Source organism: Aulonocara sp. 'chitande type north' Nkhata Bay, linkage group LG18, assembly GCF_057382095.1.
Source record: "Aulonocara sp. 'chitande type north' Nkhata Bay isolate Kocher_YH1m ecotype deep benthic linkage group LG18, A_spYH_male_GT1.1, whole genome shotgun sequence".
NCBI classification, from domain to species: domain Eukaryota; kingdom Metazoa; phylum Chordata; class Actinopteri; order Cichliformes; family Cichlidae; genus Aulonocara; species Aulonocara sp. 'chitande type north' Nkhata Bay.
This window is the reverse complement of record NC_141361.1, coordinates 40,615,386-40,685,881: the sequence shown is the minus strand read 5'-3', so window position 1 is coordinate 40,685,881 and position 70,496 is coordinate 40,615,386. Positions and strand designations below refer to the sequence as shown.

General features: G+C 44.8%; 4 protein-coding genes and 2 pseudogenes across 6 annotated transcripts; 4 read left to right on the top strand and 2 right to left on the bottom strand.

Annotated features, from left to right (window-relative positions):
- The window catches only part of LOC147309257 (dual specificity protein phosphatase CDC14AB-like), a 6,473-nt pseudogene extending 4,077 nt beyond the window's left edge, over positions 1–2,396 (top strand).
- A 3,803-nt stretch (positions 2,397–6,199) lies between these two features.
- LOC147309256 (uncharacterized) lies at positions 6,200–7,687 on the bottom strand (annotated as a pseudogene).
- A 5,956-nt stretch (positions 7,688–13,643) lies between these two features.
- On the top strand, positions 13,644–41,639 carry LOC147309255 (protein NLRC3-like). Its single transcript, XM_086271960.1, has 10 exons — positions 13,644–13,757; positions 16,909–17,038; positions 17,294–17,395; positions 18,407–18,485; positions 19,689–19,890; positions 20,045–21,845; positions 25,186–25,359; positions 35,752–35,925; positions 37,509–37,555; positions 37,704–41,639. Exons 2-10 carry the CDS (start codon positions 16,920–16,922, stop codon positions 38,240–38,242), a joined length of 3,237 nt encoding a protein of 1,078 aa, XP_086128086.1. The 5' UTR covers positions 13,644–13,757; positions 16,909–16,919; the 3' UTR covers positions 38,243–41,639.
- Positions 41,640–42,762: 1,123 nt separating this feature from the next.
- On the top strand, positions 42,763–50,745 carry LOC147309254 (protein FAM151A-like). 2 transcript variants are annotated; one of them, XM_086271961.1, is made up of 13 exons: positions 42,763–43,181; positions 43,339–43,496; positions 45,571–45,711; positions 45,817–45,966; positions 46,036–46,198; positions 46,507–46,564; positions 47,856–47,945; positions 48,099–48,175; positions 48,296–48,432; positions 48,701–48,847; positions 49,581–49,687; positions 49,763–49,942; positions 50,327–50,745. In XM_086271961.1, the coding sequence occupies exons 1-13, from the start codon at positions 43,117–43,119 to the stop codon at positions 50,621–50,623; spliced, it is 1,770 nt and encodes a 589-aa protein (XP_086128087.1). In that variant the 5' UTR covers positions 42,763–43,116; the 3' UTR covers positions 50,624–50,745. The 2 variants fall into 2 exon arrangements, with proteins under 2 accessions (XP_086128087.1, XP_086128088.1); XM_086271962.1 differs by lacking the exon at positions 42,763–43,181 and having other exon boundaries at positions 43,377–43,496; positions 45,283–45,711; positions 50,327–50,744.
- Positions 50,746–51,003: 258 nt separating this feature from the next.
- On the bottom strand, positions 51,004–58,965 carry LOC147309253 (acyl-coenzyme A thioesterase 11-like). Of its 2 annotated transcripts, XM_086271964.1 has the most exons (12): positions 58,826–58,965; positions 57,978–58,069; positions 56,517–56,578; positions 56,197–56,316; positions 55,969–56,107; positions 54,996–55,051; positions 54,817–54,883; positions 53,972–54,055; positions 53,766–53,899; positions 51,840–52,007; positions 51,640–51,766; positions 51,004–51,567 (listed from the first exon to the last, which is right to left on the bottom strand). In XM_086271964.1, exons 1-12 carry the CDS (start codon positions 58,878–58,880, stop codon positions 51,439–51,441), a joined length of 1,233 nt encoding a protein of 410 aa, XP_086128090.1. In that variant the 5' UTR covers positions 58,881–58,965; the 3' UTR covers positions 51,004–51,438. The 2 variants fall into 2 exon arrangements, with proteins under 2 accessions (XP_086128090.1, XP_086128091.1); XM_086271965.1 differs by lacking the exon at positions 57,978–58,069.
- Positions 58,966–59,249: 284 nt separating this feature from the next.
- On the top strand, positions 59,250–69,164 carry LOC147309252 (dual specificity protein phosphatase CDC14AB-like). The gene is made up of 11 exons (XM_086271963.1): positions 59,250–59,400; positions 59,489–59,568; positions 60,512–60,578; positions 63,104–63,166; positions 63,566–63,638; positions 64,259–64,489; positions 64,577–64,715; positions 65,708–65,957; positions 66,072–66,163; positions 67,265–67,396; positions 67,479–69,164. Exons 1-11 carry the CDS (start codon positions 59,317–59,319, stop codon positions 67,525–67,527), a joined length of 1,260 nt encoding a protein of 419 aa, XP_086128089.1. The 5' UTR covers positions 59,250–59,316; the 3' UTR covers positions 67,528–69,164.
- Positions 69,165–70,496: the final 1,332 nt, after the last annotated feature.

Sequence of the window (70,496 nt, the reverse complement as noted above, 5' to 3'; positions counted from 1 at the left end):
GCTGCCTCTGCTCTCCATCCTTGGCTGCAGCCAGACACACAATCAGTAGATAATACCTCTGCTCACTACAGTTTTTGTTTGGGTCCCTGAATCCACGGCACAAATATAGCAGATATATAAGAAGCTGCCATAGTTCAAGAAACATCTTATAAAAAGTAAATAGTTACAAATCGGGGATATGAGAGCTGCGGCAAAAAGAAACCAAAGGACGACCACGAACCAAACTCACGACGTGCCTCCGGCTTCTCCTGTAAACTAACATCACCAAACTGCTAACCTGACACAACCAAGAGCTGGGCTTCCACGGAGGTTAAATCAGGTACCTCCCACACGTCGAAGCGTGTTTGTATCTCGTCTCTTGTACAGAGTGTGAGTGCAGATGTTGATTCCTGCAGTGAGCGTAGAAATCAGAAGGATTTTTGGAGAAGTTGTTCGTTGTGCTTGTTTCTGTGAAGGATCAAGTTTTATTTGCTCTTGGATCACACACACACACAAATATGAGGTGTTCTTGTTTTCTGTGTCAGGTTAAACCTGTCCAAGACTTCACACCGCTCCATCCTCCCTCCCCCGAAGCCCTCCAAAGTCCACCTCACCCCTCCTCTACCACCACTGCTCCGCAGATCAGGAGGTTGGTGTCTGTGCTTTTGTCCTTACTAGAAGCACATTATAATAAAACCAATGTAAAATGTGATGTGCTGATGTCTCCACAGTCCCTTCAGCCTCACGTTGTTCAGCACCAGGCCAGCACTGATTCACTGACTTCACACTTGGGACGTTCTGGTCATGAATCAGCCCAGCTGATGATGGACTCGCTGGAGACTGCATCAGCTCTCTTGCACGTTTAACCCTAGAACACTATCGCTATAAATAGTAACACAATCGCTAATGCCGGGTGATTTTTACCCGATATAATATAACCAATAAAAAGTAATCAAATATATCAAAATATGACAACACATGACAAATTAGAGTGGTCTTCTTTTACTTTCAACTGTGCCATGTCTAACAAAATGAAAGAAAAACCCTCCTAAAACAAAAGAATGACTCTGGAAAGCTGGTCTTTGGTCCACCCATTCCTGGGACATTTGAGACTTCCCTGGTGAAGGCACAGGCTCCTCGACACGCAAACAGCTGCAGGAGAGAGAAATCATGTAAATGTATTTGCTCGGGTGTAAATCACCCAGCGATAGCGTTCTCGGGTTAATAGGCTGTAAATGCTTTTTTAGCCCCAATAACTACTTTTCGTTTCGACAGAGCCAACAGTTTGTCACCACTTTAACTGGTCACGTGGCCCATTCTGTGATAACAGGGCCGACACCATAAATCATCACGTCTCTTGGGTATAGCAGGCAGGTAACTGTGAAAAACTGCGGCTGCATATTGCAGATATAACATCTGCTGGATGCTGAATGCCCCGCTGTCACAATCATTTTGCTGGAAGCAAAGGACACGTGCAGGTGCAAACACCAAACAACGCTTACAGGGGAGGTCGTGGCCCGAGGACTGAGTCAGACCATCGCCAAGAGCAGTCTGGGTGCTTCTGATAAACGGCTGCTGCCATTTGTCCATCCGAAGTTCAGAACCACAGGATGTAGACGGCCTGAAGCAACGTCTTGGTTGCGGAAACACAGACCTTTAGAAGTCGTACCAAAATCCACGCCTTAAACTTTGGCAGATCACATGATGGACCTAGCTTATTTGGCACGTTGTTGTAATGTTGTCTCCTCGTTTTCAGTACTTTAGTAACCAGGTTGGGTCAGAGAACCATAGCAAACCACATCTTTTGTAAGAGATTGGTGCACATTGTTCAAGAATTAACAACTGGACGCAAAATTGTCTTGCAAGACCAAGAGTGACACACTGCTTCTGCTACAGATGTTATTTATATTCTCCCAGATTTCATCGATAAAGTATGACAAACTTATATTTGTTGGTCTGTTAATGTTCTAATGATGCAGAGCGAGGGACACAAAGCCACGACGTGCTTATAATGCACTGTGAAAGCCTCTGAGCACACATGCTGGCAATGAAAGAGGAAATCAGTAAAATGAAGACAGAGATTCTGATGTTTCACGTCAGACTGAACACGGCACGCACACTTTATTTCACAGGTCATTCACATTCATGCACTGGATTTGTCAACAGGACTTTATCATACATAAAGCAAACTCACTATGTTCAGCTTTGCACTATTTCTTTCTTGCAGTAAAATTCTTAACATGCAAATGATGTTCAGCTTTGAGCGTGTTGTTGCTGTCATGCTTTCCTGTATCTGACTGTGTGACAGCAGCTCAGATGTGCTGTCTGATTGGTAGTTTACTCCAAAGGAGGGAAACCAGCTAATGCTAGTGTGAAGTGCTAAAATCAACAATAAAGTCCAAGTAATGACGAGATAATGACTCATGCTTCTCTTTGTTATCATCACACTGTCATTGTGTCATAACCTTCACTGAAAGTCACCTGACACTGCTGTGGGACGCTGTGGGACGCTGTGGGACGCTGTGGGACGCCGTGGGACGCTGTGGGATGCTGTGGGACGCTGTGGGACGCTGTGGGACGCTGTGGGACGCTGTGGGATGCTGTGGGATGCTGTGGGACGCTGTGGGATACTGTGGGACGCTGTGGGATGCTGTGGGATGCTGTGGGACGCTGTGGGATACTGTGGGACGCTGTGGGATACTGTGGGACGCTGTGGGATGCTGTGGGATGCTGTGGGACGCTGTGGGATGCTGTGGGATGCTGTGGGACGCTGTGGGACGCTGTGGGACGCTGTGGGATACTGTGGGATGCTGTGGGATGCTGTGGGACGCTGTGGGACGCTGTGGGACGCTGTGGGATACTGTGGGATACTGTGGGATGCCGTGGGATGCTAAGACTGTGGATTCCATGTCCTTGGTATCATTTGGGGAATTTAATGACCAAAACATCAGAAATAACTGAGGCGACTCTATAAGGGAATCCCCTCTGTTGACACTGTACTGAGTCAAAAGTATAAGGAACTGAGCTACATGGATTACCTGCACATACACTGACCTACGTATATGAAACAGTACTGTACCATATATGTATAACAGGGCCTCTTAAACTAAAATCCTGGCTGTATCCTTACTGTAGTTAAGTTAAATACGTCCTCTATAGTCTCCAAATCATTGTCTGGTTGGGACACTTATATTTGTTGGTCTGTTAATGTTCTAATGATGCAGAGCAGGGGACACACACATATATATATATATATATATACACACATATATATATTTATATATATATATGTATATATATGAGTATATATGAGTATGCATTTGAAGTACACTTCAAATTGGGACAGCCGTCGTCGCGTGGCGGTGACGTAATCGCACTTAAAATGTGTACTTCAAGCGTGCAGACCCTGAATTGGGACACAGCCTCAGTGTTTCAGTCATAAAAACACTTCCTGTCTCCGCGGGGGCCCATCACGTATAGGTGTAACGGAGAAACAGCCAATCAAATCGCAGCTTTTCAGGCATTGGAAAAAAAAAGATTGTTTTTTACACTGAACTGTCTGAGCGCGGGTTCGAGTCCTGGTTGGGACAAAGGTTGTGTTACATTATCAAAAGTTAAACACCATTTTCAATCTACTTATTGTGGATAACATTTATTTTTTAATTTTTAGTTCATTATCATTTTATTTATATTATATAGTGTTATGGCCTGTGGAGCAATTTTTCTGCACCTATACTGTCACAAAGTGCATAACTCAGACTAAACTGTATCATCACAGTCTTGAGATGATACATAGCAGACATATTAGAGATGGACCGATCCGATATTACGTATCGGTATCGGTCCGATACTGACCTAAATTACTGGATCGGATATCGGAGAAAAATAAAAAATGTAATCCGATCCATTAAATATCACGAAAGCACCTCACAAAACTTGCAACACACCGTAACTCACCTCAGGTTAACACGTCGGAGCAGTATGCATCACGTGATAGAGCGGCTGTGGCATGCGGGACCTGTAGGTGGTCTGGATAGCATTTGGAGCTTCGCTAGCAACCCGGCATTTCATCTCCGACAAAGTTATCCCGAGAGAAGTAAAGCAAGTGTGTAAGTCCATCTCTGAATGTTTGTAAAGCATTCCTGCGTTAAGCTTAACAAGCGATATATGGAGCGACTGCCTCTTCTTGCTGCTACTTCAATCATGAAACTGCTTAACGATCAGCTGATCGAGTCCGTGTCTCTAGTTTGCTTTTGGCCCACTTTGCACCAGAAAGAGGAAACCAGCGGCTGAACAACAGCAGCACGTTTAAGCTTGATCAGCTGTTGTTAGAATTTATTTAATATTACTTTCTACACCAGGATCTTTTTCTACATAGCTGACGGCTGGTAACTGTGCAGGGGCGGATCTAGCAAAGTTTAGCCAGGGGGGCCGATAGGGCATTAACAGGGAAAAGGGGGCACAAAGACATACTTTTCTTTCTTATTCTCATTTAAAATGTCTAGCTTTTAATAAATAATTATCTGACACCCAAAGTTTTAATTTGATGTAAAATGAATAGAAGTCCATTACTGTATATAGTAACTATTAAGTCTAATATATATACCCTAGTAAGCTATAGTACTTTTTCCTTTGGGAAGGTACCATCTGTGCAGTCTGCAATTTTGTTGAAGAAAGATGTTGAATCTATTTAATATTTCTTGAAAAATAATTGATTTCTGTGCATTTTTTTTTCACACTGCATCAAATTAAGGTTGATTACGTCGATTAAGCATCATGAGGTGGAGCGTGAGGGGTGGTTCCCTATTTTTTATTTATTTATTTTTGTTGTTGCTGGGAGTTGGAACCCTATTAGTTAGGTTGCTTAATATTTATGCTAAGTACTCTTTAAAATACCAGAATAGGGAGGATGGTGTAGGTTTAAGTTTATTAGATTGATCAGTATTGCTGAACTATGAAATATTTTTTTTGCATACAGGTATAACAGAATAGCTTTAGTGTAGTTGTTGTTTTAAACTTGAGTATGAACTTATACAAAATGCAGCAAGATATTTAAAAAACAGTTTTGTTGATTAAAAAACACCATATCGGATTCATATCGGTATCGGCAGATATCCAAATTTATGATATCGGTATCGGTATCGGACATAAAAAAGTGGTATCGTGCCATCTCTAAGACATATAGTCTACAATTATGGAGACATCCAACTTTTAATACAAAGACTAAAGCTAAAACTATAATACAGATACATTCTGATGACATAGAACATGAAGCTTATACATAATTTCAATAAGGCATGTCTGTGATAAATCATCTGTCTGCTTCCTGGTGGCTGTTAGTTTATGTCTATTCATTTTCCAGCACAAACTCAGTACTGACATCGTTGCTTTATTCCAGTCATGCTCTTGCCAGCCTCCACTCTGCATGCTTTAAATCGGTTGCTCTTCTGCATTTCAGATCTGCAGCCATGCAGCCCGCCTCCTCTCCTTTCTCCTCCTCACCGTGGTCACTCAGAGCCCTGTCCCAGCCTCCATCTTCATCTTCATTACTATCAGCATGTTGACTCTGGGGTGGTGGTTGTGCAACATCCTGTCACTGCTGGGATTCTTTCTGCTATGATGGCTCATAACTGCCAAACAGTTACATTTATTTCTGTATCTCAATAAATCATGTTGAGTTTTTCCACGTGATCTCTCCTTATTGAATTACTTTTGTAGATAAGCTTCAAGCTAGCAAGCAACAATACCTACATCAAATATATTATCACCAGAAGTGAGAAAGTGTCTGCAGCTCCAGCTGTGCTGCATGTATTAAAGATAACGTCAGACATTGTGTGGGGGTCATGTCTGACACAGGCTGTACAGTCACACAGATAAAAGACAGCAGTCATGTTTCTAATAATATAAATGAAAACAGAAAGATTATGAAGATAAAAGCTGTGAGACTGCTCTAGGATGACTTGTTATCATTACATGAAGTGATTTAGAAATAATATGTAAGCTTTCAGGGCAGCGCTCACAACTTATTTAAACTGATTACCTGATGGGGAGCACACACAGATATAGAAACATATAGGTGAACTCTAAGAAGAAAACTGTGTTGATATTTTTGCAGAAAACTATTTATTTACACTTTTATATTTACAATCAGTTTATATTTATAGAAACAAAAGAAACATTCACAACTAGAACAAAACTGTCTTATATACAAAATCAACTGTTTCTCCCTTATTTACTGTTTTCTTCCACCATACAGCCAGCATACAACCATGCTATTAGAGGAACATCACTGGAACGTGGCCAGAACACACAAAAACAAGAACAAGACAATATATAAAAGTTCAAGTTCAGGCTCAGCTTTGCAGAGAAAACAATTGTACTCCAGTTCTGAAACCTTTCATTTGAAAACCTGTTTGCTCCTGAAGATCCTCTGGGTGTGGACCCTGCTGCTGCTGCCACAGTGACTAGTTATGCAGAGACAGAGGCATATGAGACAGAAACAGACTTAGCCATTATCACGTCTGACATGTAGTAATAACGCAGTACTTACAGCTCTGCATGTGTACTTTTACAGGTGAGATGCTCGGCATTGTGTCCTCCAGGTTTTCATCCTCATCCATCCCTGTGATGGAGGCAACAATTAGACAAATATGTACTGAATTTATATTTCATGTCAACAATGTTATTAAAATATTATTAAAACAACTTACCAAGAGGTTGTTTAGTTGGGGCGTTTGTAGTAGCAGGCGCAGACTGCTACTTCTTCCGCAGGCACTGCTGCAGCTCATGCAGCCGTGTTCCTTGACTGCAGCTCTTCCTCATGATAAGGTCTGCATAGCCGTCACCTCTGCCGTCCCAAATCTCCTTCCAGGTGCTCTTGGCTCGTGAGCCAAAGCCAACCAGCTGATCATCCTCAGAGGCTTCTGCAGCAACACTTACTCTGCTGGTCTCGTAGCTCAGAAGAGTTTTTATCTCTGCAAAGCTGAGGGCTTACTGTACAAATGAATGCAAGCTCTCCTTGCCATGCCCTTCTTCCACAGAGGTCCCTGCAGCCTCTTGCTTCTGGAGATCTTTGATCAGGTACATGGTGTCCCCGACATCATTCTCCAGAAGCCACCGGAAAGATTTCCCTTTATATTTTCCAAACTGCAGGATGTACTCTCCCTGCACTTCCTTCATGTCAGAGGCATCCCCTCCTCTCTGATAGATGACAGTCAGAGCATCGTCCTCCCTCACAGGTGCAGACTTGTCCTGAAGCTTGGGGTCATTTTTAATCCTTCGAGCTTCTTTTGACGAGTCCTGGAGAAGGTATCCAAGTGGCCCCTTGTGGAACGCCACAGAGATTTTCCCTGGATATGGCGCAACTTTCTTCTGCATCTTGACATGCAGTGAAAAAAGAAACAATTATATTAAACAAAATTGATTCCAAACACAAACAAAGACATTCCAGGTTATAATCTTGCTGCTGGGTTTAGACAGCAGGATGCAGGAGAACAATAACGAGACACAATTTGAAAGAACATTGACAACATTTGTGATAAAAGTGTTTTTTACTCCAGGTATAACAAACTGTTCTGTCTGTAAATAAAAACCTTTCATGGTTGAATGATTATTGGCATATCTGCAAAATTTGTGGTAACTGCTTAGTAGTCATGGCACATAAGAATTGCTGGTAGATTCCCGCGCGGGAGCCTGGGATTGTTTAGCTAAACGGCCTAAACCGTTTCTCTATGGTAGTGCTAAACTACGGTGGCCCCTAGAGACAAAGCACGTACAAACTCAAAAACACATGCAAACTCAAAAACACATGCAAATTCAAAAACACAACGGAAGTGCTCCAGGACGCTAGGGGCAGTGTTGAGCTCTATTTGCAAAATAAACGGCAAGTTTGTCTGTATGGGACGGTCTAGTCTCCGTCGCGCTTCCCAGGTTGCCTAGCAACCATGATACTAACCGCTGGAAACGTGTCATACAACTTTATTTGACAGAAATGAAGGAGAACATATTTTGTTCATTTGTTTGTTTGTTTCTACAAGAGCTTTGTGTGATTTGATAAGTATCTGAGGCTGAGACCACAGGACTGTAAAACATGATTTTTGGGCTTCATTTCTGTACTGAACAGTTATTTAAGATTAGTTAGTAAATAAGAATTAGCTGATGTTGTTCATGAGACTAAAGTCATCTCACTTTGGTAATGTAAATATAATATGGCCAATATTCTAGTTATTATATTAATCATTATTAGCTATTACAGCAGTGAACATGAACTCTGTGTCAAATACTGAGCAGTACAGATTCAAGTTGCAGTTATTTACATGTCTTATCACCTTAAATCTTCACTCAAAGACAAGTATCTTTGACAGTGCATATATAGGTGTATCATATATAAGAGACAAATGTTGTTCCTTCAGTATGTTGGCATTACTAAATTTGGCTCAATGCTTACATACATGTGTAAAAAGAAAATGTACGAGCTGTGATAACTGTGTCTGATAGAATGAAGAGTAGACTGATATATGAAATATTCCTTTATTGGGTGAGAAAATCAGACCATGTCATAACTGCTGTAAGTCACACAGAATAGACATCAGAGCCTTAAACAGGCTGACGTCTGCTAAATGGGTCAAACTGGGCAGAAAGTCTACAAACACATAACATCCTTATAGAAAATGATGTAACACTATAGATCAACTTAGCTCAGAATATATAAAGCATATAAACAATTACAGCAATATGATGCAACAAACACAGCAGCTACTGATCCAAAATACTCAAAGCTTCATAGAACTGAAACCAACATTTATTTTAGCTCCATTCTGCTGCTGATACAGACTTTAGGTTTCTGAACATTAAACTTGTTGCTGCCTTTCATAGTGTGTAACTTGAAGGCCCTGAGTACTCTGAGTACTTTCTCCCACACTGGAAACACTGGGAGGATCACATTATTTGAACATTACCTAATAAGACTGATTCAGCACAGACAGTTATGTTAAACTTTCCTAGCAGTCCTTCACAAACAGGGAACAGTCTGTCTATTCTCTCCATCTGTCAGCTGCTGCTGGCTCTTCCTCCTCCTCTTCCTCACACACTGCTGAGTTTGTCCTGGTGGATCATCAGGGCTGCAAAGCCTCACAGATGATGTGCAGCAGTGGGTCCCTCAGTCTGTCCTCACTCTGGACACTTGCAGTCGTCACACATGGAAATCAAATGTGTGATAAGCTGCAGGATTCAAACACAAGTGTAACTTATAAACACACGTTCATACTTTTATTCCACAATCAGAGAGAAAGAAACAGAGAGAGAGTGCAGGACAGACAGACAGGTGACAGTCTCAGGTGTACACACTGCTACACAACAGCACAGAGAAGCAGGATTTAGTGTTTGTGTTATTACGAGTGTAAACAAGAAGAGTTCCAGATGGTGCAGTGGACACATGTGTGACTGCTGTGATTAAAGCATCTTTCTTTCAGCTTAACGAGTGAACCGTCAGCTCGTTCAAACACACGTTAAAGTCCGTTTGGCTCGACACCACCGAACAGAGGCAGCAATATAACATAGCTCACATTAACAGTGCAGTGAATCCTACTTGTGCCGTGATGTTCAGGACTGCAAACCGAGCAGCATCACTGACTTTCAGCCTGTTGTGTTTGTGGATATATGACTGACTTTAATTATCCACAAAATCATCACAATCTCTGTCAGATTAAGGTCGACTATATATATATATTTATTAAAGTAAAGGCTTTAAAACCAAGTTAATTCTGAAAGTACAAACATCGCTAATGTCAACTTTCCCGACATGTGGCCAACAGTAATGGTTTCATGTTCTTCATTAAAAAAATATTTGCGCATTAATAAGTGACATAATATTCAGTACTTACTTCTGAAAGTTTACTCTTCCTCCGCTCCGCTTCCACTGTTTTTTTTTCGGCAAAATTATCCACACCACCACCGCACTATGAAGTCTGGGATATGTTGAGCCATGAAGGCTACACCGACCCATCCTTAAAATTCAGGGAAATTATGGACGCATTTCAGGGCCGCATTTCGGGCAGCCTTTGAATTCGGAAAGCCTTCTCTTGTGGCTGTGAGGTAATCGGCCTTAAAATGCGGCCTTTAAGGCTGCAAACCCCAAATCCGGTCATTGGTACTTCCTGGCTTGTGTAGTTACTAGGTAACAAAAGCTCAACACTGCCCCTAGCGTCCTGGAGCACTTCCGTTGTGTTTTGGATTTTGCAAGTGTTTTGGAGTTTGTACGTGTTTTGGAATTTGCAAGTGTTTTTTAGTTTGCAAGTGTTTAAGCAGGCTGCCACCTATAACAACACCACTGACCTCCAGGAGTACGCAGAGACTGTTACTGCCTACATCAACAAGTGTATTGAGGATGTAACAGTCACGAAAACCATAACTGTCCGGGCCAATCAAAAACCATGGATGACAGGAGAGGTCTACAGGCTGCTGAAAGCTCGGAATGTTGCCTTCAGAGATGGAGACGAGGCAAGCCTGAGGACAGCTAGGGCCAACCTTTCCCGTGGCATCAGAGAGGCTAAGAGACAGTACTCCAGGAAAATATCTCATCACTTCAAAGACAGCAGAGACTCACGGAGCCTGTGGCGGGGCATTCAGACCATCACAGATTACAAGCCCCCACCACAGACCTGTGATAGCACTATCCCCCTGCTGAACGAGCTGAACACTTTCTTTGCTCGCTTTGAAGTCCAAAACAGCACCACTGCACAGAAGACCCCACCCCCTCCTGGTGACCAGGTGATGACTCTGTCCCCGGACAGCGTGAGGAGATCCCTCAGCAGGATCAATGCACGTAAAGCTCCGGGTCCTGACAACATTCCTGGTCGTGTACTGAGAGACTGTGCAGTGGAACTCACTGATGTCTTCACAGACATCTTCAACATATCACTCATCCAGGCTGTCGTCCCCACATGTTTTAAAGCCACCACAATCATTCCGGTTCCAAAAAAGTCATCTCCCTCCTGCTTTAATGACTACCGTCCTGTTGCACTTACTCCCATCCTGATGAAGTGCTTCGAACGACTAGTCATGCAGCACATCAAGACTGTCCTGCCCCCCTCCCTGGATCCCTTCCAGTTTGCGTATCGGCCCAATCGCTCAACCGATGATGCCATCTCCACTGCACTCCACTCAGCACTCACACACCTGGACAAAAAAGACTCATATGTTCGAATGCTGTTCATAGATTTCAGTTCAGCATTCAACACTATAATCCCCCAACAGCTCACTCAAAAACTGGTCCAGCTGGGGCTCAACACCTCACTGTGCAACTGGCTGTTGGATTTCCTCACCGGAAGACCTCAAGCAGTACGGGTCGGCAGTAATACATCCAGCACCATCATTTTAAACACGGGGATGTGTGCTGAGCCCCCTCCTCTTCACTCTGCTGACCCATGACTGCACTCCATCACACAGCTCCAACCTCTTCATCAAGTTTGCGGACGACACAACGGTGGTGGGTCTCATTAGCAACAGGGATGAGACCGACTACAGAAGTGAGGTGAGACGCCTGGCCACGTGGTGTGCTGACAACAATCTCTCTCTGAATGTGGAGAAGACGAAGGAGATTGTTGTGGACTTCAGGAGAATGCACACCCAACATGCTCCTCTGACCATTGACGGAGCGTCTGTGGAGAGAGTGAGCAGCACCAAGTTCTTGGGTGTGCACATCACAGAGGATCTCTCCTGGACGTACAACACCACAGCACTGGCCAAGAAATCACAGCAGCGTCTCTTCTTTCTCCGCAAACTAAGAAGAGCAGGAGCACCAGCCCCCATCATGTACACTTTCTACAGAGGCACCATCGAGAGCATCCTGTCGAGCTGCATCACTGTGTGGTTTGGAGCCTGCAATGCGTCCTGCCATAGAACCCTCCAACGCATAGTGAGAGCTGCAGAGAGGATCATTGGTGTCTCTCTCCCCTCCCTCCAGGACATTTACAGCACCCGTCTCACTAAAAAAGCCCTTTGCATAGCGGCTGATCCCACGCACCCAATGCAAAGCTTCTTCAAGCTGCTGTCGTCGGGGAGGAGACTGCGGAGTCTCCAGGCCAGGACCAGCAGACTGAAGGACAGCTTCATCCATCAGGCTGTCAGGAAGCTAAACTCCCTCCCGATTCTGCCCCCCTCTCCCCTCTCTCCTCCACGGTCTCACTGAACTCTGTCACACACACACACACACTCACTCTCTGACGCACTCACTGGCCTGCTCCAGTCACTTTGTGGAGCATTGGACTGCCATTACCTCATAAGACTTTGTTGTTACACTTTCTCTTACCGTACACTACTAAATCTCCATTTGCACTATTTGCCTATTTTGCACCACTATGCCTTCTTACTTGAATATTGTATATTGTATATTGCATAGCTTTTTTTTGTTATACGTAAAATTGTATTGTATTTATTTAAATGTTTACTTTTTAATTATTTTATTTGCATTTTTCTAATCACTAGGGTTTGAGAGTAACGCAATTTCTATTCTGTGTATGTCCTGTACATGTGGCAGAATTGACAAATAAAGTTGACTTGACTTGACTTGACTTTTGGATTTTGCAAGTGTTTTGGATTTTGCAAGTGTTTTTTAGTTTGCAAGTGTTTTTTAGTTTGCAAGTGTTTTGGAGTTTGCAAGTGTTTTGGAGTTTGCAAGTGTTTTGGAGTTTGCAAGTGTTTTGGAGTTTGCAAGTGTTTTTTAGTTTGCAAGTGTTTTTTAGTTTGCAAGTGTTTTTTAGTTTGCAAGTGTTTTGGAGTTTGCAAGTGTTTTGGAGTTTGCAAGTGTTTTGGATTTTGCAAGTGTTTTGGATTTTGCAAGTGTTTTTTAGTTTGCAAGTGTTTTTTAGTTTGCAAGTGTTTTTTAGTTTGCAAGTGTTTTGGAGTTTGCAAGTGTTTTGGAGTTTGCAAGTGTTTTGGAGTTTGTACGTGCTTTGTCTCTAGGGGCCACCGTACTAAACCACTACGGGTGTAATATACTTTTGGCCACTACGGTCTTCCGGCGCTGTTGCGAGTTTGAGATGCGGCGGCACTTTTAAAAAATCTCCTCTTTTACGTTTCGGGAGAGAAAATAAGTAACTCAACGCTCGCAACACATCCCAACGCTCCTCATTCATTGATCAAAGGTAAGAAACGTCGTTTGAAATAAGAGTAAACCAACAGAATACATTTACAGGTGTATATTACAGGTAATAGGTGTGTTGCGATTGCATTTACGAAGCATCCATCGGTCAGTGGTTACACTGAAATCATGCAGTTTGTGCTTTGACCTCCAGAGGGCGACAAATCAGCACAGACAGAGAGCTCCATTCAAACTTTGCTGCCATCAGGAATAATTCTTCAAATATAATCATCAGTGTTTGAGCAGTTATGATATCAGGGACAATCTAGACATGTGTGACAATACTGAACGTGTCACATGACACACCTTAAACATCATGTGATCCACTCTCAGTCTGCACTTTCATTCATGACTTCAACAGGTTGAAATGAGCTTTGAACAAACATCAGTTCAGTGCTGAAATATTCAAACGCTGCAGGAAGAAGAACAACAAAGTGATGACAGATGTTTGTGCTTCAAACTGGAAAACCAGCAGAAATAAATCACAGCCTGCCAGAGGTTTAGGAGTTTCTGAGGTGCACCTGAACGCAGCAGTGATTCAAAGCCCCTGATTGTCTTCAAACGCCGCATTAGGCTGAAAGTTTACTTTCACTTCCTGAACTTCGTGGAGTGGCGCTTGTTGTTGGTGTGTGAAGAAACTGTAAGTTTGCTTTGTTTCCTCCTTTAACAGTTTGTCTTTAGGAACTTTACTGTTTGTTCAGCTCATGTTTGAGTTCTTCACACAACAAACTGTGTGTGTTTGTATTAAAGTCAGTGTGTAATGTTTCCTGGCTAACATCAGCTGTGTGCAGCTTAGTTCAGCACAAATCTGCCGCTCCATAGTTCACGGTAACGGACTCACAGCTGGACCAACGAGGCCGAGTGTGTCCGCCACTCTGAGCTACGTTCGTGTTTGTGTGCTTGTAGTTTGTACTTTGTGAGTTCACTCAGAGGACGCAGCGTACGTGATGACGTCACAGCCCTTTACCTCCTTTACTGTCACTGTGATTAATATTTACACACCACACGAGACACCTGACAGCATGCTAACGCTAAGCTAAAGCTAAGCTAACGCTAAGCTAGCCAAGAACCCAGAGTGATGTTAAAGCTGAGTAAACACTGACCCCAGACCAGCACCGTGATAAAGTGAGCTGCTGCTGCTGAACCTGAACAGGTAACAAAGTGATGAGCAGTCAGGCTGCAGGTTTCTACCTGTTCATGTTTCTACAGTAGAATCACTTTGAAGTAGGGATGCCAACCGTCCCTTAAAATACGGAATCGTCCCGTATTTAGAAACAAAAGTACACGTCCCGTATTGAGCTAATAAGCGACGCACTTTGTCCCGTAATACAGTGAGAATCAAAAGTAGTCTATAAATGTTAATGGAATTAACGCTTTGTTTGAAAACATAATTCCCAGCCCCTCTCCTGCTTTGTGACCAATGAGCTGACAGCACACTTATGACAATTCGAGTATGACAATTCAGATTACCGCTCATCTCATTGGTCGAGGAAAGGTCGCTTACAGAGAAAATACCAGAAGACAACAGATGACCACAACAAGAAGCATGGCCAACAGGGAAACAAACGCAGACACTGCGGTGCAAGTCTCGGACGACAGTACACCTAAAGCTGGGCAGACACTGTGCGATTTTTTTCAGTCGCGTTATTCAGCTCCTGCTCAAACTGCACGATTGACTCGCAGGGGTTAGAAGTTTGCAGGTCACGATGTACTCTCACACTATACCGCCCGATGCTCTGATGCGACCTGAGTGCTCACACTGTGCCTCCATAACACGAAGGTTATAACAGAAAATCTGTCACTCTCTCTCTGTCTTTCACTCACACACACACACCACCACCATCAACTTTGCTAAATTGCTAATGAAAAACATGATCAGGCAGCTGTGATTGAGCAGCAATGTAGATCCAACTATTTTCACGGTTGTTGTGGTCGTGATAATTTTGTGATGCCACATCGAAAAGGCTCGGATGAGCTTTCCAAAGTTCTACAAGTTGTGCCTCCATCGCTTGTGTCCAGATCACACGCTGCACAGCCGTGCTGCTCCGTCTTTTTCACGGCGTTTACGTGTTTGCGCGCGAGCAGTGTGAGCGGCTGTGGTGACACCCTCACGAGCGATTGATGATCGGGAGCTGGTCGTGAGGTGTTAATCACTTCTCGTTACCCCACGTATACTACACGATGCACGATGAAGGCCAAAATCGGTCCGATCACTCAAAAATCGGCTCAAAATGGGCCTAAAACCGCACAGTGTGAGCCCAGCGTTAGAGCAGCAATGTTTGTTCAGAGAAAGGGAAGAATGGGAAAAGGAAAACACCTGGCTGGAAAACGTTAATATGGGCATGTGCAGTGAATATCAGCGCTATGTGGCCAGAAGTGTGATAATATAATTTATTTTGTGTAATAAACAACTGCAAGGATAGATGATTACAACAAATAGATGACTAATACATAAAAGTAATACATAGATGAATAATGATGATGAGTTAAGATGCGTAATCATGGGAACAAGCGGGTTTACAAACAGGAGCAGCTGATTAGCATTAGAAAAGCTGAAATAATACCTCAACTGAAGCCAATTGTACTAAATGCACTAAATGTGCACAGTTACAAGAATGTTTTTCTTTCTATTGTTTTCTATTATTTTAAGTTAAGCAGGACAGAGTGCTTTTAAAGAAAGATTTACTTATATTCTCAAAAGTTAAGCATGACAGGCTTCTGTTTAAGAAAGAGACCTGTTTTACTGTGTTAATGTTGTCATTGTGAGCTAAAAATAAATGGCTAAATGATCATTTGTTTCACATGTGTTCATATCACAAAGAATAGAATATGCATCTACTTAAATCAAATTCAAGTCAAATGGTTAAAAAAATAATTTCACACACAAAAAAAGAGCTAGAAAATTCACCACACTGGGAAGGGTGAAGACAACTGGGTCGCCCGGCCCTGGCCACGAGGTGTCCCTTATTTATTTTTCAGGGAGTTGGCAACCCTACTTTGAAGTGTCTTTGTGCTGTTTCATCTTTGATTTGTGTTCATAAACACTCAGAGAAACATCACGTGACCTCATCAGGATCTGTGTTGGTGTGTGGGGCTGTACCTCAGCTTTAGATTATGGTGATTATGAGACAGTGTTTCAGCTCATTTTACACAGTAACATGAAAGTACTGTTATGAGGAGTAATGACGTAACATACTCCATTACTTTTAATTAAAGTGTTCTGTGTAATATGTGTAATAATGACTTTTTTGAGTAACTTCATCTCTGTCAATAACAACATTCATACGTGGAATAAAACCACATCAGTGGATCATTGCTGGAGCTGCCTGGACTTCAGTCTTCAGCATCTCAACCAACAGCATCGACATGCTGCTCCAGATGTCTGTGCTCCAGATGTCTGTGCTCCAGATGTCTGTGCTCCAGATGTTTGTGCTCAAGATGATCAGACTCACAGTTTCATCCTTGAAATAAGTGTTTATATTGTTGACCCACCATTGATCATGATCAGTGGTGGGTCAGCGACATGCTTTCTTTCCGTCTCAGGTTTAAATATCTGGGACTCTCCACCGTTTGGTTTTAAAACTGAAGAAGCTTCTCGGATGAAACGTCTTCCAGAAACTTAAAGACATCTCTTTTCTTTCCAAGCTCCTTAGATCACATGACCTGGATGACTGAACCTACAGACATATTGACCTGGTTTCTAGGTCACATGACAGGTCAGAGGTCAGCGACTGTAACTCGGTTACTCCTGTTAATGTGAACTCACTGAGTGTTTGTGGTTTACCTCTCAGACTGACTGAAGATGATGATGGAGGAAGAGGAGGACAGAGCAGAGTCTGCAGGGTCCAGCTGTCCGTCTGTGAGGAGTGACCGGTCCAAAGATCATAATCCAGGCTTCAGTGGTGAACCTGGAGCAACGAGGTCAGAGAGCTGAACTCACTGAGTAACAGAAATAATTCTGCACTGACATTATAATCAGTGTTGACTCTGGTTGATTGTCTGACTGTGTTTGTGAGCTGAGAGGAAATGAAAATGAGTTTGTAACAAAAATCAGTTTTGTCCAGTTTTCCTGTAAAAAGCTGAACTCTAATCTAAGAGGATGTTACTGACAGGAAACAGCTGCATTATCTGCAGTCTGTGTCATCACAGCTGCTTCAATCATGTTTGTGTCTGCAGAGGTCAGAGGTCACAGTCTGCAGGGTCCAGCTGTCCGTCTGTGAGGAGTGACCGGTCCAAAGGTGGAAATCCAAACTTCAGTGGTGAACCTGGAGCAACGAGGTCAGAGAGCTGTGATGACTCCTTTACATGTTTGTGTTTCCTGGATAAATATGACCTGAAACATCCTCAGATTGTTACAAAGATTCATTAAAAAGAAAACAATGAAAGAGAAAAGATCCAAATGTTCGACTTGGTCATTTGCTGTTTGAGGACAGTGATGCTCATATCTGTGGGGAAAGTGTGACCTGAGTGGGTTCATGTTTGTCTTTAAAGAACAGCTCTGATGCTCTTTGTGTCTGATCTGTTAAACAGTCTGAGAGGTCACACAGAGACCCAGCAGCTAAAGCCTGGATCATACTGGCTGCTGTTACTCCATCAGGACAACACTGAACCACAGTGCTGTTCATGGAAATCAGTGCAGCTTTACACTGTATCACCAAAGTACTGACTCGTCTGCCTTCACACATGTAAACTTGAGTGACATCATATTCTGAGTCCACAGCATTTATGGTAAATGGTAAATGGCCTGTATTTGTATAGCGCTTTTCTAGTCCCTAAGGACCCCAAAGCGCTTTACACAACCTGTCATTCACCCATTCACACACACACACACACACTGGTGATGGCAGCTACAATGTAGCCACAGCCACCCTGGGGCGCACTGACAGAGGCGAGGCTGCCGGACACTGGCGCCACCGGGCCCTCTGACCACCACCAGTAGGCAACGGGTGAAGTGTCTTGCCCAAGGACACAACGACCGAGACTGTCCAAGCCGGGGCTCGAACCGGCAACCTTCCGATTACAAGGCGAACTCCCAACTCTTGAGCCACGATCGCCACATTTAATATGATGTCAGCCAAGAGTTCAACATATAACAGCTTAAACTGTTCTGAAAAGGTTTTTTCACAGGTTAAAAAGTGTTTACGGGATTTTTAACAGTTCTTTCAGAAGCACATACGTGAGGTCAGACACAGGGAAGCAGCAACACTGACTGAACACAGCTTTTAGAGGCTAAATTCACATTTTAATAATGAAAGTGGCTTCATGTGTGTGTCCATGGTTCATCCACAGAGTGGAGCAGCAGAGCTCAGAGGGTCCCAGTGGTCAGTCTGCCCAGCAGCATCAAACACAGCTGGACTCCATGTTTATGGTCTGTACATGTACAACAACTACTTTATTATTAATATTAATACATTTGTTTATAGGTCCCTTTCAGAACACCAAGGACTCTGTGGACTAAATGACCAAAAGAAACAAACTTTGAAATCAGACGGTGCAAATGTGATCACAGGGAAACGTTTTAAACATCGAGGCTTTAAACAGAAACCAAAGTGAAACAGTTTGTAGTCGAGATCAGTGGGAATGAAGCTGAATAACTGTTTCTTCAATAACTCTGAGAAATAAATGACAAACATGATGGAAATTAGCAGCATTAGCACTTACTAATGATGTGAGTCAACACTCTGCTGTATTCAGACGACCACATTAGGTGGTGTAATGGAAACCAGTGGATCCAGTCCAGTCGTGGCGACCTGTGGCGAGTCGATCTGAGCAGCTACTAATGGAAACGGGGCCATAGATGTGTTTGTGCTTAATAACAGTGAATCACAGGATTTTTACATTACAGTTAAAATCTCATGTTGTTTGTTAAAGTGTGCAGTTCAGGGTGTGTTACTAAAACTGTGGTTTGCTCACTTTCCAAAGACCCAGCCCCCATAAAAAGCAGCCAATCAGCTCTAAGAGTTACACACACGTGTAAACCAGAGCAGCAAATCAGGTCCAAATGTGTTGTTCACAGTGAGTGGATCATCAGTGTGCTGCTATGTTAACATCCTGCAGCAGGATGTGTTTGGTCAGCTGGTTCACATTTCCTCAGGACCTTCTTGATGTGATGTTCTTCTGCCTCCCTGGCTGCTGTGTCTGTGGGGATGGCGTTCGCTCTGTGTTGTAGCGTCCTGATGACGCCCAGTTTGTGCTCCAGTGGATGATGAGAGTCAAACCTTAAATACTGATCTGTATGTGTAAACAGAGTGAACCTTTAAGACCAGCTGTCTGTATGATCAACTCTGTCACCTATAACATCGCCAAGTTTCTGGCTTCGATCATCAACCTGTTGGTAGTTCAGCTCTGAACACCAGTGAAATGTTTCTCCCACTGAAATCGCTGCATTCATATGAACAGAATCAGCGTTTTGGGACCGTGGAGTTGTGGAGAAATTCTCAGTTAATCAGATAAAGTCAAACTTATAATTGGTGAGGAGATCGTGGATGATCTGCTTCTTGATTGTAAAGAAGTGGATGTTGTGTGGACTGAAGTTCAGAGTGGTGGGTCATTCATAAATATTCTGTTCCAGCTGCTGGAGGACAACATCATCACGTTTGTGAAGAACGAGCTGAAGAAGATCCAGAAGGCTCTGAATCCAAATAAGCCCCAGTGCTTGGAGTTTCAGAGGGAGGATGATGAGCAGAGGAGCAGCAGAGAGGCATTTGTGAAGATCACAGTGGACTTCCTGAGGAGAATGAAGCAGGAGGAGCTGGCTGACCGTCTGCAGAGACGTAAGAGGATTTCTTACTTAAGGTTTTAAGCTGTTAGATAAATGAGACACTCATGACACCAGTGTGTTCAGTCATTTCTCAGTGGGTCAGAAAATGTCGTCAGCGATTTGTAAAATATGATTGTTAAAGTTGCATTTTTATTATTATTATTCAGAACTTCAAGCTGCAGTTTGTCATCGTAACCTTAAATCCACCCTGAAGAAGAAGTTCCAGTGTGTGTTTGAGGGCATCGCTAAAGCAGGAAACCCAACCCTCCTGAATCAGATCTACACAGAGCTCTACATCACAGAGGGAGGGACTGCAGAGGTCAATGATGAACATGAGGTCAGACAGATTGAAACAGCATCCAGGAAACCAGACAGACCAGAAACAACCATCAGACAAGAAGACATCTTTAAAGCCTCACCTGGAAGAGATGAACCAATCAGAACAGTGCTGACAAAGGGAGTGGCTGGCATTGGGAAAACAGTCTTAACACAGAAATACAGCCTGGACTGGGCTGAAGACAAAGCCAACCAGGACATCCAGTTCATATTTCCATTCACTTTCAGAGAGCTGAATGTGCTGAAAGAGGAAAAGTTCAGCTTGGTGGGACTTGTTCATCACTTCTTTACTGAAACCAAAGAAGCAGGAATCTGCAGCTTTGAAGACTTCCAGGTTGTGTTCATCTTTGATGGTCTGGATGAGTGTCGACTTCCTCTGGACTTCCACAAAACTACAATCCTAACTGACCCTAGAAAGTCCACCTCAGTGGATGAGTTGCTGATAAACCTCATCAGGGGGAAACTGCTTCCCTCTGCTCGCCTCTGGATAACCACACGACCTGCAGCAGCCAATCAGATCCCTCCTGATTGTGTTGACATGGTGACAGAGGTCAGAGGGTTCACTGACCCACAGAAGGAGGAGTACTTCAGGAAGAGATTCAGAGATGAGGAGCAGGCCAGCAGCATCATCTCCCACATCAAGACATCACGAAGCCTCCACATCATGTGCCACATCCCAGTCTTCTGCTGGATCACTGCTACAGTTCTGGAGGATGTGCTGGAAACCAGAGAGGGAGGACAGCTGCCCAAGACCCTGACTGAGATGTACATCCACTTCCTGGTGGTTCAGGCCAAAGTGAAGAAGGTCAAGTATGATGGAGGAGCTGAGACAGATGCACACTGGAGTCCAGAGAGCAGGAAGATGATGGAGTCTCTGGGAAAACTGGCTTTTGATCAGCTGCAGAAAGGAAACCTGATCTTCTATGAATCAGACCTGACAGAGTGTGGCATCGATATCAGAGCAGCCTCAGTGTACTCAGGAGTGTTCACACAGATCTTTAAAGAGGAGAGAGGACTGTACCAGGACAAGGTGTTCTGCTTCATCCATCTGAGTGTTCAGGAGTTTCTGGCTGCTCTTCATGTCCATCTGACCTTCATCAACTCTGGACTCAATCTGCTGGAAGAACAACAAACAACCTCCAAGAAATCTAAATTATTTAACAAACCAAAACTTCAATCTCTCCACCAGAGTGCTGTGGACAAGGCCTTAGAGAGTCCAAATGGACACCTGGACTTGTTCCTCCGCTTCCTCCTGGGTCTTTCACTGCAGGCCAATCAGACTCTCCTACGGGGTCTGCTGACACAGACAGGAAGTAGCTCACAGACCAATCAGGAAACAGTCCAGTACATCAAGGAGAAGCTCAGTGAGAATCTGTCTGCAGAGAAAAGCATCAATCTGATCCACTGTCTGAATGAACTGAATGATCGTTCTCTAGTGGAGGAGATCCAACAGTCCCTGAGATCAGGACGTCTCTCCACAGATAAACTGTCTCCTGCTCAGTGGTCAGCTCTGGTCTTCATCTTACTGTCATCAGAAGAAGATCTGGATGTGTTTGACCTGAAGAAATACTCTGCTTCAGAGGAGGCTCTTCTGAGGCTGCTGCCAGTGATCAAAGCCTCCAACAAAGCTCTGTGAGTAAACATGTGATCAGGCTTTATTTATAACATAAACAGTATCATGTGTGATGGACCCTTAAAAACTTAAACATATTTTTTTACATGATCATCAGCACTAAATACAGTATATTATAGTTAATGTTTGATGGCAGCAGTAAATGTCAGAGTGTCTTAAACATATCTGGGTGTCAGCTTTTATCAAAGTCACGTCCAGAATCATCCTGTAAGTAAATTTCTTTATACAGCAGCTTTCACAGGTCAAAAACCACAAAGTGCTTTACAATAGAAACAGGCAATAAAAACACAGAAGATAAAAACATTAAACAGCAAACACTGAACATCATACAGCCTAAAACTAGTTAAAGGCCACTCTGAATACTAGAGTCTGAATAAATGAGTTAGTGGGACCAGTAAAAGCCTTTGACTGGAAGATCTCAGATGTGAGAAGAGCTGTAGGATTGTAGAAAGTCAGAAACATAAACTGGGACTAAAAGTAAGGACTAAAACTTTAAATAACGCCTAAAATGAACTGGTTACCAGTGTGAAGAGATTAAACTGGAGTAATGTCCAGTCTAATGTGCTGGTTAAAAGCCTCGCAGCATGATTCTGTACTGACTGAAGACGTTCAAAGACTGTGATGGAGCCGTAGGTGATCAACTCCCTCATTGCTCCTCTGGTCTTATTGCTCTGCATCAGTGCACTGCTCAGCTGAAGATGAGTTCACTTCTATATGTTACAATCTGCCTCACCAGTACAGCTCCAAGGATCTGCAGCTGCTGAATCAATTATATTCCTCGTGTTTCTTCTGGTTTCCTGTTGTTAGATCTGCATGCTTGATTGTTTTTCAATCTCTCCAATGTCGTGCACTTTGATTTCCGACTGTACACAGTCTGTGAACCATGACAATTTGTGACAGAATGCAATGATCAGTGAGGACCCGGAGGACACTGACATTTACACTGTGCAGAATGAGACTTGAGACTTTATCTCACTGCTTTGTGGACGACTGATGGAAGGACTAATCACTATATCTGCTTTAATTGAACGAATTTCCATTTCACTGGTTCAGTCTCCCAGAATCTCTCAATCATACCTTGACCTTTTCCTAGAGTAACTAACCCTCACTCACCAGGATATGAGCCAGCCTTCCCTCTCATTGCTACATACTTACAGTCTTGCCTATCACCTAGGGCTGCACGATTAATCATTAGAAAAACGCGATCTCGATTCATACTTGTGTGCGATCTCATTTCCAAATGACAACGATTTAAAAAAACAAACAAAAAAAAAACGACGATTGTACCGCATTTTGATCCGGGACGTAATCTGCATGAAAACAAGCGCTCACTCTTCCTGCTCAACAAATGACAAGGGCGGAGCCTTATACCACGTGATACAGAAGCTGTGCCGTGTGATGCTAAAATTAGCGGGAAAAACAACGGAGAGCACGTCAGGGATGACGAGAAAGTGACAGGAGAAAATCCGTCCCGGTCAACCACCCAAACACCAATAACGGGAACCTTATACAGCGCTTCCCTATACCCGTCGAACTCCCGCAGGCACAAAGAAACTACGGAGGCTATTACTTATCACCTGACCAAAGATATGGCTCCATCAACACTGTGCAAAACGAGGGATTTAGGAAAATGATCAACACCCTAGACAAACACTACACAGTGCCGTCCCGCAACTATTTTTCTATTGTTGCACTACCTGCTCTGTACACGCAGCGTCGAGCAACGGTGGAGACGGAATTTCAAGCAGTACAACATTTTGTTGTTTTTATGTTTATTTATTGTTTTTATGTTCAGTCTCAACTGTTACGAAGTTGATGTGCAGTTAATAAGTGCAATAAATAGGGATGGGTATCGTTTAGGTTTTATCCGATACCGGTGCCAAACCGGTACTTTTGAAACGGTGCCGGTGCTCAAACGGTGCTTAAAGAATGGAGAACACAAACTTTGTCCAAAAACCTCTCATGCTCAGCTGTTTTTTTGTAAAAAGATAACAATGTGTGCCTTTCCTGCAGCTATGGGGCATATATGGTATCACTCTTGACTGGAAGCAGTGCTTAAACAATGGAAAAAACACAAACTTTGTCCAAAAACCTCTCATGTTCAGCTGGTTTTTTTGTAAAAAGATAACAATGTGTGCCTTTCCTGCAGCTATGGGGCATATATGGTATCACTCTTGACTGGAAGCAGTGCTTAAACAATGGAAAAAACACAAACTTTGTCCAAAAACCTCTCATGTTTAGCTGTTTTCCACTTTTTCTTTGGTCATTTTAGCCTTTTTGGCCAGGGTGAAGGGAGTATCTGCCATCAAACAAGAAGACAGCAGCATGTAGCTATGATGATGTTTGCTAGTTCACCTTACATGCATTAATGTAATAACGTGGTTAGCCTACTCAACGTAAATTACACACGAACAACATGAAGCTACTCATGCAGAGAAGAACGGCTGCTGCTGCATCATCATCCTCATCATTTCTGCTACACTGGCAGGGCTAGGGGCCAGGACTCTCCTCTTCGGGTTTTTGGGGGATGTTCTAACTCCGGGTCGATAACAGGCACCACACCCGCAGTAGATGCGCTCGGTGTGAGGTCTCGCAGCAAGCTATCAAATACGGCGCATTTCTGGGCTTTTAAAAAAAACGCTATGCGTCGCCAGGTGTTTCATCGGATTCGAGGTGTTACCTCCTTTGACAGTATCACAGTATCAGCTTAAAGCACTTGTTGCTGCTGAGTTTGCATCTTTTGCTGTGAAGTACAGCCAGACTTTGACCGCTTCGCCTTGGACATTTTTAATCTGTAGCTCTGCTCTAACAGAACGTACGTACCCGGCCCCGCCTACTATCCTCGGAAACGTAAAATGATTGGCTAGAAGTGTATCACAGCTCAGGAAAATAAAGCACCGAAATAAAGCACCGAAATGTGCGCTGCTTTTCGGTCTGGTTACTACCGTTTATGTCAGAACACCGGACACCGGTACCCATCCCTAGCAATAAATATTTATACTGGAAAAGAAAATCGTGAGAGAATCGTGATCTCAATTCTAAGCCAAAAAATCGTGATTCTCATTTTATGCAAAATCGTGCAGCCCTACTGTCACCTGTTCACAGAATGAGTCATCACTTGTTTTTGTTTAGCATTTAATGAACAAGTTCCAGGTCTTTATATTTACACAGGGAACATTTTTAAACTAAAACGTTTTTTAGCCATAAATAGTAATGCACACTGACATTTGTCTTTCTTTCAAAGGTTCAACACAAGAAGTGATTTAAATTAATCACAAACAGTTTGTTATCAAATGACAATTTTTCAGATTATGTCTTTATTTTGTTTTTGTTTTTTAGGCTGAGTGTCCCTGATCTCTCTGAAAGAGGGTATGAAGCTCTGTCCTCAGTTCTCAGCTCCCAGTCTTCTACACTGAGAGAGCTGGACTTAAGTAACAACAACCTGCAGGATCCAGCAGTGGAGTTTCTTTCTGCAGGACTGAGAAGTCCACACTGTAAACTGAATACTCTGAGGTGAGATCAAGTTATGTTGTGCTTTTCATGAATTGACAGAATTAACCAATAAGAAGCCACTAAATGGGGAAAAAAGTCAGTTAAACTTCTGTAATAGTTTTATGTTAGTGTCATCTCTTAGTGTTGACTAGGGCTGCATGATTTTGCATAAAATGAGAATCACGATTTTTTGGCTTAGAATTGAGATCACGATTCTCTCACGATTCTCTTTTCCAGTATAAATATTTATTGCACTTATTAACTGCACATCAACTTCATAACAGTTGAGACTGAACATAAAAACAACAAAATGTTGTCCTGCTTGAAATTCCGTCTCCACCGTTGCTCGACGCTGCGTGTACAGAGCAGGTAGTGCAACAATAGAAAAATAGTTGCGGGACGGCACTGTGTAGTGTTTGTCTAGGGTGTTGATCGTTTTCCTAAATCCCTCGTTTTGCACAGTGTTGATGGAGCCATATCTTTGGTCAGGTGATAAGTAATAGCCTCCGTAGTTTCTTTGTGCCTGCGCGAGTTCGACGGGTATAGGGAAGCGCTGTATAAGGTTCCCGTTATTGGTGTTTGGGTGGTTGACCGGGACGGATTTTCTCCTGTCACTTTCTCGTCATCCCTGACGTGCTCTCCGTTGTTTTTTCCTGCTAATTTTAGCATCACACGGCAGCTTCTGTATCACGTGGTATAAGGCTCCGCCCTTATCATTTGTTGAGCAGGAAGAGTGAGCGCTTGTTTTCATGCAGATTACGTCCCGGATCAAAATGCGGTACAATCGGCGTCTTTTTTTTTGTTTTTGTTTTTTAAATCGTTGATTTGAAAAAAGTCTTAATGTAGAAATTAGCGTCTGGGGTTTTTAGTGATATTTGTTCACTTTCTGTCTTTCATTTGCAATGAAATGTCCCATCTGCTCCTCTGAGTCCAAATTCTTTATTTTAGCAGTGCTTCATCCACCAAACCTTCTAGTTCGATTCCTGTATTCTGAAGGTTTTTACAGAGCTGTTTGTTCAGATATCAGAATTTGATTTTCAGAAAATTTTAGTAATAAAAATATGATCAATTGATTATTTCTGACTGAAAAGATGAAATATGTATTTGGTCATAGTGATATGACTCATTGCCTCACTTAAACATAAAATGTAAACAAAAATTCAAAACAATAGATTAATATAAAACTGAATTTGACTGTTGAGCTTAAAGTGAGCTTGAATGTTATTCACTTCCCGTTTTATTTTGGTAGTTATCGTCTCTGGTTTTTACTTTTACTTCCTCCCCCGACATTGTCTACATTAGTTTCAGCTGTAGAAGATTTATTGACTGTTTGATTTGTCACTTTTTTTAAAACTATAATTGTTGACTTATAAACTATTGCTAAAATGTATTTTTATTAAAATACCAAATAATTTATTACTTTATCATCTAATTAGATTATAATTCTGTAAATAGGGGAGATAGTGTGGTCTATGTGGGTTGTCTTCAGGTACTCTTCCTCCCACAGTCCAAGAACATGCATGCAAGGTTAACTGGAGATGTGCGATTGTGAGCATAAATTGTCTGTCTCTGTGTTTACCTGGCTACATCACCATGGTTACTGATGCTGAACCAATAACCTGGTCTGGATCAGGTTATGTTCAGAGTTTTTGTTTAAAATCAACTGAAGTGCCTCGTTTTCACTGATTCTTTCATTTACAGGAAGCTTTAAGTGTGATATAGAGTCAGTTAGGGTTGCAAAGGGGTGGAAAATTTCCGGTAAATTTCCAAAAAGTTTCTGGTAAATTTCCATGGTAAGTTAAGCTTGGGAATTTTGGAAATATTCCATATTGGAAACTTTCCATGGAAATAATGGGAATTATGGAAATTAATGGGAATTTAGGAGAACTAACTGGGAATATATTATTTCCAAGCATAAATATAAACAGAAATCATAAGAAAACCTCCATGCAAAATGTTTTCAACAGATATTTCAACAGATTTATTTGTAAGTACAGTAGAATAGAACACGTTTCAATAACTTGTTTCATGGATGAATAAAAACAGAAATGTTGAGTTCAATATTACCATCCCCTAACCCCGCTCATTCAAAAATGCCCCCTGTCCAAAAATCTCCACAAAGTCCCATTCAAAAGGTTAAATGAAAAATGCCACTTATCCTCCAAAACGTCCCATTAAACATGCAAATCTTCCTTCAAGCAATCCTCTTTTCTCATTTTTGCTCAGTCAATAGACTCTTCCTGGACCTCATCATCATCCAACAACATGTCCACTTCCTCAGCATCCAACTCTGAGTCTTCCTCTTCAGTGTCACTTTCCAGCCTTGTTGAGGATGGCTCTGTGTCAGGCTCAAAGAGCCGTAGGTTTGCCCGAATGCCGACCAGCTTTTCCACTCTCACATTTGTGAGCCTGTTGCGAACCTTTGTGTGGGTGTTGCCAAACAGTGACCAGTTGCGCTCGGAGGCGGCTGATGATGGTGGGATTTGGAGGAGGATGGAGGCTACAGGTGCAAGGGCCTCAGATTCACATAGTCCCTTCCACCAGGTGGCTGCAGATATGTGCTGGCATGACTGCCATATTCCATCCCCTTTCCAAAGGCCTTGCTTTGTTCGATACTTTGCCAAACTGCCTAGAAGTTTGCCTTTATCGAGACCCAGGTGGTCAGACATGGCTGTAATGACCGCATAGGCACCGTTGATCTCTTCCCCAGAAAGTATGCCCTTGTCATATTTGGGGTCCAGCATGTATGCTGTTGCATGCACTGGCTGCATGAAGCCAGTGCATGCTCCCTCTGCCGTTCCAATGACTTGACCACAGCCGTTTCCTCTGCTTTCAGTAGTGGGGAAGTGGGCAGAATTGTCTGGATTTCTTCTTTGAGTTCTGCAAAAAGGCACTGGACATCTGACAAGATGGCACCATCCCCCTCTATCTTCGCTATTGCTGCTGCAATAGGTTTGAGGATTTTCCTGCTGCTAGATACTCTTTCCCAGAACACATCATCCAAGATGACCTTCTTGATGTCACTGTCGATGCCTACAGACTGGGATATGGCCATCTCTTGCAGAGACTCCTTTCCCTCCAGAAGGCTGTCAAACATGATAACATCACCACCCCATCGCGTTATGCTGGGAAGCTTCAGTGTAGTACTCTTGTTCTTTTCCTTTTGCTTTGACAGAAATGTAGCGGAAGTTACTTGTTTGCCTTTAACATATTTCAGAACTTGCTTCACTCTCTTATTCAGAGTGTCCATTGTTTTTAGTGCCATTATGTCTTTTAGGAGAAGATTTAGTGTATGGGCTGCACAGCCAATAGTAGTTATATGTGGGTAGGTCTCCTCCACATGTGCCCAGGCAACCTTCATGTTGGCTGCGTTGTCAGTGACCAGTGCAAAAACCTTATCTGGTCCAAGGTCATTGATGATCACTTTTAGCTCATCTGCAATGTATTGGCCTGTGTGTCCGTTTTCCTTTGTGTCTACACTCTTGTAGAACACAGGCTGAGGAGTGGTGATTATGTAGTTAATAATTCCTTGTCCCCTGATATTGGACCATCCATCAGTGATGACTGAAATACAGTCAGCTTGGTCAATGGTCTGTTTCACCTTTGCTTGAACTCGACTGAACTCTTCATCCAGTAGATGAGTAGACAATGCATGTCTGGTTGGGGGAATGTATGCTGGTCGGAGAACATTCAAAAATCTCTTCCAGTACACATTGGATGTCAGCATCAGGGGTGAGCCAGTTGCATAGATTGCACGAGCGAAACACTCATCTGCGTTTTTCTGGCTAGTGTCATCCATAAAATCAAAGAATCCTCCGATGCCAGAGGGACCAGGAGCTGATGAGTGGGTATCTGACTCTGATACAGCTGAAACAGATTCATTTTCCCCTTGAGTGGAACTCCTGGCTGCTGCATGTGTTGGGCCTTGAGGAATTTTTTTGCACTTTGCAATGTGCTGCTGCATTTTTGTGGCATTCTTCACGTACGTCTTATCACAATATTTACACATATATACAGGTTTCCCTTGCACATTAGCTGGTGTAAAATGTCTCCACACATCAGATAGCGCATGTGGCATTTTTCTGTAAAATAAAACAAGAGCTTGTAAAAATGCTAATGCAATGCAAGAGATCGTAATAATACAATTGCAATATGATAATAAACAGATATAAATAGTAAGGCTAGCTAAACAACTGGAATGATCTTCAAAACAAAACAGCCAAATGAGGAAGCTAGCATCTTCTTTATGTTATACTAGCTATGGCTTATTTAGCATCTAACAGATGCTAGCATTTTATTTAGCATCTTATCAGATTGCTATCTATAGGATTAATACATTTTATGTGATATTCACAATTTAAACATTTAATGAATATATTTTCCCATAATATCATCAAAACTTACCTCACTTGTTAAGTCCACAGGCTCAAATGTGTGCCTTCAATACTCTTTGTCCTTCAGGCTCAAAAGTGTGGTCCATGTGTACATGTGATGGAGGCATGCACAGTGCCAGTAGGTGGTCTCAATAGCCATGCAGCAAGCATGTGCTCTGTACATGTGATTAAGGAATGGCATGGATATTCAAGTGTATTTGAATTGCATTTGTTTGTTTTTGTCAATATTATGCTAAAATATACTTTGCTCAACTATATTTAAGTTCCCTAAGAAGAGCCAACCTTCAATTTTGAAAATTCCCAGTTTATTCCCATAAATTCCCGTTAATTCCCGTTTATTCCCATGGAAAGTTTCCATCTTTGAAAATTCCGGGAATTTTGCAACCCTAGAGTCAGTCATATCTGACTAATGTCAGTGAATGAGGCCCAGCTGTAAAGTCACAGCAGTCACACTGTATGTGTCTCATTGTCACTGGAGTTTAGGCTCCATGCATCCAGCTGGTGCTGCAGAAAAAGTAGAAATGTTTCTGTTTGGTTCTAATGCTGAGTCTCTTTTACAAAGATAGCACTGCAGCTAATCCTGCTCATGTAGCCAGTTAGTAAAAACTCAAGTCACTGTCAGACACAGCAGACATTTATTGATAATCTCACTGTATGTGGTCTTTTAGCGCCTCCTAGTTGTGAACATGTGGAGTGGTGTTAGTCTGGGTGACGAGTGTAACTGTTGAGTGAGAAAGACTGTGGTCGTGTCCAAATTCATGGGCTGCTTCCTCCTGAGCACCCGGCCTTCGCGGTCTACGTGGGCTGGGTCCTCAGAAGGTCGGGTAGGCCGGAAGTAAGCAGCCGTGAAATTGGACGGTCTAGCCTTCTGATTAGCGTCACTGCTGTCTCGGTGGAGTTTAATAAACTCGGCCGTCTGCTCCTTGCTATCTAAAATATAACAGGACACTGGTGTAAATTGTTGACCATCTCACACGTCTGTTTAATCAGTTTTCTGTTTGACGTTTATTCAGTTGTGTAAAAACCAAGGAGGAACCCACCCGGGGGATTCATAGTTTTATTTTATCTAATCTGATAACTTTAATCTCAGCCAAACCGATTTACTCACGAACAAATAAAACACTGAAAAAGCCAAACAATGACATTTTTAGGTTGTCTAAGTGACTTATATATTACTTTTAACCTGATTAGCGAAAGTCTGCGGTGATCTGAAAATGATGTGCCGGGAGTTGTGCCGTTCTCGGCCGCATCAGTGACCCTCGAGCTCCCGGCTAGCTGTCGAGCTGGTGGGTAGCAGACGTCTCCGAAAACGTCGAAGCACTTTTGCAAATATGCGATATCTTGATAAACCGAGCAGATATTTGATGTTTACACAACTACTTTCTCGCCTGAAAATATGTTAAAAGTTTTGTGACCCAGAAAGATTAATAAGAGTAAATTTAAATCTTAGTAGCGGTCGCCATTACCAGAAACTGGAGTTTGGCTGGGCCGCAATATGAATTCTGGGATATGGTGGGCCACGAAGGACACACCCGACCCATCCTTCAAATTCGGGGAAAAGGAGGACGCATTTGTCGGCTGCATTCGGAGGAGTCCACGAATTTGGACAGCCTTCGGCGCGTCGCTGTGACGTTATCGGTCTACAAATGCGGCTCAGGAGGAAGCAGCCCATGAATTTGGACACACCGAGCATGCGTGCTGGTAGCACCTTAGCCACAGCTTGAGTGTGGAGGAGAAGCTGAAAAAGAAGGTTTTCTAGTTTGTAAGGAGGAAAAAAACTGAGAGGAATAAGTTAAAGAGAGGCTGGAGAGTAACACAGAGCAGCAATGAATGCTGCTCACACAATTTAGACAGTTTAGCATTAAATGTTCGAGTGAGTTAGCTCCCAGCTAACTAGCAAACCAGCTAACTAGCAAACCAGCTAACTAGCAAACCAGCTAACTGCACCCACAAGCTGCGACTGCGTCTTTCTAACAAGAGCGTCAGACACTCAGACTGGTTTTCTTTGTGGATGATGATTTATTCTCACTGATCCTTCATGATGATGCTGCCATCCACCCACTGCTCCTAGCAGTGTTGCCAACTCCTCAGTAAGGAAAATTGCTATTGGCTGTCCTAAAAGTTGCTGGAAGTCGCTGAATGACGTCATCGCCTAATTTGGATAAATGGTCATGCTAATGTAATTGTAACGTACGTTGTAGGAGAGAAAAATAACATCGTGGAAGCGACATAACGTGAGTAAAAAACGTCCTGGAATGCATTTAAATAAATAAATCATAGTTCTGTCTGTAACTATTACAACACTCTCACCACATTTGTTAACAATTCTCTCAACAAATGTGTTTCTCCTCGTTCTTTGTTATCCAGCTGAGACTTTGGGTATAAATGTGTCATAAACAGGAGAAAGCAGTGCAGGTTCAGTGTAATCAAACCTCAGACTGAGTTCAAAATCATCACCTGTCCCTGATACCACGTCAGCACCAGAACCATGATGTGTTTACTCACATTTAAAAAGGTGGAGGTCAGTGTGAATGGACTGTTGTCATTGGTCTGAATGTGCCTCCATAAACATGTGCTCTTCATTATTGATGTTTTCCTAATGAACAGAAAATGAGACTTAATAAAATCCTCTGACTGTTGTTGGAGCAGGTTGGGTCCTGGGTTTGAGTCCCCCGCTGAACCACAGGGGCTTCTAGCTTTGTTTCACAGTGTATAGAACAACAAATAAAACCAAATCTCAAAAAAACGCATCAAACTTTGAGGGTTGAACCAAGGATGAGGAAGCAGACTCGGCCCCAAACAGCTGGATATATGGATGTTACCACAGCAACCACAGCAGTGTGCTCTCAGTATATTTAGTTGTATAAAGGTGTTTGTGGTGTGTTGCAGCTGAAGCAGCCTCATGTATGTTGACACAGGGAGAAAATAGTGTGAGGACACTGTTCACAGCAGTCACAGCTCGCTGCCTTCAACAGTCTCTTCCTTCCTTGTTTGGATGTCACTGATATCATCTTCTACTCTCACACTGACCACCTGTTGGAGCTAACATGCTAACATGGAAGCCGCAGGTATGCCACCTGTGGCAGCTGAGGTCACGTGATCTGAGTGTTTGAACCACACGTTGAAGCAGCGTTTCCAAACATCTGCACTTCAGAAGCTCCAAAGTGTGGAAACGTCACTGTGGAGCATCCCAAGAGATTTTCTTGCCTCTGCAAAGCTAAGCTTGCAAACAGCACCATAGTTTGTCAATCCCAACCAATCAGAGCGCTCCTTATGTCACGTCACATGACGCGTGTGTTTACCTCTTTGATTAGCACCCAAAGAACTAAAGAAAGGCTAAAAGGACGTTCAGCCAATCAAATCCCTCCTAGGAACAGGAAGTCTAGAGAGGAAATGGAGCAGAGAAGGAGAATCACCAGTTTAAATGTCTGAGTTTTAAACTGGTGACCCTGTAAAGAGGCTTTTATTGACTCTGTTTTCTTTACAGCTTTTTTCACCATTTAAACTGTTTAATATCAGATTTAGAAATAACTTTTGGACAGTTGTTGTACATTTCCACTAAAATGTGACACAAATAATGACTTTCTGACTTTACTTTGGACTAATCTAACGACTCAGCCTAGCTATGTTGGACTTGGTGTGGAAGCAGCTCCCAGTTTGAGTTCAGGAGACAGACACCCTCTACTTTGAAGATCAGCTTCAAACTTTCCTTTTTGATAAAGCTTATAGTTCGAGCTGGATCAGGTGACCCTGAACCATCCCTTAGTTATGCTGCTATAGGCTCAGGCTGTTGATGATGCTCTGCTTTCTTCTCCACTCCCCTCTTTTCACTCCTGATGCTTTTATATGTCACGACTGCATGTCCTTAACTTTTGTGTCTCTCTGAGCTCATCTCTTCTCTTTCCCCTCACCCTGCAACCAGTCATGGTAGATTTTTTTGAAGCTGAGCTTTGTTCTCTTCAGTTGGGTGTCTTCCCTGCTGCCTTTAAAACGGCGGTGGTGAGGCCCCTTCTGAAGAAGAGCAATTTGGATTGTAATGATTTTAATAACTACAGACCTGTATCCAACTCACCATTTTTAAGTAAAGTCTTAGAAAAACTTGTTTTTACTCAGATTAATGATTTTCTCAATGATAGACAGATCCTGGAGATATTCCAGTCTGGATTTAGGGTGAACCACAGCACAGAGACGGCTCTCCTAAAGGTTTTAAATGATCTTAGATGTAACTGGGACGCCCAAAAGCTCTCAGTGCTGGTGCTGCTGGATCTAAGCGCAGCCTTTGATACAGTAGACCACGCTATTCTTTTAAACAGACTAAAACACATGGTGGGCCTCTCTGGTGCTGTACACAACTGGTTCACTTCCTGTCTCTCTGACAGATCTTTTATGGTGAGTATGGATACATGCTCCTCTAAGATCCATAGAATGACATGTGGTGTGCCTCAAGGGTCGGTTCTAGGCCCTGTACTTTTTAATTTGTATATGTTGCCTCTCGGCGGTGTCATCAGGAGGCATGGAGTGAACATCCACAGTTACGCTGATGACACGCAGCTGTACATCTCCGTGTCTCCTGATGACACCAGACCAATGGATGCCCTTTTTAACTGTATCTTGGATATAAGATCTTGGATGGCAGAAAACTTTTTACAGCTTAACCAGGACAAAACTGAAGTTTTAATTGTCGGTCCTGAGGCTCAGAGAGAGAAACTCTTGTCTAAATTACAGGCATTTTCACTATGTCCTTCGCTACAAGTGAAAAACCTGGGTGTTATTTTTGACTCTGAGCTTGGTTTTATCCCACATGTTAAACATGTAACCAAAATTGGATTTTATCATCTAAAAAATATAGCCAGAGTCGCCCTATTCTCTCTCGGGCCAACACGGAGATGCTGATGCATGCTTTTATTACCAGTCGCATTGATTACTGCCCTGCTCTCTGGTCTTCCTAAGAAGAATATTTCACCTTTACAACTCTTGCAAAACTCGGCAGCTCGTGTGCTGACGGAGACCAGAGGGCGGGCCCACATTACACCGGTTTTAGAATCGCTGCACTGGCTCCCCGTGTGTTTCAGGATCGATTTTAAAGTTCTTTTATTGGTTTTTAAATGTCTTAATGGTCTTGGGCCTTCTTATCTCTCAGATCTGCTTTTACCATACGAACCCTCGCGGACCCTGAGGTCCTCTGGTACTGGCCTTTTGATTGTCCCTAAAGTCAGGACACATACTCACGGAGAGGCAGCGTTTCAGTGGTATGGTCCTCGTCTGTGGAACAGCCTGCCGGAGGAGCTCAGGGCCGCAGAGAACGTACATGTTTTTAAGAACAGGCTCAAGACCCACCTTTTTAATTTAGCTTTTACTTAGCGTTTATTTATTTTATGCTTATTTATTCTATCCTGTTATTCTATTTATATTATATGCTGTGTGCCCAGCCTGGAGGCTGCAGTCTGTAACCGGCTCCCTGTGATAGTGTTTCCTCACCTGGCTCATGTGTGCCCAGCCCAATTTTACTCTTTATGTGTGTGTGTGTGTGTGTGTGTGTGTGTGTGTGTGTGTGTGTGTGTGTGTGTGTGTGTGTGTGTGCGCGTGGGGGGGGGATATGTATCCATGATCGTTTATGTTAATGAGAGTGTGGGGAGTGAGTTGGAGGGCGGGGGGGCGCTTTTAACCATGTAAAGCACTTTGTGCTATATCTTTGTATGAAAAGTGCTTTATAAATAAAGATTGATTGATAGATTCTCCTCCAGGAGCCTGTTTTCACTGGGAGGATCGTTGTGTCAAAGGGAGTTCTTCCTTCCCACCATCACCAAGTGCTGCACACAGTGGATTGTCTGGTTTTTGGGGCTTTCTCTCTAATATTGGAGGCCTTACACTGTTAAACAGCTTCAGACGACTGTTGTTGTCTGTTGGGAATTGTCACTTTTAAATAAAGTTACATTGAATGGATGTAAATGGATAGATGTTATTGTGACAAACAGAAAATGATCTTTAAAAGATAGATTGTTGTTTTGTGTGTCTGCAGTCTGTCAGGCTGTCTGATCACAGAGAAAGGCTGTACTTCTCTGGCCTCAGCTCTGAGCTCCAACCCCTCCCATCTGAGAAAGCTGGATCTGAGCTACAATCATCCAGGTGACTCAGGAATGAAGCTGTTGTCGTCTGGACTGAAGGATCCAGGCTGGAGACTGGACACTCTCAGGTATGGAGAGAATGTCTGATAGAGGAGGACAAGCTGGAAACATTTCCTGTGTCCTTCACTCACTTCCTGTTTGTTTCCTGCAGATGAGACATGAACAATCACACATGCAGGAATATTTTCAGGGACAGACACACTAGTCTAGCTGGATAGTACGTGGATATTTATGTAGGGGGTCTCCAAGGAGTCTGTTTGCAGGAACATTAATGATAACTGATAAGTCATGTTGAGAGTTTCCTTAAAAGTAGACCTACAGTTAGGTCCATAAATATTTGGACAGAGACAACATTTTGTAACTTAAGTTTTTAAAAATCTCAGTGACGAACCAATTTCAGTGACCAAAAACGCCGTTTACGTGTGGACGAAAGGTGCAAACGCATAGAAAAATCTGCGTTTTCAAAAATACCCGGGTACGTGTGGACGTAGCCTAAGGATCAAACCTCTATCATTATGCAATCGATTATAGAACTCTAAGCATATATGAGTAAATATTTCTAAGCATAAATGACAATCAACAATATAAACCTTACAGCTGGTTTTAATAACAGAATTTATTTGTTTCTCAAATGAGAAAGAGCTATCGAGAAACACTCCTAAATCTTTAGTTGTTAACTTTTCCAGTGGGCCAAGGTCAACATTATCTGCTAATGCTAAATAGGCTGCCGTTATTAACTAACGCTAATTTGATGCGAATTAGCATTATGCACTAATGTTAACACTTACTTTTTAACAATGTGAACGGCTAATGCTAACATTACAACAATGTTGTAATGCTAGGGTAAGCATTACAACATTGTTGTAATGCTTACCCTAGCATTACAACAATCTGAGCTGCTAATGCTAAGTAGGCTGCCATTAGCACCTACGTCTAATTCAAGGCAGATACGCATTAGAACCTAATGCTCATATCGTTTTCCTTTACTTTATAACAATGTGAGCAGCTACTGCTAAATAGACTGCTGTTATTAGCTATCCACCAAAAATATCCACCAGGGTGGATATTTTCGAAAACTCAGTTTTTGCATTTACGTGTGGACGAGAAAAACGGAGAAAACGCAGAAAACGCAGCGTCAAAGGTGTGCGCCTTTTTTGACGTCACACTGTGCGCCACGTTATTGTTTGGGTGAAATGAATTTCTACAATACTGTTACTGTTAATTCTACTCTCTGCAGTGTTTAAATGCTTACATATACACACAGTTACTGTCCCTCCACACATACGACTCGGTTCTGCTTCTATGCCCCAGCTTTGTTTACTTTTTCCCACCGAGGCTTCTAGACTTCTGATTGGCCAACATTTCTACAGGTTAGGAATATAGCGGTTGGAAACACATTTGTACTCTGTAGCTTTCAATCCTGACCAGTCTTTATAGTCATTACTGTGTATGTTTCCTATTTTCTCTCTACTCTGTGCAGCACTTTGGCTCAAGCTGTTTTTAAATGTGCTGATAAATAAATGTAGATTTCTTTGAATAAAACAGTGGAGCCGAGCTTTGAGCTCAGTGTGTAACAGTGTGTGTGTGAGAGCCATGTAATGTCCATGTGTGCATGCTGACTGTGCTGCTCTGACCCCCCTCCTCCTTTCAGGGTGGAGCCTGCTGGAGTCCGATGGTTGACACCAGGTCTGAGGAAGTGTAAGTGTGTTTTTAATGGGATTCATGAAAACAAAGCAGCACACATTCAACCATCTTCATCATGTCAGGAGTCATCATCAAAGTGTCAATCAATGAACAGATGATGGATCAATAACTGCAGCTGGATTGTGTTTGTTCTCTCCATCAGATTCCTGTCAACTCACAATCGACACAAACACAGTGAACACAGAGCTCCAACTGTCTGACAACAACAGGAAGGTGACACGTGTGTGGGAGGTTCAGTCATATCCTGATCATCCAGACAGATTTGATTATTATCTTCAGCTGCTGTGTAGAAATGGTTTGACTGGTCGCTGTTACTGGGAGGTCGAGTGGACAGGAGACGTTAATATATCAGTGAGTTACAGAAGCATCAGAAGGAAAGGAGGCAGAGACTGTTGGTTTGGATACAATGATCAGTCCTGGAGTCTGATCTGCTCTGATGATGGTCCTCAGTCTGTCAGGCACAATAACAGAGTAACATCCATCTCCTCCTCCTCCTCCTCCTCCTCCTCTGTCTCTAACAGAGCAGCAGTGTATGTGGACTGTCCTGCTGGCACTCTGTCCTTCTACAGAGTCTCCTCTGACACTCTGATCCACCTCCACACCTTCAACACCACATTCACTCAAACTCTTTATCCTGGGTTTACAGTCTGGAATCCTGGTGCCTCAGTGTCCCTGTGCTGAGTGGAGTGTAAAGAGTGTCTCCTGTTACAGAAACACTCTGACTGTTGAACAGATAGTTCAGTCTGTACATGTCTGTCTCTTTCACTCACAAACACGTTTTCAGATTCATGGATTCAATCAGTTGATGTTTGAAACTCTTCTAAATGATTCCTTGTAAACTTCTTCAGTCACAAACAAACAGGAAGTGATGTCACATGTGTTCCTGTCCACACAGCAGAATGAGTCTATTGCTGACAGTGATGTACAAACAGAGTGAGCATTTCTGAGGCCCAAAATAAACTGAGTAGTTCACTGAATGAACAATGGACTGTGAGCTCAGTTCCTTCATCATTAGTATGGATTATATATGTATATGTATTATATTAGTATCATATATATCAGGTGCTGCTGCTTTCAGTCATTGTGCAAATGTGCTGTTTGTAAGCTTGTAAAGCTGCAGTCAGCTGAGACTGAAGAAGTCACCTGATCAGTGAGCAAACGTTTCTGAAAACGTCCAGATGAACAGAATCAACCTTTTGGGATCAGCCAGCAATGCAGCATCATTGTTGTTCAGCTTCAGAGGTTTGCAGGAATGAACTGATGACCAGAAACAGCTGCAAAGTCCAAGAAAATACCAGCTGGAGTTCAGCTGCATTTGAAGAAGTCAAAGAAAAGTAAGGATGGCAAAGGGCGACGTTTTCTTCCAAAGAGCTGCAAACATGGTCGACGCCTCATTAGAAGAATCATCTGGACATTTGTGAGGAACTCTAACCAAGAAAGCAACGTCACACAGATCCAACAGACAGTTTCCATGACTGCAAGTGTTGAGTGGAAAAATGCTACATTGCATTATTGCATCCTCTCACCACAGGAGGCGCTGTTGGCACCACTGATTGCTGATCAGCTGTTCTCTGATGATCTGATTGATACTGTGAATAACGGGACTCACTGAACTCTGTGACACAGTGAAGATTACAGAGTTTAACTTCAACATCTGACTGACGTCACACAGACAGAAGGATGAACCAGTGAGGCACAGAACACAGTTACTGGAGATACTGGATCAGCTCCATGTGAACCTCTGATGGAGAAGCTGCTGAGCCAGAGAAACATCAGGACATGACAGCAGCTGCACTTATCTAACAACATGTAGCAGAGCTGATCTATGTTAGAGGATCTATCACAGCAGCTGAAGCCAAAGTCCAACACTGGATACCAGCTGAGCCTGTGCTGAGTGTAGTGTTACAGGAAAAGGGCAGAAACACTGGTAGCTCCCAGTGATGCTGACTGGGGCACAGAGCTGAATGATGCAGCATCAGGACACTGTTTCAGTCTGACTGACAGAGAAACCTGTAGCTGTATCTACATGTGAGGCAGAGGCCACACAAGCAGCTTTCTATGTTTCACAGTGACTGAGATCTTCAGTGGGGGTGGACATGCTCCTGTACAGACCTCTGAGGAGAACCAAGGTGCAGTCAAAGAGTCCAGTCTGTCCTCACAGATGTGAACATGTGCTTTCATCAGGTCTGCTGTCAGCTAGCAGGCTCACATCAGAATCACTGTTCCTGAAAAACACAGTCTGTGTGACATCATCAGTCAGCTGATGGTCCCAGATCTGAATGGTTTCTGTCTCTACTGAGGAAGTCAGAGAATATCACTGAGGTGTGGATCAGGTCTGAGTGAGCTGTGGAGGGACAGCTTTAAACAGTCCACAGGTCTCACGTCCTGCTCAGTCTGGTAGCAGATACCTCGTATTGTTCCAGATGTGCTGACATCAGCAGCAGCACAGCTGTGTGATACCATGAATCTCAGTTATTGATCCAACACACAGTAAATACAAAGATCAGGATTTCTGAGAGTAATCATTATGAGTCTGAACACATGATCACTGAATGTTAGTCTCCACAATAATAAGCTAACACAAGCAAACACAGCTTTCAGCTCTTATTTTGAAACTGGCTTATTTAGAGAGCTGTGATGTGAGCGTGCCTGGCTCTGAGGCACTTGGGTCAGCCTCTGTTGTTTAGAAGTGTTACAGACTGTGAATGACACAGACCTGTCAGTTTCCATGTTTGTCTGTAACACAGCTCAGGGCTCCATGCTGAACGCATCCATCCAGTGTTATTGATCCAGGACTGATACCAGCATTGGGATCAATACAACACACAATCACATGTGTCCACGTGATGCAGTTTGAAGAGCAATCAGATGTCTCTGTATGAGGAGGCGGGGTCACAGGAGGTTCACAGAAACTCTGCAGCAGCATCATCAGCTCACATGGAAACTTTGATGATTCACTTCTGTGGTGTTTTTACAGAAACACGTCACAAAATTAGCTCCACCTGTTTTGTGAGCTTTGAGTTTCTTGTCTTCATCCTGGATTCTTGTGTTGCTGTTTTTACACACAGATATTTCCTGGTTGGTTACTCAAAGCTTTCCAACACAGGCCTCTGTGCTGCCATCTGGTGGACAAACATGTGAAGTGCAGCGTGAAGCTACAAATGAAACTGCTTCAGCTACGTGTATATACAACATACTATAACCTATATAACTATATGTATAGTGTATTATGTAGGTGTTAGAGCTGGGGGTAGAACTGCTGATGGCCTGGTTGTTATTTATGTTCCCCATGGTTCACCAGCTCTCACACAACATCAGCACCAATGATCCACGTCCTTATAAACCTCTGAATCAGGTCCTGAAGCAGTGACGTCCTGAGTGAAGACCTCACTGATCACATGACTCTGGTCACCTGACTCAGTGTTTCTGAAGCAGTGTGCTGGGTTTTTAAAAATACGTGGCTGCTGCCTGATGTTGGGCCCACAGAGGAAGACGACTCACTCGCTCTTCTTCACTTCCTCCTTAAACATGTGGAAGGAGAGCAAAGTGCTGCCAGACTCTTATTTCTGACAGGAACAGAAGAAACCACAGCAAACTGTTGCAGTTCTTCATCTTCATCACAATCTGTTTATTTCTGATGGTGTCTTCAGTCTGAGGTTTGAAGTTTCCATGTCTGTGTGATGTGTGGTGTGAAGGCTGCTGGTTAAACTGGGACGCACTGAGTGCTCATAGAGAGATGCTCCATGAGTCCCAGTACAGACTACAAACATGGTGGAAACTTAGCTTTGATATCCACACACTCTGCACGTCTGTGAGGAACTGTGATGAAGATGTGCAGAGATCTGTGTCCAAACAGGAGAAAGACTGTAAAGACTCTGTGCTTCTAACAGCCTCTGTTAACATATGTGAGGCTGTTTGTTGTTGTTGTTGCCATGGAGCTTTGCACTGTTTGGGTCAGCAGGTCATGTGATCAGGTTTGTTCTGCTGGACGATGGTTCAGTGTCAGGTTTGTTTGCATTCATCAATAAATATCTAAATCAATCAAAGACTCCATGTTTGTTCTTCATCATGTGACCTCTGCTCATCCATCTCTGTGTGTATCAGGATACATTTAGTTCATAACACACAGAAAAATCAGAGTTATTACCTGTAATAAATGTGAAAGATTCCTGCAGTGATAACCAGGCAGGACTGAAACACATCCAAGCTGTCACCACGGTAACAGCACCGTCCATCCACAGGTGAGGGGAGGAGCAAAAAGAGGGACTTTCACCATACATACATACATGCATGCATACATGCATACATACACCACAGTTGACAGGTAACCCTATTGGAGTCGCCAATAGTGACTAGAGATGGCACGATACCACTTTTTATGTCTGATACCGATATCATAAATTTGGATATCTGCCGATACTGATATGAATCCGATATAGTGTTTTTAATCAATAAAACCGTTTTTTAATATCTTGCTGCATTTTGTATAAGTTCATACTCAAGTTTAAATAACCAACAACACTAAAGCTATTCTGTTAGACCTGTATGCAAAAAATATTTCATAGTTCAGCAACACTGATCAATCTAATAAACTTAAACCTGCTCCATCCTCCCTATTCTGGCATTTTAAAGAGTACTTAGCTTAAGCAACCTCACTAACAGGGTGCCAACTCCCAGTAACAAAAAAAAATGTATTGATGCAATGTTGAACATTATTACACAGGAGAAACCAACTACAGTAAAATAATGACACCGTGACGTCTCTGCCTTTGTAAACAGAGGGACAGTAACTGCGTGTAAACCTGCAGACAGTCAGATTAACAGTATTTCGTCTCTATCTGCCATTCTGCCATTCATCTCATGTAAACAATAACGTGGCCACAGCGTGACGTGAAAAAAGGCGCATACCTTTGACGTTGCGTGACAAACTCTGTATTCCTCGTCCACACGTAAACACAAAGGGTTTTTAAAAATCCCAGTTTTCTGTGAAAACGCCGTTTACGTGGACGAAACAGCTGCGTGTTCAGAAACACCCGTGTAGGTGCGGACGCAGCGTAAAAGAGTTAGTAGTTTATTTTCTTACTGCCTGTAATTTATTGCAGATTACTTGTATTTGCAAACATTTTTCTTGTAAAACAAAGGGGGCGCAGCAGAAAAAGTTTGGGAACCAGTGCTGTAACTATGAGACAGATGGCTGACACACAAACCTGTGGGAAGTAACATGTTTGTAGAAATGTGAAAATGTTCATGCCATAATCCCTCCCATGTTTCCGTGTGGCACTGTGGAGTAATGCACAATTCTTCCAAACACGGACAAAATATGTAGAGGGAGATTTGTTACAAGGTGTGTTGTAATCCCAGAACAGTGAAGATTACATAACAGAAGAGCTTCACAGCTCGTCAGGCAGCAAGTGGACACTGAAGAGTGTGTGCGCCTTATCAGAAGGAAAACTGTTCTCTGCACCTGAGATAAAGGATCGTATAAAAGAAGAGCGAGCGCTCCCTGAGGTCTCCGACTTCTTAGACATTTGAACCTAGACAGGAGACGTGTGAGAATGGCAGGAGAGGACAAAAGGAGAGATGAACGAACTGCTGGAGGATCAGAAGGAAAGCAAAACAGGTTGGAGACAAATCAGTTGCTCTTTAATAAAATGGATGAAGCAGCATGTACACTTGTGAGACATGCATGTGTGAGGTCAGGTAAACCTCTACAACATGCTGAAATGCTGCTTCTAACACAGAATAGACCGACGAGCATTAATCGTGTATCCCCACAGGATGGAGCCCGAGGCTGACGACCAGCGAGTGGAGCGAGGCCCAAAGAAGCGTGGCGTGCTGCCCAAACGACTGCTGATAATGTCGTCTGTGGCTGTTGTGCTCATCGTGCTGCTGACTGTCATCGTTGTACCTGTTGTGCTGCTCACTAAGACGCCAGGTACATTTTTACAATATGTACGATTTATATGATAAAACAATGATGCAACTTTGTTTATGATCCAGATGATGAAACATACCTGAGTAAATGTATTTATTACTCATCACCAGAGGTACATTTCACAGTACTTTGTACTTATATACTGTATTATATACAACTGCAATAATATCAGAGTCCAGCTGGAGCTGGTTGCAGCACCTGTGGCCTTCAAAGCATTTTCTCTGCATTGGATCTGAGCAGCACGGTGGCACGGTGGTTGCCGCACAGCAAGAAGGTCCTGAGTTCAATTCCACCATCAGGTCTTTCTGTGCAGAGTTTGCATGTTCTCCCCGTGTTTGCGTGGGTTCTCTCCGGGTACTCCGGCTTCCTCCCACCGTCCAAAAACATGCAGCTTGTGGGGATAGGTTAATTGGATAATACAAATTGCCACTAGGTTTGAATGTGCGAGTGAATGTGAGTGTGAATGGTTGTCTGTCCCTGTGTGTTGGCCCTGCGACAGACTGGCGACCTGTCCAGGGTGTACCCCGCCTCTCGCCCTATGACAGGTGGGATAGGCTCCAGCGCCCCCCGCGACCCTGAAAAGGATAAGCGGAAGCAAATGGACGGATGGATGGATGGATCTGAACAACAGTCAAATCTGAGCAGACGTGCCAAAGCTTTGTTTCTTGTTTTCTGTTTGCACCATAGTTCTTCCAAATGTTTCAGTTCAGGATTTTTTAACTGCTGTCATGTACACCATCAGTAAACTGTGACATTACTGCTTTTACCTAACCTAATCATCACCACGTTTCACTGTAAAGACCAGTTGGATGAGCAGGCGACCACGTGCAGCACGGTTTGAGTCCGACCTGCGGCCCTTTGCTGCGTGTGTCCCCCTCCTTCCTCTTCACCGTGTCTGTCTAATAAGGCCAAACACAGACTGTAGGCTTAGCCGTGGTTCTGAAAGTCGAATGGAAGCTCAAAGTGCACGACTGGCAGTGTTGTGACATACATACCTACTGCATGTAGAGTTCACCTGAGTGTACAGCGACAGTAAGATGTCTTTGCACAGGTGAAACAGCCCACAGTGTTGCAGGGTTTCACAGGGTGCTGCAGCCTCCAGCAGTGTGCCTTCTCCAAACGTAACACTTAAATACTCGCTGTGTCAGCATCACAACTTTATATTGCTGCTGCTAAAATCAGTGATTACAGTGATCAAAGTTCATTTGATATCATACTGCAGCTCATTGCAATGCCATGATGCATGAGTGCTCATCATTTGGCTTCTGGTCTTATGACAGGACCATAGTCATGTGGACAAAAAGTACACGGCTGCTTTGAACTGTGTGACTTTTGAATCAACTGACATGAAATGTGTAACAAAGATAATGTTACACGATGTGTTTTGTGCTGTTAGACCTTGGTCTCTTTGAGTAATATGTGACAGTAGCTTCTTTAAAAAAGACACTAAGAAAAAAGCATTCAGAGTCAGAACCAGACACGGAGAAGCTGCATTCAGCTTTTATGCTCCTTATATCTGGAACAAACTCCCAGAAAGCCTCAGATCAGCTGAAACACTCAGTTTATTTAAATCCAGGTTGAAGACTCACCTGTTCTCAGCTGCATTTGAATAAAGCACCAAATCCACACTTTAAGCTTAAATTTCAAAACTTACATTTAACTACTGATTTTATCTGTTTTGATTTTATATACTGTTTTGTTTGTTTGTTTGTTTGTTTGCTTGCTTGTTTTAATCAATTTTAAATCATGCTTTTTATTTGTTCTTGTTTCTAATGTCTCTGTAAAGCACTTTGAATCACCTTGTTGTTGAATTGTGCTATACAAATAAACTTGCCTTGCCTTCATGAGTATCTGCAACCTTCTTTAAAAGCCAAATCCCATCTGTCTCGCTTCAGCTGACAGAATCTTTAAGCTGAAGAAATGAATGAACTTTAAACAAGCTGCTCTCCCAACAAAGAGCAGCCTCCCCAAACACACCGTCGGCTGTTTTAGCTGAAAGCTCCCAGTTCTGCTGTGACAGGGACTACGTACCTATGACTCCGTCACTGTCTTGCTGTCCAATCGTGTTCCTCAGCTCCGTCTTCTGCCTCGTTCTCTGGTGGAGACATGCTGGAGTACTTGGTGCAGACGGGGAACATCAGTGAAGCGGACGGCCTTTTGGCTACGTGGTTTCACCGAGCCAACAGCAAGGAGGACATGTACAAAGCGCTCATGGGTAAAAACACTCACACAGACAACACTGCATTATTTGATGGTGTCGGTGCCTGAACCTACAGTCAGGTACAGACAAAACAAGCACCGCCTCCTGTCATCTTTCCAGGTGACACCATGATCTTGGAAGCTGACGTCACTCTCATGGGTTATGGGACCCCTGATGAAAAGCCAGTGCCGATCATGGCACACCCTCCCGACATATATAGTGACAACACTCTCGACGAATGGTTAGATGCTGTACTGGCTTCTGGAAAAGGTACAGATCAGAACTGTTTCCACAGAAAGTCCATCTGATCACAGTTTTTAAAGGCGTGTTCGTTTGCAGGCATCAAGTTGGACTTTAAGGCTCTGGAATCAGTGGGTTTGTCACTGGACCTGCTTAAACAAAAGGAAAGCAACAAGGGAATAAACAGACCTGTGTGGCTGAATGCAGACATCCTCAGAGGCCCCAACGTCCCAAGCTTTGTAGCTCCAGTCAATGGAAGCAGGTATGAAATCCAGCTAGACCGGACACAGACCCTTGGACAGAGTTCAGAATTAGGAAGGGAAAATGTCTAACATCTAAAGACTGATCGGGAGGTTGGTGGTTCGATCCCTGGATCCTCCAGTCTGCATGCCAAGTGTCCCTGGGCATGATACTAGCCCCAGGTCGCTCTCCGATCTCAGCACGAATGTAGTTAGGAAGCACTAAAAAGCTTAGAAGAAAGTGACTGGGTGAGTGTGGTGTGGAGACTTGGGAGAGCAGGAAAGTGCTACGTAAGAATCAGTCCATGTTTATGTCTCCCTCTTTTTTCAGGTTTTTGGAACTCATTCAGGACAAGTTTCCAGATGTGACTTTGTCTCCTGGGTGGAAGGTATGGCACGCTCGCAGTAAGAACCCCATTGAACCATTATACCAGGCATGTGACGAGGTTCTGGGAATGTTCCTGTCAGAAACAGGAAGAGACTCAAGGAATCCTGAACTGACATTTATGAGAGAATTCAAAGCTGGAAGAAGAACTTTGAGCTTCAAAAAGATCCTTTGAGCTAAAGTAGACAAAACAGCTTTTATGTTCCTGTGATCCCTAAAATTAAAGACAGTTGAATTAATGTTGACATGCATCACCCATCAAGAGTTTGGACACCTTCTCATTTCATGGTTCTCTTTATTTCTACTACTTTCTACACTGTAGATACTGAAGACATCAAAGCAAGATATATGGAATTATGTAGCAAAGAAAACAATGATAACTCTAAAATACATTTAGAGTCCTGTGAGTAGCCGCCCTTTGTTTTGTTGACAGAGCTGCGGCCTTCTCTCAGCTTCATGATGTCGTCACCTGAGATGGTTTCACCTCACAGGTGAGCCTGTCAGGGTTCATTGGTGGTGTTGGGACCATCAGTCGTGTTGTGCAGAAGTCAGGGCTGTTAGCTGTGTACCAACCTATTTGACAACTGTTGAAATTCATATTATGGCAACAACCAATGAGCTAAGTAAAGAGAAACAACAGCCCATCATTACTGTAAGAGCTGAAGGTCAGTCAGTCGGAAACTTTGAATGTGTCCCCAAGTGCAGTCAGAAAAACCATCAAGACTACGATGAAACTGTCTGACATGAGGACGCCCCAGGAAAGGAAGACCAGGAGTCCCTCTGCTGCTGAGGATACAATCATCCGAGTCACCAGCCTCAGAAATCACAAGTTAACAGCAGCTCAGATTAGAGCCCAGATAGATGCCACACAGAGTAGAGACACATCTGAGTAGAGTAGAGACTGTACAAATCAGGCCTTTATGGTCAAATAGCTGCTGAGAAACCACGACTAAGGAAAAGCAACAAGCAGAGATTTGTTTGGGCCAAGAAACACAAGATGAGTCCAAATTGGAGAACTTTGGTTCCACTTTGTGAACGATGGTCTCTACATGCACGGTTCCCACTGTGAAGCATGGGGTTGATGGTTTGCTGGTGTGGGGGGCTTTACTGGTGACACTGGTGGAGATTTATTTAAACTGAAGGCACACTGACCCAGCATGGCTACCACAGCATCCTGCAGCAACATGCCATCCCATCATGGAGAGTGATGGAGGCCTGGCCTCCACAGTGGAGATGGTAAACACATGGTTTATATTTTTGACTGAATAACAGCTGTATGTGCTTTATTTCTTTAGGTCCTCTATATTCACCAGCTCACAAACGAAACCTACTCCAGAGCCACGGTGGAAGAAATGTACAACATGATCAAAGACGTACCTCAAAGGGTAAGTGTGAATCCAGGTTTCAGTGGTCCCAGTTCAACACGCTCCCATCCCAACACGCCTGGGACAAATCGTCGGTGTGTTGCGTGCTGGGATGAGAACGCTCTGAGGTGTCGGAGAACGGCAGAGCTGACTGGTCAACGTTTCGTCTCTTAGGTGACGTTCCCAGTCCACGCCATGCTGGTTCGCAGCGGCTGGCAGCACCTGAGCTGGCTCCTCAACCAGTCACCACGGTAACAGATAACTTCCACGTTTACTATGGCAATGACTGGAAATCTGCTAATCAAACCAGTAACTGGGGGCTGCTCGCTGCCCATGAGCGCCACAGACTGACTGTCATGTTTTGTGTCTAGGTTCAGCCTGACTTTGTGGCAGGGCTCTGTTAACCCCAGCGTCAGCGACCTGCTGTTTGTCCGTGACAACACCCACCCGTGGCAAGTCTACTATGACATATATGAACCCACGCTGTCAGAATTTAAGCAGGCTGTAGGTGAGGAGCGTTCATATGGAGCAGACTTACACAGACTATGTTTGGGTAAAATAATAATTGTGTGTGTGTGATTTATTCAAATCAACAGATTTGTTTTCAGTGAGTTCTGACTGTTGTTGAAGACTAAAGAAAAACATTATTAGAAAACTACATGAAAAATCATTGGAAACTGAACCTTCTGCTCATTGTGTGCATTTGTTTAAGCTTCTTCTGAGATGAAGAGTTTGCTTCTGTTTAGTTCTTCCTGGTTCATTGTGTGTGTTCACAGGTAAGCAGGACAGCGTGAGGAGGTTCTATCCTGGAGGAGATCTGATGGAGTTTCTCCACCCAGGTTACAGCTCAGACCTCATGAACCGCCTGGCTGTGCCTTTGCTCCCCGTCACCGGCCGGGCCTCCCTGCTCCGTCAGCTTTCAGGCAGGTTTTACACCTCAGGGTTTATAACCTGATTTTAACGGGCCAGACTGAAACGCCCGGGCAAAGCACGCTCTCAAAGTTGTACTTTACATATGCTAGCGACATCTGGTGGTAACATCATGAATGACAGCGGGGCACTGTCGCCAGAAACACCAAGAAACTGCCTCATTTGTGCCACGAAGCATTCAGAGATCCCTCGTGAGTTTTTTCTCAAGGTATTTTTAAAGTGAACTTGCTGTATGCACTGAAGTCATGTGGCAGCTGAACCTTTCGTTCACATCGGTCATCAGGATGATGTTCTTAGTGACTCTTGGTGGCAGAAAAGCTGATGTCCTGGGATTTTGACCGTTACAGTAACAATTGTGAAAAACGCAAACTATCTGTTGTTTTGGTAGAAATGAAAGCGCCAGAAGTGTTCACAGCTGTGCTGAGCAGAGAATACAGAGCACAGCTGCTTGATCAGAAATCAGTGTTTGAAGCCGCAGTGGACCGAGGCGGCGTGTTGGACAACGGGGAAGTGACTGCTGCAGAGGTGCGGCTAACATTTGGCCCTTTGAGTATCAGTCGTGGTCACAGCCTGTCCGTCCCTTCACAGCGGCGGTCTCCTCATCACCTCATGATAATGCAGCATGTCACAGATCAGCTGTTCATCCTGATGATGTCAAACTGTAAACCTGCACATGCTGCTGTCGCACCACCTTAAAGTCACACTGATACTCTGTTTCACTAACAGGTGGGGGCAGCGGGATGCTGGTCGTTCGTGTGACCTCTGACAGCAGTCGACCTGGAGTCCTTCTGGTAGAAGGTTCTGGAAGGAGCTCAGAGCTCCTCACACTGCAGGTATATCTGTAGATCACCAGCCAACCACCAGCCAGGTTACATTTTTATTAAGGCCAATCATGTGTGTGTTCTCAGGATGTTATTCAGACCCTTGGGCAGGCTGCTGATACCTCCTGGGGAATTTACCTGAGGGTCCAGAGTCAGCAGCTGCTGGAGGCTTCTCTTAACCTGCTGCAGTCAGCCTACGGGGCCGACGAGCTCCACAGGCCTGTGTGGATCAGCATGGAGGGCTTACAGAGCAGCGACAGCACAGCAGTAAGCACATCTGATCCCCCCGAAGCAGTGTCTGCAGACAATACGTTAATAAAGAACAGAGCAGACGCATGTCACGTTTAACACACCTGGCTGGAAATCCATCCAACTAGAATCGAGCAGGTGTAAATGTTGGAGCCTCCTCGAGGGTCCACCCTGGCTGGGAAACTATCACACCCCCACAGAGAGAACAGTTGTATAAGCTGCATGTTTGTCAGACGGTCCCCAAGCAAATGCAATCCTCTGTTCGTCATGAAGGCTTTTTAGCTGCTCAGGCTTGGTCAGCCAAGCTCAAGTTCACTCCAACAATGTCCAGTGCCGATCCAGTTAGACGATGGAAACGTGTCATTTTAGGCTGTTTCATAGTCGTCCTTCTCTTTGCTCCAGGTCTTTGTGTCCACAGTCGAGCGCCTGTTTCCATACGTCACTGTAGTCCTGGCTGAGCACAGATGGCCTCCTCGGATCCCAGCGGCGGTGTCACAGAGGGTGGCTCTACACCTGAATGCAGCCTCGCTGCCCACGGGGCAGGAGCAGCTTTATGCTTTACTGGGAATGATGGACAAATACGACTTTATAATTGAGGTGGACACAAAGAAAGGTGGTGCAGCTGTCACTGTGGTGAAGGAGCTCCGTGCACAGCGTGCAGGCAGAGCAAGCAGAAGCCTGTATATTCTACCTCAGTGATCAGAGCACGTGTGGGCTGAGAGCAGGTTTAAATGTGCTTTTATAGTCACCACAGAGTCTCAGTGTGTATAGAAATGCTGCTGCTTTGGGTTGCTGAAGTTAACATCATTATACTGTATATATATGATTCAATGATTATTATAAAATTCATAATAAATTCTATTAAAGGAACCAAGTCCAAAACCAGAATTAGCCTCTTAGCCTGTGTGAGCCTGTCCGAGGTTTGTGATTCAGCAGCAGCTGAACACGTATGAAACACTCTCCTGCTGCAGCTAACATTTCACATGCAGCCCGCCTCTCTTACTGACTGCAGCACTGCATTATTTGCATCCATAAATGTGTCTTTAAAGTGTCACAGGTGGCATCAGTGCTCTCAGAGGCTCACTTGGTACTTTTAATGCTGATTTTTGAACGTTTACAACAAAGAAAATCATCCATCACTCGATTAAAACAAGGAAAAATACAACACAGCACTTTATTGTAGTTCAGTGGAAAAAGTGAATATTCATGTTTTAAACCAGCACGTCATGTTGAACTGCAGCAAACAGTTATAGTGTTAAAATGAACCTGCATTAAGTACAAGCCCACACCTGTACAGCTGTTACAGTCATGTACCTTTAACCTACAAACATGAACAGCAGCTCAGTCACTGACACAGCGGCTGATTTTACTCACTTAACACGTCGATTGTTACTGCTGACCTTTGTATCAATCCATGAAATGATCATAAAGTCTTCCCGCCACATAAACCAAGCAGGCTGTCCCCACAGTAGCGTCTGGTGCTGAGGAGAGCCTCGGACAGGCTGCTGCCACTGTCACAGTCTGTTCCTGGTCAAGTACTGGCTGCAGGAGCAGAAGGTGTGGTAGAAAGAGGAGGACAGGCCGGCAATATCTGTGGAGATGTAGGGAAGGACCTCCGGAGACGCCTGGTTAAAGTAGCTGATCTGAAAGAAAGACAACATACTAATAACAGCCAGCTGTGATAAGAGCACATGTACGACTGCTGCTTTTCTCACCAGGGACTTGTTGTCTTTGGTCTCCAGTATGGTGAATCCAGCACACAGAACCTCTCCTCTGTTATAGCCTTCAGTGGGAGGGTGAGTGGGCAGGGACACGGAGCGCAGGGCGATGACATACGGGTCTCTGAAGGAAAACAGAAAGGGAACGCATCAGGAAACCCTGCAGGACACAGGTGGATGGATCTGGCTCTACTGACCCGCTGCCACATGGCTTCCTTTTGGAGGCCAACAGGATGAAGTCCTGGAGAATCCCTTTTGCCTGATTGGCTGCAGTGGGAGATCCCATCGCGCCATGACGCACCGATGGAGTCACCACACGATATATGAAGTCATCGTTGTCGACCAGCTGAATCAGCTCGCACTTCCTGTTTGAGGAAACACATACACACTGTTAAAAAGGGGACTGGCAGCACTGTTTAAAGACTAAGCTGCAGTTCACTCCACAGGTATCCACGCAGAGGCAAACAGCTGCTTCTGTGCTTCACCAGCTGAGGGGTGGAGCTCGTGCATAGGGACACTGAAGGGGAAAACTACATAACAAAGGGCTTGGTGATGACATCACCCAGATCTCCACCCATCTCTGCTGCTTATCCTTCTCAGGGTCGCAGGGGGTGGAGCCTATCCTAGCCGTCTTAGAGGCAGGGTACACACTGGACAGGTCGCCAGTCGGTCGCAGGGCTAAACACGAGAGTTTCCAGTTAACCCAACCCACTAACTGCATGTCTTGGACTGTGGAGGAAGCTGGAGGACAGGGGGGAACCCAGGGGGGACGCAGGGGGGACGCAGGGGGAACACAGGGGGAACCCAGGGGGACGCGGGGCGAACCCAGGGGGACGCAGGGGGAACCCAGGGGGATGCGGGGGGAACCCAGGGGGACGCGGGGGGAACCCAGGGGGACGCGGGGCGAACCCAGGGAGACGCGGGGGGAACCCAGGGGGACGCGGGGGAACCCAGGGGGACGCGGGGGAACCCAGGGAGACGCAGGGGGAACATGCAAACTCCCCGGCCTGATGCAATGATAGCATATTAGATGGAGTTGTAAATCTAAACTCCACATCACTGCATAAACAGCTCGTGCTCCACCTTACAATCCAACGTATTAAAAACCCTCCCTTGGGGCAGACTCCTGCCGCGACGTTCCACCGGAGAACCACGGCCTCTGAACCATCCATCCAGTCCTTATTAAGGGTCAGACTGTGATGAAGCCAACAGGACTGCATCATCTGCAAAAACAAGGAAGCTGCCCTCCTCACATCAGCTACACTTAGAGATCCTGTTCGTGAATATCACACACAGGATCGGTCACACACCCTCGAGTCCTCCTACTGAGGAGCAGCCACAGCTTTCACTCCATTTCTAAATGGACCGCTGCGATACACCCCACAGACGCCGTCCTGGTACCTGGTTGTCCGAGTCTACAGAGCACTTATAAACCTCTCTCCAGACGTCCTGTGAGGGTGAAGATCTGGTCCGGTGTCCCACAGCCAGGATGGAATGGGGGCCCAGATCTTCTCAACAGTGAGTTAACGCCTCCTTTTCAGCTCTGTGAAAAATAACTTTCCAGGGGAAGCTGAGCACTGCGATACCTCAGTGACCGATCCACAACATCCAGTTATTGTTTTAAAACTGGGATTTCCCACAGTGGTCTGCTCCACCAGCACAGGCCCACGGTGTTGACGGCATCGGAGACAAAGCTCCGCCTCCTCCACAGACGAGGGGAGTTTGGGTTCAAGAGCTGCTCACCACGTTCTTTCCACCACCTGCTGGTCATGAGATCAATGCAAAGCGTAAGGCTGCAAATCTAAGCAGCTAGGATGAGCTTCATCTGCAGGCTGGCTCGGCTGGGGGAGAGCCACCGTTCCCCTTTTATGTAAACGTGAGAATAAAGAGACAGACAGGCCCTCACAGCTAATGTCACTTTAACCTTAACATGTCAGCCTCAGTGCAAAGTGAGCAGCATGAACCTAAACCACACGTCGCTTATTTTTAACCCTGAACCTCAGAAAAGTCCATCATTGGAATCGGAGAACAATACCGAGGCAGCGAGTCGAAACAGGCCGCGCACAGAAACCGCTGAACTTGACTCGTAGCAACGGGCAAACAGACGAGTCCCAGAGTCTTACTTGTAATGCGAGTCCCAGCTCGGCCTGTTGCTCAGCTCGGCGAGTAAATCAAAGGCTCTGTGAGCAGGAACGTCCACCTCACATTCAATCTTGAAACTCAGCATGGACTTCTGCTCCAGGGTGTAAAGCTGAACCTGTGAACACAACATAAAGCGCCGATGGGCAGACTCACACAAACAAACAGCTCATTAGTGAGACGCACATACCTGGTCCTTCTCACAGCTCAGGCGCCAGCTGCTTCTGGCTGCCAGCATCTTCAGAGCTGAGACGTTGTTAAAGCTCAGATACACCTGGAAGCACAAACACAGGAACCACAAACTCATCTCCAGAGCTCAGCGTTAGCAGGCCGCCTCCCGCCATTCAAATACTACTTATTATATATGAATCAGCGCCGTCTAACAGTGTAAGTATTAAGGGTGCAAAATGAAGACAAACTGCTGCAGCACTATTTCTCATCTGCAGTGAAGGTGAAGCACAGCGGTGCGACACGTCGGCCTGTCAGAGGTTCAGTCGACTAAATCAGTCTGCAGGCACGGCGGGAGTCTGACTGTGGCTCAGGTTTGGAGCTAAGTGGGACGACATGAACACGCTGAGGTCTGCTCGGTCAGATCATACAAACTGCAGTGGAACAAATCACTGAACATCCTTTAAGAAAGAAACAGAAATCACGTCCCACAAGTCGTGACGACGCAGCACCGACACACAGCTGAGACGCTGATGTGGGTGAAGAGACTCAGCTGAGAAAACTATTAAAGGTTTACTGTGTCCAGCTCAAGCACAGGCTGTGACAGGATCATCATCAGCTGACGAGCAGCTGTGGAAATCACCTTATTGGTGCAAAAATACTGTTTTATGTCCCGTATGTCCGGTAGATTCAGCTGCAGAAATGAGAACTAATGATGTGTTTGTGACAAGCTGCTAGTAACAAGGTGCCAAGTTGTCTTATTTGTAATACAGTAATACACACATGTATATAAAGAAAGTTTCTCTCCCGTGAGTCCACGAGGACTAACGTGAGCAGTACAGGTGACGGCGTGGAGCTTCTCCTCACCTGGTTGGTGGGATCCCAGGGAACAGACAGAGGCACCTCCCCCTGCGTGCGGGAAATGATGTACTTCCTAAACACAGAGGAATGCTGCATCAGGATGATGGCACTGTGCACAAAGCTGCACAACAAACGCTGATGTAGCTGCAGAGACGGTGCATTAGGGGCTGTTTGGAGACATGTACCTGTCCAGCCTGATCTTTTTCCTGGCCGTTGCCTCCTGAAACCTCCTTTGTCCTTCCTGTAAATGAGACGGACACACAGGCAGAGGGCACCAGTGTGTAACACAGCGGGCAGATTCCCAGCACCAGTTTATGACCAGTACACCGATCTGTGGCACAAACTGAGTGGAGTGTTATTACTCGGTGTTTGTTCACGCTGATAACGACCCACGACTACAGCGAGGCCGCTCCATCAGACGGATTTATGACCGATAACATGATGTGAAGCTCTGATCGCTGCTCAGCCGTCACGGCTTAATGGTTAATCGAGTGTTTCTGCACCTTCTTTATGACACTCGTGTTTTATCCTACAGGACGATCTCCACAAGCTGCTTCACCACAGATGAAGCGTGAATGAAGCTGACACCAACATTATCCTGTCAATCTACTGCTCCACACTTTAACCCCACCAGCACACACTCCCCTGACCGAGCTTTCCTGCAGGTGTATAATGTGGAACAATCATAGTAATGCTGTATTTACATGATTTCAACATTTGAATGGAGTTCATAATAACAGCGTTCACAGTGACGGGGCATGTGGACGTGCTCAGGCCTGTGAGCCACGGACGCTGTGACGCTTCCACCAGAAACAAAGGAAGGAAAACGCACGCAGAGGCCATGTTTCCTGCTGCGCAGTCATCCATCCATCAGCACCACGGGCGGTGCAAAAGGCGGACCCAGCTACACTGATGTCACCCACCGCTGCCTCTGAGCTCACCTTGGGTGAAGATCAGCTGTTATCAGGAGTCTGGCTGTGAAACGTTCATAGCTGACACCTTGTTAGCCAATCAGAGTGCGGTTTCATACCACAAATTCTGAAGCAGATTTCATGTCTTTCAGTCAGTATTAGCCAATCACAGACAGCCGCGTCACATCCAGACACTTTATGGATGCAGCACGCTAACGAGCCGTTTGTGAGCGTTAGTTTAACTCACCAGGGGTTCAGGTCGTATCCGTGGTAATGTGCGTGGCTTCCCGCCATCATCGAGCACCTCAAAGGTCATGAAGGCGGAGTTTATGTGTCGGTTAGGCCCCTCCTCATGGTAGGCCTCCGCGCGCACGCCCACCTCCATGCTGCAGTAAGGACACGTGTCAGTATGCAACCAGTGGTTCTGTCTGCTGCACAGCTGCAGTGCTGCGTCTCTGCCAGCGTTCTGGGATACCTGTTTCTGAAGGCGTTGTTCACTATCGCCTTCAGCAGCAATCTGTCTCCAACCTGAGAAGGTCCTCTGAAGGTGAACATGTCGATGGCTCGAAGGGTGGGATGAGCCTGAGACAGACGGCTGCAAGCAGAGAGCACAGAGACAATAGGCCACGACCTCCCACGTGCTCGCCGTGTTCAGGTTACTCACACAGCTGGACAGATCCTTTAATCTGCCACGAGGGCTGAACTACACTGATCAGAATGTGGAGGTCAAAGGTCACAATGGTGCATCCTATTTTTAGGTAAAAATATGAAGGAAGGACGTGTTTGTGACTGTACCTGGCAGCGATTGTAGCTACGTTCACCATCCAGGCCATGATCTGCCCTCCAAATGTATTCACCTGGGATTCAAACACAGCAATGATCTGACAGGCAGAAGTCTCAGCGGTACCATCACACACTGATGAACAGTCACATGTAAAACAGCTGGGTGTGTGTAGGATCCATACACACAGGTCAAAGTTAGATGTTTAGACACAAGTTCAGCCATTCGTGTTGTTTCAGAAATCGCTCTGCCCGGGGCTGGGCGCTCAGGTATGTAGCAGCTCAGTCCCGGTGGCTACTTGGCGGGGCCTGGCGCCTGTTGCTCGGTCAGGCCTCTTCCGGGGCGTGGGGGGCCCTCGGGCTCGGTTCAGTCAGGGACAGCTGGCTGCCGGCAGAGCCGGCGGGCACGCCACTGCAGCCCCCTCTGGCTTCTGCTCCGTGGCTGCTGGGTGACCCCTCATCTGGGGCTCTCCTCAGCCCTTCCCATGAGGGTGGCACGGATGCCCCTCCGGTGGTCCTCCTTGGGCTCTCGCACTCTGGGGCCTCTGGATGTCTGGGGCCTGGATCTCCTCCATGCCTGCTTCATGCCCTGGGGGGCGGGGCTATGGCTCTCTGCATCCTCTAGCAGACCATTACATGTGGAAACCATTTGAATACAAGCGTGCTGATCCACACAGGTGTGCACTGTCCATAGACACAAACTACACCTTTCTTGGCTGCTACTTCCAAGCACATTGTGCGCTGTCGGTCCTGCTTGCTGCACAACAACATTCAGTATTTAGTATTTACTGCTGTTTACACGTAGCTAGATTAATGTGATGCTGTTGTGTTTAGTATGTTGCTCTGTTTTTTGCTTGTTTTCTCTTTTTTCTCTCAACAGCTGATCCAGGAGATTTTTTTCTCTTCTTTCTCTTTTTAAGTTTCCTTTCTCACTGTCCCTCTCCCCTTTCTTTTCTTTCCTGTCCCTCAGTCATGTCTGTCCCGTCTGTAACAATTGAAAATAAAATTAAATAAATAATAACAACAAAGGTCGATCAAATGGACCAATACGGCAAAGCTGTGATGATCCACTTGGTAAAGTAAATCCATTGGGTCTCCTTGTTGGTCTTCAGACAACAGATCTGGCTAAAGAACCAAATGGGACAGGCAAACGACCAAAACAAAATCGCTCTGACAGCAGCAGTCAGCGCCTCAGTCTACGCTCAGATGTAGTCAGTGTTTGGAGGCCACGAGCTGATGTTTTGAACCAAAAAAGGAGTAAAAGAAACAAAATGCTACTGCATCTCCACTTCAGCGTATTAAATAAAAGCCAAATGTTTTGTTCGTACGAAACGAGGCCACGCAGGTGTTTCTGGTGACAACAGCTTCAAACTCAGTCTCCTTCAAATATTCCACGTTGTAACAGCACGAGACAGAGCAGCGACAAACCGCCGCGTCCGCTGCAGTTCAGATGGGAAACACATGAAATGAACTGACCTGATGGTTTGCATGTGGAGGCAGAACCAGCTCCACACTCTCCACCCGAGTCCTCTCTGCTGCCACTGCACTGGGTCCCACTGAGCTGTCAACTGATACAGAAACAAGTCAAGTCGTCCCTCTATGTGAAGAAAGTACTAATTCAAGTTTGATGGTCATTTAGAGCCAGACGGTTGTCTTTGTTAGCGACCACAGCAGACGCCATGGAGCCACAGGCTAAAGTATCAGGTCAGTGCAAATGTTCTTCTCTCAGCTTCGCCGGCTTCTCCTCCTGCCTGAGCTTCCTTTGTCCTCCTCGCGAGTGCCCGGACCATCGCAGCCTTGCCTCCCTACGCTCGTCTTAACTCGAGTCGTTCCTCTCATATCCTCATTTCATGTCCACAGTGGTCACTCCCAGTGGAAACCCCGACATCTCAACTCCTCCAGCTCGGCCTCTTGTTTTTGTTAGTGCCACTGCCTCCAAACCATGGCAGCTCTCACTACCATGGTTTCAATCCTCTGTCACATATCAACCCTGAAACCTGTCTCTTTTCTTCCCCCGTCTGTTGCTCTGGATGGTTGAGCCCAGGTATCTAAACTCCTTCCTGTTACCTGCAGCCTCCCTGCTCTCCCTACAGGTCACATCATCTGCAAACCTCACCGTTCACAGAAGGGGCTGAGAGCAGATCCCTGCTGTGATGCCAGACACCTCCCCATGTCATGCACCAGCCTCACACGCTTCTCCAGCACTTCTGACATTCTCGTGTAAACCCACAGCTGCTCTATCCTGTGCTTTCTACACGCACAACGACGCAGTGAAGTGAAAAGACTTTGCTGTCTGCCGGGACGTGGCCGGGTGCGTCACTCACCCTGCTGCACCCACTCATTGGAAAGCAAATCCTTGATGATGTCATCGTGCACCATTCGGACCCTCCGCCTTTCAGCGGCCACGCTGTATTCAACCTGCTCCTTCTGCGTGACAGGAACAATGGGCTTCAAGGTCACCTGTGAGGTTCGGGGTCAGGAGGTACCCCACACACACACAGACACACACACACAGACACACACACACACAGACACACACAGACACACACACACACACACACACATATAGACACAGACACGCACACACACACACAGACACACACACACAGACACACACACACGCACGCACGCACACACACACGCGCACACACAGACACACACACACACCCGCACACACACGCGCACACACAGACACACACACACGCGCACACACACTACTGTCCTCTGACAGTAGACGCTTATTTTAAATGTATTAATGCACATGTGCTGTTTTCACTGATTATTGATTATCATTATTGGTTTGTAGTCTTTCACAATGTCTAGAAAGAGCCTGGTTCACTACACCAGCTACGACCAGAAGAAGAGAGCCAATGCTGCTGTTCTGATTGGTGCCTATGCTGTAAATATCCTTTCATTCGTCCATCACATCATCTGATTGCCCGTCTGTCTGTGCATTATGAGTTATGTTGTTTAACTCTGCCCTGTAGGTGATGTATCTGAAGAGAAGCCCAGAAGATGCCTACAGGACTCTGATAGCAGGAAACAGCACAGGCTACATGCCGTTTAGGTACAGGCTGCTGCTTTCTACGAAACAGCGCTTCATGCTGGGCTGTTGTCCTTACATTTACTGAGACACTGTCTGTTAAATCCAGCTTGGCTTAGCATAAAGACTGCAAGCAGGGGTAACAAGAAGAAACTCCACCTAGCTGGAGATTATTTGGCGACCATGAAGGTTCCAGGAGGTCAGGAAACCTCATCAAACCCACACTTTTAAGTTTGGGATGGGAACATGTTCCCGTGTTATTGTAGGGTTTTACTGCTGTTGTGATTTGGCACTATATAAATAAAACTGAATTCAGAAATTTGAATGAATTGTTAACAGTTTATGAGCTCTTAGTGAGCTTTAGCGGTGCCAGTGGGTTGATGTCATTCATGTAGACTGAGCTAACGTGTCCCCCCCCAGTCCTGAGCTCAGCTGAGCAGGTGCTGCTTAGTTTTTACTCTTAGTGATGGTTTGTGTTTATTTACAGTGCAAACAAGCCTGAGACTGAAGCCTAACTACACTACTGTTACTGTATTCTTTCTGTGTGTGTGTGTGTGTGTGTCTGTGTGCGTGTCTGTGTGTGTGTGTGTGTGTGTCTGTGTGTGTGCGTGTGTGTGTCTGTGTGTGTGTCTGTGTGTGTCTGTCTGTGTGTGTCTGTCTGTGTCTGTCTGTGTCTGTGTGTGTGTGTCTGTCTGTCTGTGTGTGTCTGTCTGTGTGTGTGTGTGTGTGTGTGTGTCTGTCTGTCTGTGTGTGTGTCTGTGTGTGTGTGTCTCTGTGTCTGTCTGTGTGTCTCTGTGTGTCTGTGTCTGTCTGTGTGTCTCTGTGTGTGTGTGTCTGTGTGTGTGTCTGTGTGTCTCTGTGTGTCTGTCTGTGTGTCTCTGTGTGTCTGTGTCTGTCTGTGTGTCTCTGTGTGTGTGTGTCTGTGTGTCTGTCTGTGTGTGTCTCTGTGTGTGTGTGTGTGCCACAGAGACGCAGCGGTTGGAGAGTGCTCTTTTAACCTCACCGTGCTAAACTGCTTACAAGGAATCAACAAGGTAGCAACAACGTCTAACACAGAAGATTTTAGTAACATTAAAATGACACTTAGTAACTTCATTTGTGTCACACCTCATTTTAACGCAAAAATCCCAGTTTGAGCCACATTTGAAATTGTTCTCTTATTCTGTAACAACAGTAATTGAATTCAGTTTTATTCATAGCACTAATTCTAAGCTACAGTTACTTCAAGGTACTTTAACTTATAAGGTAAAGAGCCTGCAGCACTGCACTAGAAGTACACACTTGGCAACAGTGGGAAGGAAAAACTCCCTTCCAACAGGACGAAACCTCCAACAGAACCAGGTTTAAGGAGGCAGCAGTTCACTGTGACAGGTGAGGGGTAAGAGCAGAGACAAAGGAGTTTAATAATTACTAATGATTAAATACTTCAGTGATGTACAAACACACAGGAATTGAAAACAAACGACTAAAGAAGAAATAGTCAGTGCATCAGCGTGTCTTTTAGACCCCATTCCTACAAAACTGCTCAAAGAAGTCCTGACATTAATTAATGCTTCGATCTTAAATATGATCAACCTATCTCTAATAATCGGTGTTACGTCCCCACTTAAAAGCTAGGCGATGAGGGTGGGGGACAGTAACAGTTAGATCCAGGTGGAATGAAAAGAACGCCAGGCAGAGGTATTTAATATAAAATAGATCTTTATTGTAGGCAAACACCTCAATAATCATATAAATGGCAACAACAAAAGGAGACAGCACCGCTGCTTTAATGAGAAATCAGGGAGATCAACCCAAAGTGGTAATGACCACTTCAACAAAGGAAGCAACAATAAGGCTTCAACAGAAAGAGACAGCAACACTGCTAGCAAACAATATCCAGGCAGGCCACACAAACTAGTGAAGGCTGCCGTCACTCATGGGCAATCACTGCTCAGTTAAGCACTACTCACAAAGAGCCACACGCAGCAGGCTGTTCCACACCTAAGCCAGTAACACACTCTGACCCGCACAGAGGAAATCCACCAGAAACCTCTCCCTCCTCCTCCACACTGCTCTTCTCCAGCTTATATCACCCCTGAGGGTAATTGGTTGTAACGAGAGCAGATGAGCAGCAGGTGTGACCTAAAGGAGAAGGCAGGGGCAGAGAGAGACAAGGGGAGGGGCCAGAACGAAGGAGGAGGAGAGGGAGAAGACAACACCACGCCCACACACTCCCACAGCCTCCCAGGATGTAACAATCGGCTATGTACCACAGGCCTTCAAGCTGGCTGTAGTTAAACCTTTACTCAAAAAGCATCTCTAGACCCAGCAGTCTTAGCTAATTATAGGCCAATCTCCAACCTTCCTTTATATCAAACATCCTTGAAAGAGTAGTTGTCAAACAGCTAACAGATCATCTGCAGAGGTTTATTTGAAGAGTTTCAGTCAGGTTTCAGAGCTCATCACAGCACAGAAACAGCTTTAGTGAAGGTTACAAATGATCTTCTTATGGCCTCTGACAGTGGACTCATCTCTGTGCTTGTCCTGCTAGACCTCAGTGCAGCGTTCGATACTGTCGACCATAATATCCTATTAGAGCGATTAGAACATGCTGTAGGTATTACAGGTACTGCACTGCAGTGGTTTGTATCATATCTATCTAATAGACTCCAGTTTGTGCATGTAAATGGAGAGTCCTCTTCACACACTGAGGTTAGTTATGGAGTTCCACAGGGTTCAGTGCTAGGACCAATTCTGTTTACATTATACATGCTTCCCTTAGGCAGCATCATTAGAAGACATAGCATACATTTACACTGCTATGCAGATGACACCCAGCTCTATCTGTCCATGAAGCCAGATAACACACACCAATGAGTTAAACTGCAGGAATGTCTTAAAGACATAAAGACCTGGATGGCCGCTAACTTTCTGCTTCTTAATTCAGATCAAACTGAGGTTATTGTACTCGGCCCTGAAAAGCTTAGAAATATGGTATCTAAGCAGATTCTTACTCTGGATGGCATTACCTTGGCCTCCAGTAACGCTGTGAGGAACCTTGGAGTCATTTTTGACCAGGACATGTCCTTCAACGCACATATTAAACAAATATGTAAGACTGCTTTCTTCCATTTGTGCAACATCTCTAAAGTTAGAAATATCCTGTCTGAGAGTGACGCTGAAAAACTAGTTCATGCATTTATTACTTCCAGGCTGGACGACTGTAATTCATTATTATCAGGAAGTCCTAAAAACTCCCTGAAAAGCCTTCAGCAGTCAGTCAGATTGCCGCCCCTCCCTGAGCCTGGTTCTGGTGAACATGTGTTTCTGTTAAAAACGAGTGTTTCCTCCCCACTGTCACCAGTGTGCCTGCTCGTGGTCTGATTGTGTTTCCTCTGTAGGGTCTTTACGTACAATATTAACTGCCTGAGGTGACCGTTGTTGTGATTTGGTGCTAAGAAAAACTGAACTGAATCTGTGAAACCACTGCAGATCACTATAACACTAAACATTTCAGCCCTTTGGGGGGAGTTGTGCTTTTGTTGTGAAAATCTGTTCCTGCTCTTTTCCTCTGCAGGCATTACAACATGGTTTCCTGGATTTTGAAAGGTTCAGTGCAGAAGAATATGAACATTATGAGGTAACAGACTGCAGAGACTGTGCTACAGGTCGATATCAATGCAAACAGGACCAGGATACAGGAAGAAATAACTAACGTACGCTTGTTATTCATCCAGTTTATTTGCAGTGCTGTTAGTAACACAGTCAGGGCCAACCAAGAGCTCGTACGATGTCCAGGCCTGCCTTGGTGCACGCTGTACTTCCTCAGTTTCTCAGTTAGATTGATCCATAGCTCACCCGTCCAAGTGATAGACAGTCAGTGAAGTAAAGGTCAACAAAACTGATTTCCAATGAAAGGTAAAAGCCCGTACGTGTTCATTACTGCAGTGGTGGTATAATTAAGGTGTTCTGGATCCATGTTTTAACTGATATGTGGCTAACCTCTATCACAGTCTTTCCTTTCTTTTTGTGCTTTTAGCGAGTTGAAAATGGAGATATGAACTGGATCGTTCCGGGCAAAGTTCTGGCGTTCAGTAGCCCTCATTCTCGTGGTGAGTCAGAATCTCTAAGCTAAAAGCTAAAAGCATGCCTCCAAACCAACACCAGTGCTCACGTTGCTGGGCTGACAGAAGGCCTGTGCAGCCCCTCAGTGCCTGCACGTCCTGAAGCAGCTGAGAAGAGCTAACCTTACCCTGCTGTCTTCTGACGGCGTGCATTGTTTCCTGCTTAGTGCTGTCGTGTTGTTACGGCTGGATTAGACGAGCCTGAACCCTGCAGTGGCTCGGGGTTTCCCATGATGCACTCATGCTTCTCCATCCCTCAGCTCTTTTTACTTTCTGTGTATTTACACCACTTTGCACGTAGTTATTATTCCCCTCTGGCTCTCGTCCATCTCTTGTCCTGTTGTCCTCCCCCCACCCCGACCACATGAGCCAGATTGCGCCCCCTCCCTCAGCCTGGTTCTTGTTAAAAGGGAGTTTTTCTTTCCCGCTGTCAGCAGGTGCTTGGGGCCGTCCGATCGTTGGGTTTTCTCTGTATTTAACGTCTTTACCTTACAACATAAATCAGCTGACACTACGTCATTGAATCTTATTTTACGTTCGCATTAAAAACAGACGCTCGCTGATTGAAACGTATGACGTAACTCAGCTGTTGTTGACTCTGTCTCCAGGTTATCCCCTCCACACACCCGAGGCATACTTCTCATACTTTTGCCAAAATGACATAACGACCGTGGTTCGTCTGAACAGGACGTTGTATGATGGCAGGCGGTTTGAGGATGCAGGATTTGAGCACCACGACCTCTTCTTCCTTGATGGGACCACGCCCTCTGACCTCATCGTCAGACGCTTTCTGCATGTGTGTGAAAGTACAGACGGGGCAGTGGCGGTGCACTGTAAAGGTAGGACTGCAAGTCTTTATGTTTAATTGATGTCATTTATTTCTTTTATCTTAACTTTGTCTCTTTAAACACTCCATCCATTTACAGCTGGATTAGGCCGCACGGGCACTCTGATTGGCTGCTACCTGATGAAGCACTTCCGGTTTACTGCAGCCGAGGCGATTGCTTGGATCAGAGTCTGCAGACCTGGATCTATCATCGGTCCACAGCAAAACTTCTTAGAAGAGTGAGTTTGTGCCTCAGCTGTGACCGCTCAAACCAAACGGCCCACTTTCCGTGACTCCAAAGGTCTCGGTCGGAGACAATCATTAAGCTGTAGTCCGTTCATGAAAGTACAGGAGTAATGCTGTGCACACAGACACGTCTGCAACACTTCATTAGGATAATGTCACAAAACACAAGCAGACGGCAGCTTCACCTCCAAGGTGCACGGAGAAGACAAAGATCTGACGAGGTGAAGACTCCAGTCACAGAGTATCAGGGAACCATAACGTGTTAGTGGCCTTCATCAGGGTCATTGCGTTTGTGAAGGTGTGATTGGTCCACTTGGATCTTTTTCTGTTTCCAGTCTTTTTTATTTAAACACAAGCTGTTTGACATTTTGCAATGACCCAAAAGGCGTTGGCCACTGAGTACAGCTGTTCTCTAATACTTCGAGTGTCGCTGGAGTCTTCACACAAAGCACAAGTAGATCAGGAAGGGTTTGAGGGGTCACCTTGGCCTTCAACGTCGGCAGATCTCAGTCTCATCGAGCATCTGTGAGATGTGCTGGACAAACAAGGCCCGTCTGTCCTTAGGCTGTGGCATCTATTGCTGTTAGCACACAGGATGTTTCTCCATGCTGAGGTCATGGTTGGAGCATGCTGGAAATGTTAGAAGAGAAGCAAAAGGTGGAGGTCAGGGTGGGGCATTCCCCAGGGTGCCCATGTGCAGCTGGTGGTGACTGCAGCAGTGGGAAACTGGTGGATGATGAATCGAATCGAATTTAAAAAAAGCCTGAAACTGTGATACTGCTGCAGACTGCAGTCACAGTGTGCAGCTGGTTTCTCTCCTCAGCTCTGGACGCACACTTCCTCCTTACGCCACAGTAGCGCTCTGTTGCTAATGGCTACTAGCTTTGTGTGTCTACTTACACGCTAAACCAGGATGTTGAATGTTGTACCTGCTAAACGTGATATCACAGTCAGTTTGTGGCGTGTGTTTGATGTTTGTGTGCAGGAAGCAGCACAGTTTGTGGGTTCAGGGTGACGTGCATCGGTCTAAACAGAAGCTGGTCCAACAGAGACTGAGTCGGCAGCAGCAGCAGCAGCAGCTGCAGCAGCAGCAGCTGCAGCAGCAGCAGCAGCAGCAGCTGCACCGCTCTGACTCTGTGCAGGGAGGCAAACAGGAGGCAGTGTCCTCGCTGCTTTCCAGCATGGATGACCTGTCAATCAACACCGTGCTCTGCAAGTCATATAGCTTGGATGAGGTCAGCGGTGTGACTTCATAGCACCTTTTCTTAATGGTTACTGCAGAATTCAAACAGGCTACTGAGTTCCGATCACAATGTTGTGTTTTCATGCTGCTAATTGTGTCTGTGCAGAATAACTGCAAAGAAGTCAGTCTGACACAGGGAGACGAACTGAGAGCACTGAAGGGAAAACGCCCACCGAGATCAGCGTCATCCTGCTCAAGGTACCAACATCTGTAATGTAATTAATGATAGATGGTTATTGTGGTCAGTGCAAGAGACACGTAGAGAATTAGCTCAAACGCTGGAAACAAAGTTTCTATTAACAAGGAGAGATAATAGACACCAATATGTTTTTGTGGATGTCAGAAAGTACGTAAGTGACTGTTGTCGAATGCTACAAAGAACGCACGCTTTGTTTGCACGCTGTCTAACAGGCAGACCGGACTGCATGAAATCCTGCTGTGTTCTCATCTGTGCAGCGTGAATGTTGTGTGTAACCTGCTCGAGCTCATGTGTCCTTCTTTGTTCTTCGGTTAAACTGAAACCTAAATGCAACAGGAGAAGTTGTTGTCTTTTGGCGACTTTAGTTATGAGTGAGATTAAGGTTCTGGAGGTTGTCAGAGTATTCCTTCTACTGCCTGACGGTGTCCTCAGCTGGAGCCAGCAGGCCTCCATCTTTACTGTACACCGTGTTGGTGGAGCACCACTTCCCCTCCTGACGCTTTGCCAGAATCGCTCCTCCTACGCCCAAGTTTTTGCTGCAGCCGCGGCCTGAGCTGCGTTTCGATTGGCCTGCCCGCTGCCTCTGCTCTCCATCCTTGGCTGCAGCCAGACACACAATCAGTAGATAATACCTCTGCTCACTACAGTTTTTGTTTGGGTCCCTGAATCCACGGCACAAATATAGCAGATATATAAGAAGCTGCCATAGTTCAAGAAACATCTTATAAAAAGTAAATAGTTACAAATCGGGGATATGAGAGCTGCGGCAAAAAGAAACCAAAGGACGACCACGAACCAAACTCACGACGTGCCTCCGGCTTCTCCTGTAAACTAACATCACCAAACTGCTAACCTGACACAACCAAGAGCTGGGCTTCCACGGAGGTTAAATCAGGTACCACCCACACGTCGAAGCGTGTTTGTATCTCGTCTCTTGTACAGAGTGTGAGTGCAGATGTTGATTCCTGCAGTGAGCGTAGAAATCAGAAGGATTTTTGGAGAAGTTGTTCGTTGTGCTTGTTTCTGTGAAGGATCAAGTTTTATTTGCTCTTGGATCACACACACACACAAATATGAGGTGTTCTTGTTTTCTGTGTCAGGTTAAACCTGTCCAAGACTTCACACCGCTCCATCCTCCCTCCCCCGAAGCCCTCCAAAGTCCACCTCACCCCTTCTTCTACTAAGACGCTGAGACGAAGTTCCTCTACCACCACTGCTCCGCAGATCAGGAGGTTGGTGTCTGTGCTTTTGTCCTTACTAGAAGCACATTATAATAAAACCAATGTAAAATGTGATGTGCTGATGTCTCCACAGTCCCTTCAGCCTCACGTTGTTCAGCACCAGGCCAGCACTGATTCACTGACTTCACACTTGGGACGTTCTGGTCATGAATCAGCCCAGCTGATGATGGACTCGCTGGAGACTGCATCAGCTCTCTTGCACGTTTAACCCTAGAACACTATCGCTATAAATAGTAACACAATCGCTAATGCCGGGTGATTTTTACCCGATATAATATAACCAATAAAAAGTAATCAAATATATCAAAATATGACAACACATGACAAATTAGAGTGGTCTTCTTTTACTTTCAACTGTGCCATGTCTAACAAAATGAAAGAAAAACCCTCCTAAAACAAAAGAATGACTCTGGAAAGCTGGTCTTTGGTCCACCCATTCCTGGGACATTTGAGACTTCCCTGGTGAAGGCACAGGCTCCTCGACACGCAAACAGCTGCAGGAGAGAGAAATCATGTAAATGTATTTGCTCGGGTGTAAATCACCCAGCGATAGCGTTCTCGGGTTAATAGGCTGTAAATGCTTTTTTAGCCCCAATAACTACTTTTCGTTTCGACAGAGCCAACAGTTTGTCACCACTTTAACTGGTCACGTGGCCCATTCTGTGATAACAGGGCCGACACCATAAATCATCACGTCTCTTGGGTATAGCAGGCAGGTAACTGTGAAAAACTGCGGCTGCATATTGCAGATATAACATCTGCTGGATGCTGAATGCCCCGCTGTCACAATCATTTTGCTGGAAGCAAAGGACACGTGCAGGTGCAAACACCAAACAACGCTTACAGGGGAGGTCGTGGCCCGAGGACTGAGTCAGACCATCGCCAAGAGCAGTCTGGGTGCTTCTGATAAACGGCTGCTGCCATTTGTCCATCCGAAGTTCAGAACCACAGGATGTAGACGGCCTGAAGCAACGTCTTGGTTGCGGAAACACAGACCTTTAGAAGTCGTACCAAAATCCACGCCTTAAACTTTGGCAGATCACATGATGGACCTAGCTTATTTGGCACGTTGTTGTAATGTTGTCTCCTCGTTTTCAGTACTTTAGTAACCAGGTTGGGTCAGAGAACCATAGCAAACCACATCTTTTGTAAGAGATTGGTGCACATTGTTCAAGAATTAACAACTGGACGCAAAATTGTCTTGCAAGACCAAGAGTGACACACTGCTTCTGCTACAGATGTTATTTATATTCTCCCAGATTTCATCGATAAAGTATGACAAACTTATATTTGTTGGTCTGTTAATGTTCTAATGATGCAGAGCGAGGGACACAAAGCCACGACGTGCTTATAATGCACTGTGAAAGCCTCTGAGCACACATGCTGGCAATGAAAGAGGAAATCAGTAAAATGAAGACAGAGATTCTGATGTTTCACGTCAGACTGAACACGGCACGCACACTTTATTTCACAGGTCATTCACATTCATGCACTGGATTTGTCAACAGGACTTTATCATACATAAAGCAAACTCACTATGTTCAGCTTTGCACTATTTCTTTCTTGCAGTAAAATTCTTAACATGCAAATGATGTTCAGCTTTGAGCGTGTTGTTGCTGTCATGCTTTCCTGTATCTGACTGTGTGACAGCAGCTCAGATGTGCTGTCTGATTGGTAGTTTACTCCAAAGGAGGGAAACCAGCTAATGCTAGTGTGAAGTGCTAAAATCAACAATAAAGTCCAAGTAATGACGAGATAATGACTCATGCTTCTCTTTGTTATCATCACACTGTCATTGTGTCATAACCTTCACTGAAAGTCACCTGACACTGCTGTGGGACGCTGTGGGACGCTGTGGGATGCTGTGGGATGCTGTGGGACGCTGTGGGACGCTGTGGGATGCTGTGGGACGCTGTGGGATGCTGTGGGACGCTGTGGGACGCTGTGGGATGCTGTGGGACGCCGTGGGATGCTGTGGGACGCTGTGGGACGCTGTGGGATGCTGTGGGATGCTGTGGGACGCCGTGGGACGCTGTGGGATGCTGTGGGATACTGTGGGATGCTGTGGGACGCTGTGTGATGCCGTGGGATGCCGTGGGACGCTGTGGGATGCTGTGGGATGCCGTGGGATGCTAAGACTGTGGATTCCATGTCCTTGGTATCATTTGGGGAATTTAATGACCAAAACATCAGAAATAACTGAGGCGACTCTATAAGGGAATCCCCTCTGTTGACACTGTACTGAGTCAAAAGTATAAGGAACTGAGCTACATGGATTACCTGCACATACACTGACCTACGTATATGAAACAGTACTGTACCATATATGTATATCAGGGCCTCTTAAACTAAAATCCTGGCTGTATCCTTACTGTAGTTAAGTTAAATACGTCCTCTATAGTCTCCAAATCATTGTCTGGTTGGGACACTTATATTTGTTGGTCTGTTAATGTTCTAATGATGCAGGTCCCTCATCCTATTCATGTAGCCCCTTCCGCCGGGGTTACTTGCGTAGTAGCATTCCAACAACGCCCTGTTTTCGTCCCTTGCCCACCGATGCCTTCTTGTTCCAGTAGCCCACTTTTCGTCAGGGTGCAACGGTTACAAAGGCTACAATTAGTTCCTTCCATTTTCCAAACGTGTCCTGTAGCCACTTATCTAGCCACTGACCGTGGCCTGTATTGGCAATTAGTTCTATCTGCAATGCTTCAAGTTTATTCATAGCTTGTGTGAATGAACCGTTAGGAGCGGTATTATTGGGAATGAAAGTACAGCATACATCAACGGTTACTAGACCACAGGTACCGGTCCAATTAACAGGTAAAGCTAATCTAAGGGTATTATTGCACAACCAATAAGCGTTAGGGATTGCTCTAGTTAGGCGCGTGACCATATGTGATTTAACTAACTCCCCCCAGTCAGTATCATTTAAGACACCCTCTGGGGGAACAATGATCGAGTCTCTGCTCGAACTTGAACTGTGTGTGTGTTCCTCCAGATATGATAAAACTTCAGCCATAGAGACAGCTAGCCATGTCTCATTACAGCGTGCACCTGGGGAGTCAGAGAAAAATGTGTAGTTATCCTTTGT

Coding starts and splice junctions, on each gene's coding strand:
- LOC147309255 (XM_086271960.1), top strand. CDS start 16,920: ATGATGATGGAGGAAGAGGAGGACAGAGCAGAGTCTGCAGGGTCCAGC. Junction 17,039..17,293: donor GGTGAACCTGGAGCAACGAG/GTCAGAGAGCTG, acceptor TTGTGTCTGCAG/AGGTCAGAGGTCACAGTCTG. Junction 19,891..20,044: donor GGCTGACCGTCTGCAGAGAC/GTAAGAGGATTT, acceptor ATTATTATTCAG/AACTTCAAGCTGCAGTTTGT.
- LOC147309254 (XM_086271961.1), top strand. CDS start 43,117: ATGGCAGGAGAGGACAAAAGGAGAGATGAACGAACTGCTGGAGGATCA. Junction 46,565..47,855: donor CTTTGTCTCCTGGGTGGAAG/GTATGGCACGCT, acceptor TTATTTCTTTAG/GTCCTCTATATTCACCAGCT. Junction 48,848..49,580: donor CCTGCTCCGTCAGCTTTCAG/GCAGGTTTTACA, acceptor TTTCACTAACAG/GTGGGGGCAGCGGGATGCTG.
- LOC147309253 (XM_086271964.1), bottom strand. CDS start 58,880: ATGGTGCACGATGACATCATCAAGGATTTGCTTTCCAATGAGTGGGTG. Junction 56,579..57,977: donor CTCCACATGCAAACCATCAG/GTCAGTTCATTT, acceptor TTTGAATCCCAG/GTGAATACATTTGGAGGGCA. Junction 52,008..53,765: donor AGCTGGGACTCGCATTACAA/GTAAGACTCTGG, acceptor TTCCTCAAACAG/GAAGTGCGAGCTGATTCAGC.
- LOC147309252 (XM_086271963.1), top strand. CDS start 59,317: ATGTCTAGAAAGAGCCTGGTTCACTACACCAGCTACGACCAGAAGAAG. Junction 64,490..64,576: donor AGTGGCGGTGCACTGTAAAG/GTAGGACTGCAA, acceptor ATCCATTTACAG/CTGGATTAGGCCGCACGGGC. Junction 66,164..67,264: donor TCAGCGTCATCCTGCTCAAG/GTACCAACATCT, acceptor TTTCTGTGTCAG/GTTAAACCTGTCCAAGACTT.